At 37.8% G+C, this 72,089-nt stretch overlaps 1 protein-coding gene across 1 annotated transcript; it reads right to left on the bottom strand.

Annotated features, from left to right (window-relative positions):
* Positions 1-33,746: 33,746 nt before the first annotated feature.
* Positions 33,747-70,109, bottom strand: impg2b (interphotoreceptor matrix proteoglycan 2b). The gene is made up of 21 exons (XM_067415051.1): positions 70,028-70,109; positions 69,703-69,945; positions 67,194-67,360; positions 67,032-67,063; positions 66,744-66,776; positions 66,220-66,275; positions 62,481-65,734; positions 62,203-62,364; positions 62,036-62,094; positions 61,888-61,908; positions 58,546-58,799; positions 58,101-58,159; positions 56,223-56,496; positions 54,044-56,145; positions 53,239-53,458; positions 50,775-50,985; positions 50,505-50,693; positions 44,880-45,081; positions 40,245-40,324; positions 34,658-34,717; positions 33,747-34,573 (listed from the first exon to the last, which is right to left on the bottom strand). The coding sequence occupies exons 1-20, from the start codon at positions 70,107-70,109 to the stop codon at positions 34,681-34,683; spliced, it is 7,737 nt and encodes a 2,578-aa protein (XP_067271152.1). The 3' UTR covers positions 33,747-34,573; positions 34,658-34,680.
* Positions 70,110-72,089: the final 1,980 nt, after the last annotated feature.

Genomic DNA, 72,089 nt, shown 5'->3' with positions numbered 1-72,089 from the left:
TCTCGTTTGTTGATTGATGTGCATTGTGCACATGTCTGAAACTTGACTTGCAAAAGTTAAGGTCGCGAATGCTGAGTTTGCACAGCTGAGGATACAATGAAATCTTTGAAAGAAGGCTTGCTTTTGGGGCCAGCAATCAAAACCTGGCTGAATATGTGATTGATCCGTAGTCACTTTGCACAAGTGTGGACAGATGTGTTTGCAGTGCGCATCCCATGCGTTGATTAACCCTGACAGACACGCTTCAGCATTCGTCATGTATGTGGAGATGGATGTGTGACGGATCGAGCTCGGCGGGAGTCTCTGGAAAGTTTGGGAGAGCCTGTTCAGAATGGTGACAGCATGGGGTGCTGAAAGATGATTTTTAATGCACAGGTGGATGATGCATCTTTCTCGCATCCCACCCATCCTGCTTTCTTCGGGTTCTGCTGAGACTACAACCCAACTGTTAAGCTGATTTAACCATCTCACAAGTGGAGTGGAGCTTTTTCCACAACTATCTTTAAAATGTTTTGCACAAAAGAAAAGTGTATAAAAGAAAATAAACCTGTAGTTGGAAAAATCATTCCATATTTTCTTATCACTAGACCACACTGTTTATACATTGCATTATATTCTATTCATTATTAATATGTAAATTACACTGTAAAAAAAATATTTTAGTTAAGACAACATGTGCTTTTACACTGCTTTAACTCATCAAAATAAGTTACGAAATATTAAACCTTTTTAAAATAATTTATACAAGATGCAAATCATTTTCTAAAGTCAGTTTAACATAATTCAAGTTGAAATAACTTAAACATCCAAGTTGATGGTACTTAAAAATTTCAGGCTGTAGCTTTTTTTTTTACAGTGTATTTTGTTTTCAATTCATTACATTGTAAATAAAATGGCATGATCATCGAGTCATTACTACATGTTTTTACATTACTTACTCATCAAAATAAATCAAGCCATTTTAAACTTATCTTTTTAAGTTATATGAGAATCAGTTACATTTTTTAAGTTGAAATGACTTACACAGTCAAGTTGATTGTACATAAATGTAGGCATATTTTTGCGTAATTGAAGCTGAAGTGAGTTGGCATAAGATTATTTTGTAATACACTGTAAACCCGAATAAATTGGCAAATCTTGAGGTAATCAGTTACATGGCAGATTGGCAGATTTTATGCAATTTATACTCTGAACTTTAAATATTTAAAGGGGGGGTGAAACACTCAGTTTCAGTCAATCTCATGTCAATCTTGAGTACCTATAGAGTAGTATTGCATCCTTCATATCTCCGAAAAGTCTTTAGATTTATCATATTTATAAAAGAAATATAGGCTGTACCGAGTCTTTCCGGAAAAAACCGAGCGCCTGGAGGCGTATCGTGTGGGCGGAGCTAAAGAATGACAAGCGCGCAAAGCGGTGACGTCCTCAAGCGTGGAGAAACCCATCTATCTCAGCTAATACAGATAATGATCCACAATCAAATCTGAGGGAGAAATAAATTGAACAGGAGAAACAGCAACAGCAGGACGTCCGTCTCTGTGGTATGTAAGTTACTGTATTTAGTGGCCTCTCCACATTTCTGTGTGTTTACTCGCAGTGTATGAGGACATGATTCGGTTTATGGACTATTGTATGCGACTAGACCTTAGAAGTAGCAAGCATACTGTAACGTTATACACAGAACAACAATGGAGTAACCGTTAGCGCATTTGAATGACGAAGCACGCGATCGTGTCGTTTACTGATGTTTACTCATGCGACGGTAGCCAATAGCACAGACATTTGAAGCAGTTTAAGTTAACTCACCGTCGAAGCTTTATCGCTGGGACCGCTCCGTCAGAAACACACTTCTTTGGTATGATTTGGTAAAGTCCTGTGACAGCAGTGGCGTGTAAATCCATTTTGAGACGCAACTGAAACGATGTTGTCAAGCTTCCCGTCATTTCTGCGTTCAAATCGGTTCAAATGCAGCTGCCTTCCCGGAATGCTGTGCTGAAGAGTTGAAGTCGCTCGACGTCACCCATAGGAATAAAGTGGAGCGCGGCGCCGTTCACGGACGACTGGATCTGCAGCTGAGAGACTGTTTACAGCGTGCTCTAGTCACGCGCGCGCGCGCACCCTACCGGGAGAAGAGCCCGTACGGCCCATACAAGGACCTTCCGCTCTTATTAACGTCAAATAGACCCATACTCGAAAAAAACTCGCCGAAACTTGTGAGAAACCGGAAGGAGTATTTTTGACACAGAAATACTCCATCAAACGTCCAACATTAGTTTTTGAAACTTTGTCTATGTTTAGGATGGGAATCCAAGTCTTTAACAGTGTAAAAAGCTCAGTATGCATGAAACAGCATTTCACCCCCCCCCCCCCCCCTTTAAGTAAGCTAATTAATACATTTAACATAAAGTTATCATGTTATCTGAACTTAAATATTGTTAGTAGTGGAAACTTGGCAAGCTTTTACAAGCTAATTCAGTAAATGCTAACTTGCTAATTGACAACACAATGCTTTGATAGCATTAACATAGCACAACACTTGCTGAATGAACACAGCGATACAGAACATTTAACATATATCTGTTCTCAAACGAAGCTAAGCACAGCAACATATTAAACACTACTAAATCCCACTTAACAATAATCTTGCACAAAGAACATTATGTAACACTTGATTTTAGCATTTACTCTCCCTTAAGAGTTAGATGGCAAAGGATACAGGGAAATAGAAATCCCAGCCCAGTTTTAGATACATTTAAGTTAGTCTAAATTAAAAGAAACAAGTTCACAAAACTCAAAACAATGTAACAATTAAGATGACTTCAAAATTGTCAGTTTTCTGAACACAAAATAAAAGGAAAGTTCCAAATACTCATAAAAGTTAATTTGACTGAACCAATGTGTTTTGTTTACGTTTACTCAAACCATTTAATAATTTTGAGCTTTAGGGTTCATGGTGTAGGCATTAAACCATTCCTGCCACTGGGGGGCTCTGCATTTATACAGTTGAATGACATTTATGGTACTTGCAGCCAAACTGAGTAATCAGTTGGACTGCACTAATTTTCACATGCTGGGCACTTGCACTTAAGCACAACAAAAGCCCAGAAACCACATTTGCCCATAAGATGATGACTGGGTTCCTGATTGTTTGTTTATCTGTGTTAGAGCAGTTACTGAGAGACGGGTCTCCACTCGGGCCTGTTTTAGGGAGCAGTCATTTCATGCAGGTGTTTTTATTGTATGGAAGCAATTAACTCCAAGTACAGTTGCTTAGTATTTGACACGCAAGGAACAAAGAGGTATGCAGATGGATGGATGGATGGATGGATGGATGGATGGATGGATGGATGGATGGATGGATGGATGGATGGATGGATGGATGGATGGATGGATGGATGGATGGATGGAGGAATGAATAAATTCACAAATGCAAATAGTGTAGCTCTTGCAATCAAACAGGCGCTGTGTGGTTCATTTATGTGATTTGGTTTCATTCTAATTGCAGAATGAAATTATATCATCGGCACTCTAAAAACGAATGTGTTGGCTCTACAAAAAACTTAACGCAACAGTTTGCATCCATTTGGTTGAGTTATGACAACTGAATTTACGTTCAACCAACAAGCTACATTTATTTAGAGGAATTAATTTGTAGCATGAACACAGTTTTGAAAATTTTGGGAAAAAAGAAAAGTGTATTACCAAGTCACTCCAACTACCAGAGTTGTAGCCGTGGAACCAGTTAATGTGATCTATTTAATTGGAATCAACAACTATCATAGCACATGCTAACATAACTTATTTAACATGTATATTTAATGAACACATAAGATATCATTGTCACAAGCATTAACGCAGTTGTTGCTTATAGAGTCCGTGTATCTACTCTTCAGCACAATGGTAACCAAAACTTGAACGTTACAGAAACTCTTTTTAATGTCAAACATAACAGCATTAAACACTAACAGGTCTTTTCCTTCACTAAAACATAAATAAATGAACACTTCATTTCAACATTTATTAAGCATGGTGGAACTCGAAATCCATTGCCTAATTTCCGAAGTTTAAGACAATTTAATTAAGTTACTACAACCTAATTAAACAAAAGACGATATGTGACCCTGGACCACAAAACCAGTCATAAGTCGCACGGGTATATATGTGGCAATAGCAAACAATACATTGTATGGGCCAAAATGATAGATTTTTCTCTTTTATGACAAAAATGGTATGTTCCATGAAGATATTTTGTAAATGTCCTACCGTAAATGTATTATTATTAGAAATATGAATTGCTAAAGACTTATTTTGGACAACTTTGAAGGCGGTTTTCTCAATGTTTAGTTTTTTTTTTTTGCACCCTCAGATTCCAGATTTTTCAAATAGTTGTATCTCGGCTAAATATTGAACTAACAAACCATACATCAATGGAAAGCTTATCTATTGAGATTTATTCAGATTTAATAAAAAAAAAAAAAAAGGGTTTTGTGGTCCTAGGTCAAATATTAAGTTGATGTAATGATCAAGACAATTACGTCATCAGAACAGAAAATATTGTTTGCAACTTAAAAGGTTTAATATTTTTTTTTTTTTTTTTTACTTGCAACCATGCATTTATTTAAAGCTACACTGTGTGATATTTTCCCCCGTCTAGCGATGAAAGGGTATATGACCATCCAGTGATTAATAGTTTCTGTTCCTCTCAATACTGATTTCGTTTTAACTCCTACGGTGGCCAATTTAGTCCAAGATTAACACGGCAGTCCCCCTCTTCACATTCGACACGGTGCCATCGAGTGTTAAAACGCGAAAGGCGAAGCTTGAATTTATGGGTATGTCCCTCTTTGGCTAATGTACTTTCAAGATGGAGGGGCAACATGGAGACCGGCATTCGAACCCCTCACCCGTATGTATTTTCAATGGCATATTATAAACTTACGAGAATACTTTATTACTTGAAAGAATGAGCACATATATTTTTGAAAGAACTAAGTGTTTTTAGCTAAGAATAAACTAAAAAAGTTACACAGTGTAGCTTTAATTTGTGGTAATAGTTTCCCAGAAGTGTGGGGCCAGTTACTCAAAAAAAGGGATCTGATCGGATTTCGGCTATCGGATTAGATCATATCTTAAAAAAAGGGTTATTCTTTACTGAAATCAGATGAGATCACAAAATCCAATCTTGGTTTTGAAGTGGATCCAATTATTGTGTTGTTCAAAACTTTTTAGGATTAGGATACCTTTGAACTAATCCAGATTTGGTTATCTAAAAAAGAATGTATCTGGATCAGGGTGAAACAACCCAAAAAATTTGCTTTGAAAAACCAGCAGAAAAGGAAGATGGATTACCTAATCCTGGATAGTAAAACACAGGATTTCCAAAATAAACCTTTTGGACAACTGGCCACAGATATCTATACATTTATGACGAAATTGCTAGTTCCAGTTTAGGCTACATCTATTATAATTATATTAGAAGCATTAAAGGTTAGAAGGTAGTTGGACGAAAGGACAGACAGACAGAAAATGACCATATGGAGGGAAGTCCATAGAGACGTCTAGCCAAAAAGGGAAGAAAAAGAAAGAAACATGGAAACACATGAAAAAATGTACATATTTTCAGTGTGTGATATTAAGCAGTTACAGTGCCGGACCAGAGACTGATACAAAGAGCCAGACAGCAGCACGTGGCTGGAGTATTTCTCCCGTTCCCCTCTCACGTGCCCGTGAAGAATCAATGCTATGAGCCAGTTTATTGGCCAACGGATCCAGCGAGCAAATGACATGCAGACTTCCCTCCTCAGGCCTTGGACTGGCCCAAGTATCCCAAGTGTGTGCTAGATATAAAGCTCTTTGATTTGGGGAGGAACCGAATGTGTCTATGTCCATCATTCAGTGCTGACATGTTTGCCGTCTCATGCAAATTGTGTTTGTGCGCACGCTGCCAACGCGAGTGCGCAGTCGTCATGCAGACATAAGATTGTTTAACCTGCAGCTGACATGTTGCGCTCCATCTGTCAAAGAACCGTGGAGTGCTGTGAGTGATCATGTGTTGAGGAACTGTACAAAAACATCTCTCTGTCTCTCAATCCTGCTGAAAGAGGCTGTTTTGACGCCAGTCACCTTCGCGTCAGCCCCTGACCAACACCACATCACAATTAATTTACCAAGAAGCGAGCAAATGATGGAATATATTCGTCAGCAAGGAAAAACTTACACAATCGCTGAGGCGAAAAAACCCCCCGGTGGGATTTCTTATGTTACCGCCACACAATACAGTACCGGGGTGAGCAGTGAAGGGGTTTGAATGCGTCGCTCAAAGAGAAGGATGTTTTGAAGACCCGTCGGGACGTTTCCTGTCAGTGTAGATTGTTCCGAAAGGCCTGCAGAACCTCCTCTGAGAAGTTTAAAAAAACAGCACATCAAGATCAAATGGCTGTATAATTGTAACATTGTTGAATGAAGATAAGTGACAGAGATTTACCCGTTTCTTTATTGTCGGAAAATAGGTTTAGTCACAGTAGAATGTTGATATAAATACAGCAGAGCCCAGCTTAATGAGAAAATAATGTGCGCGCCGCAGCTACAGTAAGCTAGAGCAGATCCTCCGAGAGGCCTTGGAGTTGTTTAACGGACAAATCGCACAAAGTCGCACCAGCGATCAGTCTGCGGTAACGGAGGAGGCTGGGATCCAAGCGGGAACTCTTTTTTTCCACCCTGGTACTCATTAGATCCCAGAACGATTTGTGTCGAGACAGTTTGGAAGGAATCCAGTGTGATGGATGCACGCATGTTGATAAATGCAAATGTTCAACTGTTATACTAGCTGAAATAAAGCAGGTGGGACTTTGCCTTCACAATGTATTGTTTTACTCAAAATGCATTCAAATTTGATGACTGAATGCACTTTTTATATGATAAGCTTTTTTCGTCCTGGCCTATGTACTCACATACAAAATAAGTACAATTTGTTTGGGGATTTATTGTGTTCATATTGTTTTGCTGTACACTTTTGCTGATATTGAGGTGGGATACGGTTAGAGTTAGGGACAGGTGTGATGGTGTGTGTAAGTTTAAGGATAGGGTTAGGTGTAAGGGAAGGGTCAACAGTGTAATTATAAATATGACTGCAGAAATTAATTACAGATGTAATTACATGCAGGTATTTTTAAAATTGTAAAGACATGTATGTACACAATACGTGCATTGTATCAAATTAATAATTTAAAGGTGGGGTAAGTGTTATTTCAAAACCATTTAGAGAAACGACTAGGAGTGGAATAACAAACTTGTAGCCAATCAGCAGGTAAGGGGCGTGTCTATGGTGAGAAGAGAGGCTCAGTGCACGTCATTATTCAAAACACACGAGTCACACAGGATGGACATTAGCCAAGAAAGAACTAATATATGCTGCTTTTGCTTGAACATGTGTCATGTTCGATTGTTTGTCCATTTGCGATCGTATTGTCGCTCACTTCAGCGATGATAAAGACCCGTTCATTTCCACACCGTATGGAGCATCTAAATCTCCTCAGTGTTTCAAGGTTTCAAGCGTCAGCTCACAAAATTTGTCCGACAGGTAAGATACTATACTCCTAATTTATGTTTGTTTCCTCTTTTTATCTATATAACCCATCCGGTCCTAATTATAATATGTCGTAAGCTGGATTATTGAGCTTGTATACTAACGTTATCGAGTTGTTCATGAGAACGGTTTGTGTTTTGTGATCGCTATAACTCTAATCTTGTCATAATTGTAATATGTCATCAGCTTGACTGTCGTGCTCGTGTACTATCGAGTTGTTCATGAAAACGGTTTGTGTGTTTGTGATGAAAGGGGTGACTTTTTCATTGAATATTCGACCTGGATAAGTTACACACAGATTCTGCCGTAGTCGTTGCCTGGGTTACGTATGTGTGAGGCGGAGCTATCAAAATAGGGCAGATACCCTTTTTGGGCGTGGGGGCGTGTTGGTTTTGATGATTTGAAATATCAACAACGGTTACCAGATAGCACTTACCCCACCTTTAAAGCTACACTGTGTGATAGTTTCCCCCATCTAGCGATGAAAGGATATATGATCATCCAGTGATTAATAGTTTCTGTTCCTCTCAATTCTGATTTCGTTTTAACTCCTACGGTGGCCGATTTAGTCCAAGATTAACATGGCAATCCCCCTCTTCACATTCAAGATGGTGCCATCGAGTGTTAAAACGTGAAAGGCGAAGCTTGAATTTATGGGTATGTCCCTCTTTGGCTAATGTACTTTCAAGATGGAGGGGCAACATGGCGACCGGCATTCGAACCCCTCACCCGTATGTATTTTCAATGGCATATTATAAACTTACGAGAATACTTTATTACTTGAAATAAGTAAATATACGTTAATGAGCACATATATTATTGAAAGAACTGTTTTTAGCTAAGAATAAACTAAAAAAGTTACACAGTGTAGCTTTAAATGTACAGAGTAGTTAAGGCCACCTAATATAAAGTGGGTCCGCTTTATTTAAAATTATTAAAAATATATTTTTATGTTAAAAACATAAAAATGTAAGGCTGTGATACAGCAAAAAAAAACAAAAACAAAAAAAAACATTATCAAATAGTTTGGCATATATTTTATTAAAAATGTAATTTCTTTAAAGAATTTAAGAATTTGTCTGCTAAATCAAGTTCATGTGATGGAACCAGCATGCAGAAAATAAAACAGTAATATCATATCATAGCTCTCACTGTGTATCAAGGTCAATATGTCTCTTAAATACAAATCAGATAATTTGATAATTTTATGATATGGCAAGGTAAGGTTGTAAAATGTCATGTTGTGCAACTCCCCAAAACATAATGAAAGACTCTATGTAGGTTCTATATCTACTTTTTAACCTCAAAAGCACGACTTCTGCGTTGGTCTTGCTCACAACGGAAGTACCGACCCAGTGCTGAAAAACTCCATCTCATGTTCTTCTCCAACTTTAAAATGGTAAAGGGTGTTTTATTTAGCCGTTGCACGTTTAACACTCGGTACTTCCACCTACAAGTGACAAGTTCCAACATGATGACGTCAAACATCGTGAAGAAGAACAACATGGAAATCACGGTTAAAACATTTGAGGTAAAAAACGAAATAAATGTTTTTTTTTTTTTTTTTTTGTTAAATGACCAATGTTTTCGCTAGATAAGACCCTATTCCTTGGCTGGGGTCATGCAGAGCCTCTGAAGCACCTTCGAATCTTCATTGACCAGGACCTTCAATCCATTGGTTGCAAATGCAGTCCATAATGTGGATAAAAATCCTGAAATGTTTTCCTCAAAAAACTTAATTTATTTTCAACTGAAGAAAGAAAGATATGAACATCTTGGATGAGTAAAATATCAGGAAATTTTCATTTTGAAGTGAACTAATTCTTTACGTTTTTTTTTGTGGTAAGTTTAATTGCGTCAAAAACAGCGGCCACCACCTCGAAATTTGAAATAAATTCAATATTTTTGCAAAGTTATATGGATGGACAGACCTGCCTTGAGCTACTTTAGCTGTGCGTTTCCTGGAAAATAATTGAACATTCATCAGCCAATCAGAATCAAGCATGAAGCAGGCTATAAAGAACCTTACAGTGTTCCATCAGGCACTTCCTATATAGAATAATTTAGGGGTTCCCATCATGGTATCATTTTGTGGATTTAGTAAAACACAATTTGCATTAGATTTCATAAATTAAACTTTATCACTATAAAGATTCAAGCAGCCTTGAATTCCTGTTGAACCTTTTTTTCTAAGAGTGTATGTAAATTATAATTTACAATATTTGTACAAAATGGCTATATTTTGTGTCTATATCATGTCTGTAGCCACGTGCAGAATGAGTTATGAGTTTTAATATTTTTAATACTTAGGGTCTCTTGTTCAAATCCCCAACCCTAAGTATGAGCAATAGCAAAATAATACATTTTTTGAAGTTATTAATAAAAACTATAAAGCATTACCAGTAATTGCTTTTCCAGGTCTGGATGCTTTAAGAATCTAAATGCCATGATGTCTGACTTTGGAACGGCTGAAACCCATCGTCTCATTTAATTTGTCAGGTCTCTTTTCTTACTGTGAGAAATATTTTGCATTTAAGCATCTCCCTCAGGAGGACTGGAGCTGAGGTGTAAAGCTGCCAAATTCAGAAACATAATGATACTGTGGAATGGCTCCAATTGCAACCATCAGCTCGCAAGTGTAGAAGAGCTTTGCTTGGGAAAACACACACAATCACACACCTCTGGACTGAATCTGGTCATCACACTGCCAAAGCAGGTGAATGTGTTTGAAACCGATTAAATGTGAAGTCTGGAATTTCCCTCCGCAGGGGCAGAGGGAAATTATGGGATGGGGAAGCCAGTAAGTTGATGGACCAAAACAACAAGAGAAACAGGGGAAGGAGAGATTAATTCATTCAGTGGCTCTTAATGTGTGAAAGATCATTCACTTCCTCACATTTAAATGTCACGTTGATCTTTTACTTGGCGGCTCTCATTGCACTGCGTTGTTTTCTTGTTTTTTGTTTTGTTTTTATGCATGAATGTTTCGCCAATCATTATTACATATTCGGGTTTTAAGCAACCCGGATCTATATCTAACACAGATGGCTCTCTATTTGTCATCACAATATATAGCGCTCATGATATTAGAGTAGCAATTACAGAAGAATCAAATAAAGCGTATTTTGTTCCCTTTTAGAGCTTGGAAGGGTTCAGTTTGAGCAGATGTTTTATCCCATCATCACTGTCCTCGTCAGAACTCATTTCCCAGTACATTCAGCATCTGCCTCATATTCGCCATCTCAAACATTTTCTTAAAACGAATCATTTTCAACATCTTTAAAATCAATATTTTGATCTCTGAGAGCTTCTTTACCAGATCCACCAAGTGACAGTGACTCTAATATTGGATAGCGTTCAGTTGCTCTGCAGTAAATCACTGAGCTATTTCAATTTTTTCTGATTATTCTTCCCGTTCTTGTGTTTTCTGCCTGCGGTAACTATGAGGGAAATGTCACTGCATCATTGTGTATCAGACATTGAAACCTTGTGGAATAAAGGTGAACTGCACTTATTCAGTCATCATTGATTCAATTATTGCTACGCAGAAAAAATATAATTACAATGTTACACGCCTCGGGTCGTCGGCAACCCTATACAATTTGTTTACAAAAAAATGAATGTGAAAACAGGCATTCTTTTATAATTGTATTATTTGTATCTTGTTATATTGTTTTTTAATGAATTGATTGAGGAATACTAAGAAGGTTGATGTCTAACTTTAAAAAATGAAAGAGGAGGAAGGCAGTGAATGATTTTCCCGGGTCATTAAAGACCCAAGGAATGCGTTAATATAGTGGTAGAGGTTAACAGCTTATGACCCAGGACCAGTAGTGAAGGAATGAAGACAAAGAGTCAGGATTGCAATTTATTAAAATAAAAATTTACTTAGAATACTTTGCAGTTTCAAAGGCAGAAGCCAGCTTCAAGTCTCACAAGGAGTTCATAAGTCGCGCTCCCGCTCTCGCCGTCTCGTTGCCTCGCCCTATCGTACATACAATTGTCCCAACAGTTATACCGTTTTTAAGGTCTTATCCACGTCATTACTGCAATGTGGATGGTTCTGATTGGCTCAGAGACAATGCACAGTCATGGTAAATTTCCACTTGAGTCAGTTAATCTGATGCACGTTTCCATAGATGTGTCTCTAGTTGACGCTTTCACCCCGGGATTAGGCCCGTAGTGACCTTCCAGAGCTTACCCAGGACAACAAGTCCACCCATCTCTTAGAGTGCCCATTGTACACCATTCTCAACACTGATCTGTAACATAGAATATTGCGCACATACACAGATACACAGTCTCTCCAAGGTTGGAGCTGATTAAGCTCCAGTTCTAACCAAAACATACTGATAACGTGCTTTCTTTCAGTGAGAGGGACACACAATAGTACAGGCAATATTCATATTGAGTCTTTAGTGTTTCAGTAAAAGTAAATATAAAAGGAATAAAATATAATAAATTAAATGAAAGACACAAGAAACATAAAACAAAATAACTGGAAAGAATCATTATAATAATATAGGAAAATAACTATTAATTCAGGTTTTGATTATGAAGTTAATTAGAATATATGTACTATATACAGGTATATTGAAGCTGTAGTGGATTTCAGAATCGCCCTTTCAATAGCATAAAATATAATATTACTTAAGACTATTAAAATATAGGGTTCAAATATAGGGTACTGTGTTTTCCTTGTATTTTGAATTATGCATTGGATTATTTGGGGTTTTAGGGTTAAAGGAAATGTTATTAATATGAATTATTAAAATTTATTCTAAAATAATAATTGTATTTATTATTATCATTAAAAAAACATATATGGTTTTATTTTAAACATTCTATAATTATATTTTATATAATATCCAGGCCTATTTTTTTTTCTTTTTTTTTTTCTTTAGTTATGCAGTTTTTCAAAACAAAGTATAGGTCTGCAGGAAATCATATAATTTAGGCCTTTAGTTTTTGTTTTTTATATTTGCTTTTAATATTCAAAAAAACTCCCTTACCTAACATTTGAAGTCTTTACCACGCTTATTTTTCAGATGTTTTGTTCTAGTTTCGTGACAAAAGAAAAAAAGGTAATAAAAAAAAAGAGACCGATTTTCAGGAAAACAGTGTGTCAAGACTCTTGGTGAAATGCGAGACCTGCATACTCCGCTACAGAGAATGAACAGACAACACAGTCCAATAGCGACACAATGTCAACAAAAGGAAGCATAATAAATCATAGTCAGATCCGAGACGTGGGCTGAAGTGTCGCTTGTCTCACTTTTTTTCCCCCTAACATGTCTTTCACGACAGGCGCTTTGATTCGAACCCTCTGCTGCTTTATCTCAGTGTGAGGTTTACCCTGTGGCATTAACGTAAGTCTCAGTTTCGCATTTCAGTCGTCAACGTCCCGGGCTCCACAGCCCTCCATAACCACAGTTCAAAGCACAACATCAGCCTGAGCTCGGCGATATCTCGATAAGAGGACATCTAATAGAAACCACATTGAACCGGAGAGATTACACGGTATGGCGGCTTAAAGACCAGTGATGTTTGAGGCAGCTGGCAAAGTCGCGTTACGACCCTCTACCCAGATAAGGAAACAGAACAGCCTCTAAAACTGCCTCCCAGAGCAAATGTTTATTTCCATAGTGATTACATTTCCATACACAGATGGAAAGTTTGTTTCAACACATTTAACCAACCCTCAGCTGGGTTGTATCAAATGTGTGAAAAACCTGATCCCGTCAGTCAAAGCGAGAGCAGAGCCGCAATTCCGGCGTTCCAGCACGATTTCCTGATTGATTCTGGAAGGAGTCGGATTAATTTTTGTTTTGGTCTAAGTGGTGGACAGCATTTAATGTTCTGCTGGTGCGGAAAAAGCCTGGATAATGTCACCAGATCCTGACTTTTCTTTCTCTCAGACTTCCATATTTGGTCATCCGCTCTAATCCTTTCATGTGAGCGCTTTCTATTAATGAGCAGCCAATATTAATGCTTAGAGTCATTCTAAACATTCAGAGGTGCTTTAACAACAGAGTACTGATGGTGGAGCCTACTGATGGTGGCTGCAAAGGCAAGAGAGCGGTTTGGAAAGTGCACTAAAACTCTTCTCCATTTCCAGGGATGTCAGTGCTAAGTTTGTACTGCGCTTTAAAGCTTGGGTTAAGTTTCAAGGTGAATACTATGGTTGGAAATCGAGAGCAATTTTATTCAGGACAGATTCCATTTTTTTTTTAAATACTGGAAATGAATCATGTTCATGACGTTTGGTTCTGTTAATGGTTCTACAGATGTGGATCAAATAGAAATAAAATAGGACTTGTTTATATCTGGAATTAAGATGGGTTTTGGGCGGGTAAATGTATGGGCTTTTTAAGACAAAATAAGCTCATATGATTTACATATAAACGTGAAAGGAGATGACAGGTAAACATATGGAGACCATCAGCTTTCCTTTCGCCCTGTTGGCCACAAGAGCACGACGAACACTGTGGGTGTGTGTTAGAAATCAGGAATGGTGAGAGAACATTGTGCTTGGTACGTTTTCGTCATAAAACTAGACTTGGGTCTTTAGCCGACAAAGTTTAAATCCCGTCTGGCTAGCGCACTTCCCATAATGTTCACACGTTAGGTCAGTAGGGGGTGAGAAGGCGGCCTTTTGTGGCTGTTCCAACTCATTTGACACATTTTACACTCTGAAAGCAATACGCTCTAATGCGTTTTCAACTACCTCTGGAAATGGTCAAAAGTGGACAAGCTCAACATGCTTTCGACTTTGTTTACACCTGTATTTAGCGCCGTCTACTTGTGATCTGCTCAACCAAAATGCATCTTAATAACTGGTGTAAACAGGACCTTTGGTTCAGAACTAAAAAAGTCTTACACTGTTATCCAGTTGCCCAATTTATAGTACCACATGCAAAATAAATGACAATTTATTTGTACGCACTATGCAGCAAAAACATACAGCACGACCAGTCAACTCACACTCAAAGAATCATACATTTATTTTTAATGAATCAGTCAAAAACACTCAAAAAACTTTAATAAAGCTATCAATTTCAGTTGGTCTAATGATTTATTTGCCTACTCACTGTGTCATTGAGAATTCTTGACTCCGAGCAGCAAGACATTTGAGTCAGATTCGAAATACAGTGTATGTTATGTTAATATAAGGCTTAAATCAGTGTAAATACTGTGTGAAATGTTCCTTTAAGAGGAACTTAGTAGATTAACTTTAAAAGGTGACCTTCATATCTGACTAAATCATTAAAGGAAGTGTATGTAAGATTGTGGCCAAAACTGGTACTGCAATCACTTTCAAATGACTGTAGAGCGGTGTATCCCCTCTCCCCCTCCCCCTGACCCGAGGTTGCCGGATATGCTACAGGATCAGCAGGAACGTTTGTAGCTGCAGCTGTGGTAACTAGAGCAGATCTGACAACCTAGATGCCGAAACACTACTGACTTCGTGATTGGTTGATAGGTGGAGGGCGGAGCTTCAGGCCAAAACACAACATGTCAACAATAACATCAGTTTAGGGCTGAGACAACAACTTTTAAATGACAATATCCTGGCCGGACTACTGTTGTCAGTGATATAAGTATATGAAATGAGCATGATTTCTTAATGTCTAGTGAAATATCAGGGCCATTTTATGATTGAAAACGTTTCTTGCATACAGTTTCTTTAACTATATTTTATTATCCAATCAGTAGATAGGTCAACTTTTTATTATTAAAAGCAACCTATTTATTACTTCTCTTCTTATGAAACCAAATGACCGTGATTTATTGTTGCATCGCTGCATCAATAGAAAGAGAGTTATAGTAATGTGTTGCTATACTTCTGTCTCTAGAGACAATGCGATCCTGCCAGGTTATGCCGAGGAGTCATCTGAGGTTGCGCATTCAGTCTTCGCGCTTGGTGTGTGTATAAGGTCCAAGCCTCTCTCCCATACAGAATGGTGCTTAGCACGCATGCACGCACGCACGCACGCACGCACATAGTTATAATAATATGAATGTTCCAAGTGCCCAACCAAGGAAACACTGATCACCATAATGGTGAGTTTTTTATTATTGTTGTTTTTTTGCTTGACAAAATGGCACTGAAACCAATCAATTCATCTTAAATTGGGTTTATAAGACCTTTTGCGACTAAATGTCAACTACCAGTCATTAAAGTATTGGTTGACTGTTTGCTTAATATCTCCTAAAACCTTTCTGATGCTCCCTAACAAACATTCGACTGACTAGATGTTTTACTTTACAAGTAGCGGTACATGTCATCTTATTCTACTATTAACACTGAGTTAGTTGAGCATAGTTGCAAATTAATGAGAGCTATTTGACATATATAGTTAGCCGACTTTCAGAGCATTCATATAAAAGCAAAAATATGTTATCAAGAACAGTGTTTGTAGTATAAGGAGCAATTACGAGGTGGAATACTTTCTCTAAATCGTTTTAGAATCGTTAAATAGAAATGTGGAGAATTGGAAGCGAATTTAAACCAAAAAATTAAAAAAAAAATACCCATTTGGAACTCAAGCATTTTGCTTCCTTCATAAGTTATTATCAATTAGCAGAATGAATTAGAGACACTTTTATCATCAAAACCTCACTGAAACTGGTTTGGATCGGCTTCGTTTTGTCTTTCCACTCCACTGGTTCTCTATTTGGCCTGTGACAGATTTTGGCTCTGGTCGGTCTCCATTGCAACATCCAAAACATCCTATTTTGATTTTTCCCTTTGAAGGACGCACGTGGGCCACACCTAAATGAACTCTGCTTCCTGTGGAAAGAAGCACTTGAGAGGTCTCCACTTTTCCCCCTTCTCTCACACTCTCGTTTTCCTACACTTCATTGCTGAAGGATCCCACCTCTGTCCACGTGAGGAGACTGTTTACGAACTGTTGTGACAGCCACAACTTTCTTGAAGGACAACATAGAACTGTCCATTGGAAAAAGCAAATGTAAACGATGAGACCAAAGCAACAGGAAGAACAACACACTCGATCAAGTTTTGGACATCAAGGGTTTCTTGAACCCAACCGATGCTCCTTAGAGTTCAAATATTCCCAAACTGTTTCCTCAAATGCACTGAACTGCTTTTTAATAGTTCATATTTGAAGAAAATTCCTTATGATCCCACTGACTGATGTGCACTATGAGTATCTGTGCAGATAACATTTCCACTGGACGGGTGCCTGAGGAAAAGACGGTGCGGCGTGGCAATGGGGGCCTGCAAAAGCAATGTTCGCTCGACATGCTGTGTGCGTTTGTTCTATGTTCCTTGGCTTCCAGTATCCCTGATTGGAGGGCAGCCGAAAGTTCAGCATCCGTCCAAACATTTTAAGCAGATCTAAAGCATGCCATCACTCTGGCAGCTTTATGAAAGCTATTTATCTGTGTATGCCGCAATATGTACGAAGACATGCTGCTTTAAGCGCCATAACTGAAATAACAGCTTCGTTCAGAGGAAATAGGATGACGATAATGTAAATGACAGCTGTTATGCAGACATATACTCAATGTTTTGTTAAATTATGTAATGTGTTGCTGTTATGAGGTCATGGTTTCAGCATTACATAAGATGACAGTATCAGGGGCAATGAGAAATAACAGTCCACGAGAATTTGTTTATTTATTATTTATTTTTTACAGAAGTTTGCTATTAATAAAGTGCTAACTTTGTCTTGTTGGCAGAGGCTATATACTGTACACTAACTCCGCCCACTGATGTCTGATTGGGCCAGACAAAATAACACAAGATGCTGGATTGTCAACAGTAGCAATTGAGTAATTTTTTTGACAGAAAATGTCGATGCAAATCAACCCGAGCCCAATTCCGCCTTTTGCCAAACTCACTCCCTTTTCCCATCACATAACAAATCAGACAAATAAGACATTTATTTTCAATAAAGATAAAGAAAATATGAGAAAATTGGAAATAACATGAATGTGAGTTTAATAATAAAGTGTTCAGTTAGGGCTAGGGGCTGGTGTAGGGAGGGCTTTATTGTCCCAATAAAGTGGCATCCATTTAATAATTTTACTCTATATTTAATTTGCACTTTTTGTAATTTATGCATTTTGCTGTATATTTCTGTGTAAATATCCCTTCCATCACAAAACAGTCACCAAATATGGAACCTTGAGACTCTTTCCGACGATATGGGTTTTATCAAGATTAGAAAAGAATTTGATTATAAAGTAGTAAAAATAATTTTATCATATGAAACATGACTCCGCCCACTAGAGGAGGAGCCTGCTAGAAGAACTTTGAGTAACATTTCCATGGTAACACAAGGTCCGATTTCAAAACAGTTTTCACAGGATGAATTTTGAGTTCGTAATCTTTCCAAATTATACCTAATGTATGATGATTACTAAAATATATGTTACGGAAAAAAAGCCATCAGTAAAAGAGCGCCAAGCGTCCCACCTTTTATTTAGCCACGTTAGTACCGAGGCTAAATAGCATATCGCTAAGAAAATGCTCTTTACAGTGTAAATAAAATCTGTTATTTGTACTTAGTTTAAATAAAATCTGTCACTAAGTCTGTTTGTTTGTTTATTAAATTTCTAATGTCATGTTAGCATCAAGGCTAAATATCATATTGCTAAGAAAATGCTGCTCTTTTCACTTAGTGTAAATAGAATTTAAAAAAAGTAATTTTTACCACAGGTGGGACGCTTGGCGCTCTTTTTTATGGAGTTTTTTTTTGTAAACGTTGCGTTACCATGGAAATGGTCCTGGAAAAGATTTACTTAGTTTAAATAAATCAAACTAAATCTGTTTGTTTGTGTATACATTTTTTTACACCATGTTAGCATTGAGGCTATTTACATGGCAGCATCTGTTGCTAAGAAAATATGCTATTTACACTTAATACAAATAGCCGCTGACTATAATTAATGACTGTAAAAATGTCATGTGGTGTAACCATCAAGTAAAGCATAATCACATTATTTTCCTTACACATTAAATACATGTACACATCTTGTCACAATTCACCAGTGTGAGTGCCCGTGATCACCACCAGAGGGCACTCCACCCCGGACTGTCTCTCCATCACAAACTACATTACCCATAATCCTTTCCCGGACTCATTAGCACTTACTGTTTACACCTGTGTCTCATCACCTCATTACCTCTGCCTATATAACTGTATTTCTGAGCGTTTCTCTGGTTTCATGTATCTTGGTCTTTGATTTCTTGCCTTCTCAGTGGATTACCCTTTTGCCTGTTCCTTCTGTTTTGTTTGCCTTTTCAGACTGATTTCCTGTTATGACCTTTTGCCTGTTCTATTGACTACGACTTTGGATTACCCTTCAATAAATACTGCGTTTGGACCTTCAACCAACCTTCTGTCTCAGAGCAGTTTGTAACACATCTTTTCTAATATTCAAATTATAATTATTATTATTATTATTAATAAACCTACTGTATTTATTAGGCCTGCACGATATTGGAAAAAAATTACATTGCGATATTTTTTTCCCCAACGATATATATTGCGATATTGAGAGCCATCAATCCAGGCTTAAGTCAATAATTACCATTCCGCGATATTAATAATTTCACTAATAAGCAAGCTTCATTACAAGTGACAAAAAGAAATGTTGGAAAATATCATAGACCGTAAAAAAATATGTGTTTAACATGAAACTAAACCTCCAGTAGGTGGCAGCAGGTGACCGTCTTAACAAGTGAGTCACTGAGTCGTTCATTCAAACGATTCATTCGAACGCTGAATCGTTCACACTTGTTGCTATGAGTGAGACGTGTTACGGGTCTGCTATGAACGATTTTCACTGCTGAAATAGAACAACAACACTAAATATTGCATCTAAAATGTAAGTGACTAAGTGAATGTTAATTAGTTGTTTATGGAGCTGTCATAGTGTCATTTTCAGTCGTGATGGTATTCCGGAAAACGCTAGTGTTGGGATTTCTCCTCGAGAGGCTGCACGAGCGTCAACAGCGCGACCATATTATCATCAGTTCATTATATATTATTATCCACAATCGATCGCCACTTACACTAAATAAATGCACAAACATTCTTGCATTTTGGTGATTCGCTAGTTATTTTTTGTTTTAATCAGGCTCTTGTCCGTCAGTCAAGTAAAATTATCTTTCACTTGTCCCTTCAAAACACCCACATGTCCCGGACAAGCGTTAATGCCGTGCCTTGTATTCATCGTAAAGAGCTTTGTGGTGCCGTTTTAAGTGATCAGACAAATTGGTGGTGTTTTCTTGTTTTGTGGCCACAAGACACTCCATGCAAAGTACCTCTTTTTGTTCAACATCCTCCTTTATGTAGCCAAAAAGATGATTTCTGGTACGAACCTTTTTTTCCCCCTATTCGGATCCTCTTCGTCGCGCATTTTATCAGTGAATGTTTGGCCGTGAGCGGTAAGCAGCGGCACAGCGAACCAATCACTGGGCAACACTCTCGTGTTTACTGTGTGCTTCCTTAATACACCATGGGCTACTACCATAGACCGTAAAAAAATACTACTACCCTTCACATCACATGTTCCGGCAATGTGACTATCGCATACGCGCACATCGCGATGTCGATGTTAAAACAGAATATCGTTCAGCCCTAGTATTTATTTCATATGACATTTTACAAGCTGTCCTTTTTTTCTGCATGTCGGTTGTACCACATGACTTTGATTTGGCAGACAAATGTAGTATTGTTATGGCAAAGCAGTATTGTTAAATTATTTATTATCAAACTACTTAATCTACCGTTTAATACGGCATTTCAGAATGTTTGCATACAATTGACTCCAAGATACTTCGGGTGGCAGAACGCGAGCGGCTTCTATTGACAAACTGAAGAGATCAGCCGGCTACTGTAAACAGATACATAGTTAAGAACATTGTTGTTGATTAAAGTTGAAACTATGATGAAAACGTGTTGTGTTTGGGGTTGCGCCGTCAGATATACAGCAAAAGCTGTAAGATTGTATCGATTTCCTTCAGAAAAAAGTATATATCCAGCCAAACCTGTGGGTGAGGAGGCTAAAGCGAGTGGACGTCGTCAAAAGTGCCGCTACAGAGAAGTATTCTCAAAACGGTCCATCTACAAAATCATAGCAGAGCATAATTATCTTCAGCTGGGGAAATTCGAGACTAATATTAGTAAACTTTAGATCTCTTTTAAAGATTGAACTCGTTGCCAGTCACTGCCTGAAGTAAAAGTAGAAGAGACTGAACTTCTAGTGTCATGTAGGCTACTGATCGAATGTCAATGGAAGAAATAGGAAAAGCAAAACATAAGCCCCGTTTCCACCGCAGGAACTTTACCCAGGAACCAGGAACTTTGGGTGGTACTTCGTGTGTTTAGACCGCAGGAACCAGGGTCTAAATGAAGTTCCGGGTAAATATTTCCCCCTCCAAACGGCCCTGCTCGCGAGGTAGTACTTTTTCAAAGTTCAGGAACTTTCGAGGGCGGGACTTGGGCGCTGAACATGCTGATTGGTTTAGATCAAGCAGCATTTGATTTCAACGGGCATTTTTAAAAGTCTTGCGAGGTTCAGTCTCGTTCAGTAAATATAAGTCTTGCGCTCTGTCTGATGGCGCGCGCCACGTTCGTCTCAGCCATCTCACGTGCAATGTCCGTAATAGCTGATAATAATATACATTGTCATTTTAAATCTAGCTTTACAAGCTTTCTGAATATGCTGCATGCTGCTGAATCTGCATATTAGTGCTCTTTTCTGTCGTTGTTAATTACCTCGTAAACCTATACATAACCAGCAAAAGCAGCACAGCTTGAATCTCTTCCATACTCGTTATTAATTTTTTTTCACCATGTAAACGACCTGACCCATTACTTTTAAGTGTGTGTCCTTACATGACGAGACAGCGCGCGCCGCGCTCATGTTGACAAGAGAGGAAAGTTAATTTTTCGGAGGGGTAAACTTTTTATTTCGTAAGTTATGAAGATAATGTTGGAATAATGACACAGCATATATTGCCCCAGGCAGTTTTTACTTTAACAGAACATTTTTTTTTTCTGAGATGATTATTACACTTTACAACAAATAGCTATAAATAATACTGTATTAGTCCTGGTGGCCGTTAAGAGTTGCTATGGCTACAGTTAACACACTCCAGCTGCTGGAGAAAACAGCGTTGACATTTTTGATGCGGCAGACAAACTGCATGTGACAAAATGATTGCGATTGAAAGTCATCACATGTAAACACGGTTTAGATAACGTCTCATGTAAATAGTCCATCTTTCAATCGGTTCACACAAAAATGATTACTGCAGTAAGACATGTCCTTCACTGACTTGGAGGAGCAGTCGCGCGCAGTCCTATCACCGGACTAATTTGCCTAATCTTCTCGGAACTTTAGTTCGCGGTCGAAACGCAGACAGTTGCAGGTCTGGAGGGAAGAAAAGTTCCTGTAAAAAAGTTCCTGGTACAAATTGTTCCGGGTAATTTTGGTGGAAACGGGGCTATAGTTGTAGGCTGATGGATGATTGATGCGTGTACCACATTGGCTTCATCATCACCGCGAGTTTAGTTTGAGTGAATGCCTAACGTTAGCGGAGTAGCGCTAGTCTACAGCATGCTATCCTTTTGACCGTCAGAAGCTCACGTCTGTGCAATCTGATCCGACTCCGACCGAGCATCAGAAAACGATCATAGCCTTTTGAGTTAGATAACAGGGAAATAGACTATCTACGATAGCCTAACATATTGTAAGTCAAACAGCTACAGTCACTAAAATAACTACTCAATGGCAGGCTGAGGCTCATTTAAAAATGATGGTATTAGACTAGAGCTACATCTACTGGAGCAAGGTTAGGCATTTCATGTATTGCTATCTCCTAAATTAGTTAATCAGTCCCTCAATAATCTTGCTAACTATGTCTGAATCGCAAGCAATTTACTAGCGTTGCCATAAGAGCGATTCGGCTTTTGCCTCGGAAGAACGTTTATTACTGTTGTGACGTCATGGTGAATTGTCGTATCTTTTCAATAATTTGATTGATTTAATGAGGCCCCCAAATGACATCACAATGAATTTTAATCCAAAAGTCATGCAAATTAATGAGACTCCCCCCACATGAAATCACAATTCATTTTAATTCTAAAATTCATACAAAATTATATTAGTGGTGTACTCAAATAATTATATGTATTGCATTTTGAATGTATTTTTTGATTGGTTCAGACAAAAAAAAGAGCATCAACACATCAATATTATTTAACAACAATATTAATATCAATAAATTATTAATCAATAAAAGCATCAAATATGACCATAATTTTCCTCATGCAACATTTCTGGCGTATGAAACAAGAGGCTCTTATTCTAGGAGGTGTGTTTGTCAGTTGCTCTGCGAGAGCGGCATCTAATGTAATGTAAGATTATCCCGCAACTCAATGCAAAACTCATGGTGGGGTAAGGAATGGGGCACTTTTCATCCAGCGATCAATGTTGTTCATTTCTGGTCCCTCTGTGGGGGATATCTGTGGCTTCCCAGCATGCTTTAGCTGTGATCTCACTTCATACAATGCATTGCTGGGGTTTGATGCTCTGTTACATCTGACCAACCTGGTCCACATTTAGAGCCCAAATGCAAGATAATACTTCATACACATTTGTCCAAGAGACAAAACACCACGGTAAGTCCAAAAAGAAACCCAAATATTGTGAGGAACTTAAATACATCATTGCGTAACGGCCTTTGATCCGCTGTGCATTGCTGTTGGGGCCTGGCCAGTCCGGGGCTGCCATAATGGGTCCTGCAGACTCCGCTATAAACTGCAAGCCGGAGCGCGCCAAACTTCTGGAGCTCTAGCTGACCGTAAAACCCACCGAACTGGCAGCACATTGGCCTGTCAGAAAAGCATAAATGACGAGGAAAGAGAGAGGGAAATGATGGTAAGGTAAAGATGTGAAAAGCAACAAAGAGTTTCAACTGATTTTTAACATATGACGCCAAACAAAATCAAACATGATTCAGGTCAAAGTCCACAGCCATACGTTTTCTCTGAAGACTGACGTATGCAGATCTCATTACTTCAGAAAGCATGGATGCCTGGTCTATTCTACCCGATACCCCCATAAATCAAGTGTGAACTCATCCCTGGAGAGACGTTTCAACCTGGCACTAATCTGCTAGCTTCTCTTACACAAATCGTGACTTTATTCTTCCAAAAAAGAACATTCTGTCATCATTTACTTACCCTCATGTTGTTCCAAACCTATATTACTTTTTTTCTTCTGAGGAGCACCCCCCTTTTCACAGGCTTATAAATACATTTATATAAATATATACATGGCATAACATTATGACCGGTGAAGTGAATAACTCTGATTATCTCTTTATCATGGCACCTGTTAGTGGGTGGGATATATTAGGCAGCAAGTGAACAGCAAGCTAAATTGTGATGGCTAGACGACTGGGTCAGAGCATCTCCAAAACTGCAGCTCTTGTGGGGTGTTCCCGGTCTGCAGGGGTCAGTATCTATCAAAAGTGCTCCAAGGAAGGAACGGCGACAGGGTCATGGGCGGCCAAGGCTCATTGATGCACGTGGGGAGCGAAGGCTGGCCCGTGTGCTCCGATCAAACAGACGAGCTACTGTAGCTCAGATTGCTCAAGAAGTTAAGGCTGGTTCTGATAGAAAGGTGTCAGAATACACAGTGCATCACAGTTTGTTTTGCGATGGGGCTGCATAGCCGAAGACCAGTCAGGTTGCCCAAAAGCACAAACAGATCACAATAAGTTAATATTATAACTTTTACACTTTATTATAGATTTTAGACACATGTTGTCTGTTTTTGCTCCTGAATAAATCTGCATTTTTGATTAAACTGGTTTGAAGTGTTTTTATTTTTTATTCATTATTGTTTATTTCCTGTCGGCATGCAAGCTCAATACCTATCAATAATATCAATAAAGCTCAAATACCTCAATAGCTTTTAAAAAAAATGGCGTGTTAGATATTAATTTGTATTAACTTAAAGGGTTAGTTCACCCAAAAATGAAAATTCTGTCAATAATTACGTACCCTAATGTCGTTCGACACCTGTAAAACCTCCATTCACCTTCGGAACACAGTTTAAGATATTTCATATTTATACCGAGAGCTTTCTGTTCCTCCATTGAATGTATGCACACTATACTGTCCCTTTCCAGAAAGGGAATAAAAACATCATCAATGTAGTCCATAGGTGGCATCAGTTAGTTAGTTAGAATTTTTTGAAGCATCGAAAATACATTTAGGTCCAAAAATAATAAAAACTACGACTTTATCCAGCGTTGTCTTCTCTTCCGCATTTGTTTTCAATCCGCAAACAAAGATTTGAACAGTTATGAATCAGTGATTCAGAATTCAGAATTCAGATCGCCAATGTCACGTGATTTGCGTGGGTTTGGCAGTTTCACACGCGATCCGAATCATGAATCATTCCGCTGATTCATAACTGCTCTAATCTTTGTTCGCGGATTGAAAACAAACACGGAAGAGAAGACAATGCTGAATAAAGTCGTAGATTTTGTTACTTTTGGACAAAAATGTATTTTTCGATGCTTCAAAAGATTGTAGTTCAAAGGACACTGGAGACAGCGGTGTAGAATGAAGGTAAGATATAAGAAAAATACAGCGTTTAAAAAAAAAGAAGAAGAATTAAGACATGTTATACTGCGCCCCATAAACACAACTAAGCCTAGAAAAAAAACATGCAACCACCCCTTTAAGTTTTCTTGTTGCAAGTATCATACAGTATGTTATATTTCACAAGTTCACACTTACATCAAATTAAATAGAGTAAAGATTATGCGTATTTGGCGTGCTGTCCGGGCTCGGAATTTGGCCCGAACCAGAGTATCCCAGAGTATCTACTCACCCTAATGTCGTTCCACAATATCGTAAGGCCGGGGACACACTGCAAGCGTGCTGTGAGCGTCTCGGCTGCGTGGCGTGTCCGTTTTAATTTCGGCTCCGATGTTAACCGGTTAGAGCTTGCATACTCTCTGCGTGACACACGCGGCTCGAGCCGCGCGTAAAATGCGTGCATGCTTCAAATAGAAAAGACGCCTATTTTTCACGCGACACGCAAGCATGTTGGAAGCGTTTCCAGGCAAAATAGAATAGGAAAAGGTGTTTATATGCCATTTTGACACGAATTTATATTAATAAATGACATTTTCATGTTTGAAAGTCTGTAGGTTAACATAAATGCAGATATAGGCCTAACTGTAATAATAAAAAAACACATAATTATCAATTTTGAAATATTAAACTTGTCAATACAGAACGAAATATTCTGTAGCCTATTTTGCCGTCAATACCATAGGTCTGTATGGTCAATAGGCTTCTGCCGACGTTGTCTTTGCTGTATCAATAGGCAATATATTTATATTTAACATGAAGTATAGGGCTTCCCTGTACATCAATAGCAGCAGCAGCGCCGCATCAAACACGCTTCTGGTGTGCAAAGACAGAGAAAACGCCACGCAGCCGCCCCACGGCTGACACGCACCAGAAACGCTATGCTCACACCACGCTTGCAGTGTGTTTCCGGCCTAAGACCTCCGTTCATCATCGGAACACAGTTTAAGATATTTTATATTTTAGTCCCAGAGTATATGCAGTCTATGCCCACTTTACTGTCCATGTCCAGAAAGCTAATAAAAACATAATCAAAGTAGTCCATATGTGACATCAGTTGGTTGATTAGAATCCCTTGAAGTATCGAAAACACATTTTAGTCCAAAATATCAAAAACTACGATTTTATTCAGCATTGTCTTGTCTTCCGTGTTCATCCAAAAAGATTCAAACGGTGTGAATCGATCAATGATTAGGGTCGCCAATGTCACGTGATTTCAGCAGTTCAGATCGCGTCAAACTGCCAAACTGCTGAAATCACGTGACATTGGCGACCCGAATCATTGATCAATTCACACCGTTTGAATCTTTTGAATCATATGCTCTGGGACTAAAATATAAAATATCTTAAACTGTGTTCCGATGATGAACGGAGGACTTACGGGTGAGAAACGACATCAGGGTGAGTCATTAATGACATAAATCTCATTTTTGGGTGAACTAACCCTTTAAATACTATTCCTCTATATACCCTCCCCCCACTCCCCCTTCAGCACCAGCCCAACAAAACATCTTCCCACGCCCCTCTTCTATCTAGAAAAACCTAACACACTTAATTCAAAACAAACCTTTCTTTACATCTCGGCACCAGAAAGGAATCACACATCTTCGATACATTATGTACGATGGTAACATCATAACATTCACCAAGCTCCAAGAAAAGTCTAAAATGTCCTAACAACAATCTCTAGAAACACCTTTTGTTTCATCAATTCCAGACATCAACAAATTTCAAAACATCACACCAAACTCATTACACTGACTTCAGGCTCATTGGAAAAACATGCCTGTGGCAACATTCCTGCAAACAATTTTACGATGCTTTTTGCGTGTTTCACAAGTTAAACTTACAACTAATCAGATGGAGTAAAAAAGTATGCGTATTTGGCATGCTGTCCAGGGGAGGGTTCCGAGCTCGGAATGTGGCCTGATCCCAGAGTACTCCCCCCTACCTTTGGCTAGGACAGGTACTAGACAGGGTGGTGGAGTGATACTGATTGGATGGATCTTTTGAACGTGCTCCTCCCAAACTTTGTTAATAAAACATCATTTTGCATTACTTTCAAAACTAAATGTCCAGTGAGTGGTGATAAAAGCATGTTCGTTTTGTGTCAGAAACAGATGAAAGTGAATTGGGTAGCATTTTATTACATTGGTTATTGTGCATCACAGCGATTTCAGAAATATAATAACCAGTAAGTGGCGCTATAAGTTTAACACAATACTTCACTCAAAAATTTAAAATCTGTCATTAATTGCTCACCCTCATGTCGTTCCCAACCAGTTAGACCTTCGTTCCTCTTCGGAACACAAATGAAGATATTTTTGATAAAATCCGAGAGCTCTCATGACCCTCCGTATACAACTATATAAACTCAAACACTTTTAAGACCCAGAAAAGTCATAGAAACGTCGCAATAGTCCACGTGACTCCAGTAACATTTTATGAAGCAAAAAAGAAAAGAAAAACGTCTTTACTCAAGAATTTCTTCACGTTTGTGTCGGTCTCCTATGCTGTTGATATAGTAAATACAGGACAGCAGTTCCACGTTACATCATATCTGCCACTATAGTCGTAATTTGTGTGAACAGGAATTGCTACTATTGTTCATATCAGCTGGAAACTGCAGTGAAATGTATGTAGAGGAACAGTTTTCCAATGAGCCCATGTTGTCAGTACGGTCTAGCTTTGAATATTAAGGTTTTTTTGTTGGTGTTTTTTTTTTTTTTTTTTTGGCAAATGGCCATACAGAAACCTCATTTTAAACAAGTGCAATTAACATTAACTGAATGCACCCATTAACCTGGACTTTCCAATGCTAAATAAGAGAGGAAATACAGATTAAGAGAGCATGTTTAATTACTACCTCCCTTCTCTTGACTTTGAAGCGGACGTTTGATGTTCATTACATCTGTGCATTTGATTTCCTACTTCTTTCTATTCAGCTTGGTCTTCCGCTTAACTGCTTACAACTTATTTTCTTTAAAAAGCAATAAATCAAGAGCAGCTTGGCAAGCTGCAGTTCAAATGAGCTTCCTCAACACTAATAGCTGTCCTTGATTAACTTTGATTGAGTAGCCTAACATTTACTCATCCTGAGAAACACCATTTTTCAAGCTAGTTTGACTATCTTTAGAAGGAAACCTGGCAATAACAATGAAAAACCTATTGCGCAGCTGCAGGGAGATCAAAATCTCATGAGCTGAGAAAACATCAGCTGTGTAAATACATACAAGACATCTCTGTGGAACGGAGGCATTACTGAAACTTGGCTTTAGAGGAAATGTTCTTCTTTTGGAGACCACCACCCCCGGATCAAGTTGTTTTCATTGGCGTTGGCAATTTATAACATTATGTTTTGTGGTTTCCCATATTGTTATATATGGCTGTATGGTTTTGTCAGTTTATTTTGTAATACATGAACAGGCCTCTCTTAGAGGATACTACTGTCACTGAAATAATAATTTGGATTCTGTAACTTTTCTTATGAGGCTCTTACATGTTAAGAAGAATGTTGAATAGTAAGAAAGCTATTAGCCATTCTTCTCCGTATTTGAAAATATTCCTGGATTTAGAGGCTTTGGGCAACACATCAAATCATGTCAACAAGCAGATGTCAGATGTATTACTCTATGTATCCTGTTGTTCTGTAGCAAAAGACATGCAGGTTTGATGACATGAGAGAAATATTCCTGTGGCTTTGTTAACAGCTTTTTTAACAATCTCCCTGACATTTACAGAACAACATTTATCCTGGTGTGTTTCCAACTCTGACCTTTCTGCTTTCTCAAAAACACATTTCATAAATATCCAGTTGTAAATGAAGATTGTTTATCTTGGTTTACTGGCAGTTGATGCATGGCAAAGTCTGCATAGTCTTTCATTACAGCCATGGTATTCTTGTCCAGTAAATACACCAAAGTCCAAATGTCTGGTACCTGTAAAGTGTGATAAGTCTTGCATTGATTGTTTTCAACTTGGCAGGTTTTACGTCTGAGATCACCGTGAGCATATGGTCTCCAGACTTACTTCATTTATCTTACACAATTCAAGATTGGAATAAATCTTGACTTGATTCCAAAGATCACATAAGAGATGAACACCTCTCATGAACCCAAACATGGGGCGTTCAAGATGTTTTCCAATCAGCCACATCCATCATTGTGAAACCGACAGTGGCTACCGTTCTGGTGTGACAGCCGGTTGAAACAGGATTGAGAATTTGTTAAAGTAAAAAGACAAAATCCACTGGCTGGAGCAGGTGCTGCATTTGGCTGGTTCATATTGACCTTACGGTGGTTGGAAACTATCTACGACTGGCAGGTTGTGCTGTTTGGAACAGCAATAATGAAACAAGTGTCCCTCTACATCGTCACCCTGGAGCGATGATTGAAAAAACCCTGGATTTGTGTCAAAATTCTGTCAGAGATTTTTAACAGCATCTTCATTTCGTGCCATAATTGAATTATCTCTTCTGTCTACATTTAAGCAGTTGGAGTGGTTTCCCTACCAGGATTCAACACTGTTACATAACCGTTGTTGCTTCTATGATACAACAGGGTTATTTTTGGTAACGTGATTAACACCATCTGTGCAGGAGATCCTACTGTTTATGTCCATAAAGGGTGTGAACCGAGGCCATAAAGGGTACATCCGAACCTTTGGCAAAGAGATTTGATGAATAAAAATGAGCTGAAACATGTTTTGCCAGAACATATAAAATTGAGGGGCATTTAGATTTCAAAAAACACAAGACAGGCCATCCTACAACTACATCAAAACCCATTTGCATTGCCTGCTTACTTCATAAATATGAGTAACAAAAACTCTTAAGTTGCAACAACAACACAATAATAATACAAACAATACATGCCAAATAGCAATAAAAATATGAAGTTTTCCAAAAAAGTTAGGACACTACACAATTGTGCAAAAAACAAAACAAACAGAATGCAATGATGTGGAAGTTTCCAATTTCAACATTTTATTCAGAATACAACATAGATGACATATCAAATGTTTAAACTTAGAAAATGTATCATTCTAAGGGAAAAATTGATTTTAATTTTCATGGCATCAACACATCTCAAAAAAGTTGGGACAAGGCCATGTTTACCCCTGTGTGGCATCACCTCTTCTTTTTATAAAGTCTGCAAACGTCTGGGGACTGAGGAGACAAGTTGCTCAAGTTTGACAACAGGAAATGTTGTCCCATTCTTGTCTAATACAGGCTTCTGGTTGCTCAACTGTCTTAGGTCTTCTTTGTCGCACCTTCATCTTTATGTTGCGCCAAATGTTTTCTATAGGTGAAAGATATGGACTGAAGGCTTTCCATTTCAGTACCCAGATCCTGGAAGTATTCCTGAATCCATGTTGTTATTTCCATTACTGTAGCATTCCTGCATGTGATGCAGTGCTGTCTAAGGGCCCGAAGATCACCGGCATCCAGTATGGTTTTACGGCCTTGACCCTTACGCACAGAGATTGTTTCAGATTTTCTGAATCTTTGGATGATATTATGCATCATAGATAATGATAACTTTAACTCTTTAAAATTATTCTCTGAGAAACTCCTTTCTGATATTGCTCCACTATTTTTTGCTGCAGCATAGGTTCAAACTCTGCAATGGGATATCCATGAACTATCAACATTGTGCCCTGGTTTAAAGCACAACAAGTTTAGGTTGTTTTGCAGAAACAATGAATTATCAAGGGCAAGGAAAAAATGACCAATGAGATATGCAAGCATCAGAAAAAACTGCAACAATGAGTAAATAAAGACATTTTTAGATTATTTTTTTTTTTAAATGGCAGAAATATCACATACTATCACTGATGAACTTGCTTATCCATTTTGACCAATTGAACAGCTTGGTCTATTCAAAAGCTTTTGATATATTTTTGCTGGCATGGTCTGAAGATGATCTGGGACTCGGAATTCAGACCAATGGTCTAGAAGGAGTTAGAAAAAGTAGGTTTTCAAAGAAATTAAAAATCAAGACCAGTTTCATTAATATAGGCTAAATCAGTCAAACTTTTTTTAAGTTTAATTATACAATTTGATCAGAAGTTGGAGCTGTTCCAAATCTGTTTTTAGTTCATTCAAGGCATGAGCCTGATGATACATATAAAGTTTAGTAATGATACACTAAGGAATTCGTAAAATATAGCATTTTACAATAAAATACTGTACTGCAGTTATTACTAATTTCCTATAGTAGGTTTTCGTTCAATTATAGGACCCTGGAGTCCTTGGGGCGGGGGCACTGGAGCCTGACTGGTTGGGAGGCCTCCAGGGTGGAGCCGTGGACAACCATGGGAGGGTCAGGGGCCGAGGGCGGCCATGGGAGGGTCAGGAGCCTAAGGAACACCAGGAGCCCTTGGTGCAGATCTGGAGTCCTGGGCGGAGCTGGAGCCCAACCACAGACCTATAGCTCGGCGGACACAGAGGTAAGTCCCCAAAACTCTCTAGTGCGGGCTCTGGTGCGGGCGCGGCCATCACGGCCAGAGATGAGGGCTTTTTGGCGGTTGGGTAGGCTGGACCACACCGGATGGCCCACTGGAGGGGCATGTGGAGGAACCCAGCTGTTGACGAACTAGCCAGGCTGTGGGTGTTGTTGATGGGACTGGATGAGGAAGACACAGTCTCTTCGATTTCGAACTCAGAACAATTTAGGAGCAAAATCAGATTGATTGTTTCAACCAAATCGAATTGTGTCCTCATCCAGACCCATCAAAAACACAGCGTTAAACGGAGCATCTGGCCAGTTCACCTGATAGGCTAGCTCAGAAAATTCCTCCACATACTTCTCCAGTGGCCATCCGCCCTGCACCATCAAGTAGCACAATCCCACCACTTTTTTATGTGTCCTCAGAATGTGCATACATAAGAGTGTCAAATTCTGTGAAAATATCTCATTTTGTTTAGGTTATAGACAGATATATCTAAATATCTATATATATGTATTTAAAAGAAGATTAAACATGTCTGATTTTGCTTTTTTTGCCTCATTTGGCCTCGCTATGATATAGATTTTTTTAAACGTTGGTTTCAATTGCAATAACGATTTCAAAAATATTTGTAAATGTTTTTTGGACAAACTATAAGGCAAGGATTCAGGAATTTAACAAGGTGACTGCTGTGAACACAAGTCAACCACATCCAAAGTTATATTTGTGTACTTATTTATTTTAACCACTAGGTTAAACTGACCCAAAACTTCTCAGGCTACTTGAGGGCATGGCGTCAATTACCCATGCAAAGTTTCATAATGCTATGTTAATCCGTAAAAAGCATTATACTACAAAATTCAAAATGGTAGACGTTATAATAACGATAAAATAACAATATGGGAAAATTGGTTATCATTCGACTTGGTACTTTTTGGCAAACCATTCAGAAGTTACAACCAAAAATAGCCATGTATCATATCTCCGGACCAGTCAGTGGCGCTGTGCCGAAACACTGCATGCAGCTTAGAAGTCATGCTTGTGATGATATGTACCAAGTTTGATCTAAATACTAAAGCGTTGCGGATATATAGCATTGTGTCCAATTTGGTTTGCTCTTTGTCAAATTTGTTCATGAGCTATTCAAGAATGATTGGGTTTATCAAGAAGCTTTTGATAACTTTTTGCCAATATGGTCTGAAGATGATCTGAATAGACTTGGATCAACCGTCTAGGAGGGATTTGAAATTAGGTTTTTCAAAAAATTTGAAATGGTTGGAATATTCTCATGACTGAAAATGGCATAGGAAGCAAACGAATCAGCTCTAGCGAAGGATTATATCTAGCCATGGTTGGTCAAGACTGCTTCAAACGAAGACTTTGGATTTACAATAACTGTTAACATCATAGGTTTAAACCCTGCAGGGGGTTATCCATGAACTATTGACATTGTAGAAACCACTGCCGACAGTTCAAATGTTGGTGCCTATGTCTTTAGATAATGGTTGTAGTCTACTTGTCAACCACTACTACAGTATCTTTCAAAAATGCAATTTACAAACCTGCAGACAGTCCATGGTTGTGTCGCCTGAGGTTAAGACTCTTTCAAAAGAAGACGTTGGACTTATCGATTGGATAAAAGTATCAGCTAAATGACAAATTGGTTAATAGCTACTCCAAGTGCATTTAAGGCAACTTGTCACCGAATAAGCTTTTGGCAGACGCCTAGCAAAAGGTAGGCATCTTGCCAAAAACACAAATGTTATCTCAAAGACCTGAACATAATGTAGAGGTTAATCTGACAAAGAATCAAAGCATCTAAAAGAGAAAAATAAAAAGCCTAGACAACAAACTGCTTAAACAAAGCCAATTAAAACTTGGAACTTTTACTTCTAGTAAAATGAGCTGCAATCCAATCTGTAATTTAACACACTGTTGATGTTGCTAGTTCAAGTGATTTCTGGTGCGTACAGAAAGAAAGTTGTTTACAAAAATTTGAAAAAAATACATTGTAAATCAAACAATAAATCAAATCATTGTGCACTATTCTTTATTCGAAAAATAGAACTTGTGCTGTGACCACCATGAAAATCATTGTGGAAATCAATACAATTAAAAATATACATATATAGAACAATCTGTTGTGATAATGGACGTTAACATTTAGAATAAATACATTTAATACACTTGTGTGTGTGGCAAGTGTTTTACAAAAGTAGAAAAAGTAACCACTGCAGGAGAGTCACTAAACACAAAACACATTACTAGATTGAAGTAGTTGAAATCAATTCTGCATAACGCAAATCTTTAGTAAGCTTTGTCTTCGGAACAAAATAGTCACAAGGGCCAAAAACGTGAAATGTTTAAGTTGCAAACATAAATATGGAACTACTCTTTTTTTTGTATGCATTAGTACAGCTATTGCAAAACGTTCTCTCTTCAGTCAGTCCGTGTTTCAAGACACAAGAAATTATGTCTCACATTGCAAATAAAAACGAAGAGTAAGAATCAAAAGTAAAGGCACTGACGAATGAAAAACCATAAGAAAGAAATACAGGCTTTCCATTACAAAAGAGAGGAACCGACATGATGCCCGGACGTATGTTATCTGGTGTGGTCACATGACACGGATACTGTATAAATATGGCCTTGACATTGCAATAATAAATCAGCCCATTGGTAAAAACAGTAAACATAATCACAAATACATTGCTTTTCTACATTAGATCACAATCTGTCCATCCATCATTATGATGGCTGCACACTTCAAATCTTCAAATCAATTCTTTAGTCCATTTACTTCCTTCACAAACTATCTTTCTGCAGACTCCACCATGGCAGAAGAAGACCTCTTCTTGCATTCAAGAAAAAAGGCAAGTGTCTGTTGAGAAAAAAACGATGTCTTTAGGTGCTGTGTCAAGAAAACAAAAATTTAAAGAAAATTATTGATTTTCAAATACAGTACCTTGGGTTTAGCAGTTTGCAGCTCTAATTAGAAGAGCTCTCTCGTCTAGCATCAAGTGTCCTATAATGAAGACATACAACATAAAAAAGTACACAAATGAACAACATGCAATTCAACTTATTCATTACAGTGACAGTTTTTCCTGCCTGAGTTTTAATGTGACACTGAATCAATCAGTACGTCAACTATTATTGTCTTGAATGACGGCTTGAAATGAACTCAGAACTGAAGCTTTACTGCCAGGGTTCAGTCTAAGAACCAAAGAATGTTCGTGGTTTGCTTTCAGACATGTATTACGTGATCTGTTTTACATTTATATATGCGTATACTCGGGGCAGGACTCGAGGGCTTGTGTTTATGTTTGGGCACTACCTACGCTACAAATGACCTCAACATCATCATGGGGCATAGACTACGCTTAAAAATAAAATATGATTTGTGGTTCCTAGAACAATTACTATGCCTAGCCTAGTTAGAGTATAGTTGTAATATTAAATAAATTATAAATTAATTATAATACATGATGTGCTCTCTCAGTTTAGAGAAGATCAAAATCATGATACGTCATGCCAACATGGCTGACATTTGGAAACTATTTTAAGCAAAAAAGTTAAAAACCCATAAATACATTGAGTTGTAATGAGATAATTGCTTATAATACAATTTTTATAAAAAATTTTGATCACAAGGGAGCGCTGCCCTGAAACATTTTCAGTATCTTCAGGGCATGCTGAAGACACATACTCAGTTTCGTAACGATATGCCTATGCGAAACCATTGCAGTTACAGCTTTGGATCTTTTTGTAATTTTGTTTTTAAAATGACGGCCATGTTGTTTTTTAGGTACACCAATGTCATACAAGACCATGACGGCAACTAGTCAAAGACACTGCATGTCCGAGTCAATCGGACCAACGGTGCTGTAGTTTGAGCCAATGTCATGTTTTGTTCAATTATAGCACCCCCAAGAGGCACAGTCCCTTGTTTGTGTGTAAATATCTTATTTAGTTTAGGTGTTATAGACAGTTGTATTTATGAGCATATATACAAAACTTACCCACACCTGAATTTGATTGCATTTTTTGTCACTTACTATCAATATTTTGACATTTGGCCAGTGATATTTAGACAATCCGCTATGATTCCGATTTTCCTACGGTCGTTCAATCTCAATCGAACTAGAAGTTTTGAAGATATTCGCCAAAGTTGTTTAAAGGCTAAATCAAAACATTGAACAAAACATAAGACGAAAGCTAAAATCTTTCATATCATTAGATTCAGTAAGGATTCAGGAATCAAAGGAAAAAAAATATGTCAACCATTTACAAAGTTATAATTTGAATATTTGAATTCACCACTAGATGGCGCTGACTCAAAATTTCTTAGGCTTCTTCAGGGCATCGTGCTGATAACCAACTTTTATAACAATGCGCTAATTCAACTTCATAAAATACAGCATTTTACTACAAAATACAAAATGGCTGATGCCCAAAATGGCCGATATGGGAAAATTGGATAAAGGGTTTCGACATGCTGCCCCAAATCTAGCCGAGACTACTTTTCTGATTTTTGGGCAAAGCTTTCAGAAGTTGCAAGCAAAAATGTAATAAAAAATTCGTAGGAAACGCAGCATGTAGCCTTAGGTCATGCTTGTTACGACTTGTACCAAGTTTGGTCTGAATATGATAAAACATTGCGGCCATACAGCCTTACAATTTCGCAAATGCAGTCTGAGGCTATTAGCCCTGTTTATAAACCTGACAGTGGAAATGTAGAAAATAATTTCTGACAAATAATTTTCTTTCAAAACTGTACACATCAAACAAATGTAAAGGGTTACAGACGGGATGTCCCCTACTGGGCGGGCCAGTCAAGCCCAATGGTAAGTCCAGCCATGTGTACACTTGTGTTAATTTATCAAACACTGTTCCAATACCTAGTAAGCTGCCATGCCGTTTACTACCTAAATAGGCAACATTCGAAAAGAGAACCATTCCAAATAGGCAGTTCCACTAAATGGAACCTTCTAAGGGCCAATTTTGAAAGTTCCGCAAGTAAAGCACATACAAAATTTACAATCAAGTGTTAACATGATGCTAGCATCATTTAGAATAGCCTCCTAGTTGGAAAGTCACCTACAGAGACCTAAAATGCCTCCCTTCTACATAGGACGCTTGCTAGGTTTCGGTACATAGACTGAGTGTGTGTGGCCTGGCTCCAAACTACAGTGAGCGATCTGCCCTGTGCTTGCAGCTGGTATGACAGTTAACCATTACTCAACCCCAGCGTTCATTTTTCAGTCTGGTACACTCCACCTGTCTGGAACTCTATACGGCACCTGGCACAGGTAGAACACCCACGAACGGGCCTGCTGTCTGGATTTGTCTTGCCATGCCATTGTCGATCAGAACATTGAGCTCTTTTGAAGACGTATTAACTACCAGTGCACAAAGAGTTTAATTCATATCCAGAAATGGACTGTCTCGAAAAAAGACATACTTCAAGATACAAAAGAAACAAATCTCTGCTCTTCAAAGGCATGAAAGTAATTTTTCAGTGTAGTATTAAATATTGCTTTTGGATCTGAGCAAGGGCACCAGGCTCGAATCTTTAAAACTTCCCTTACAGAAAAAACACATGAATTTCACATGTGATCACGTGTCCACATGTGGAAAACGTGTCCACATGTGCTCATGTGTGATCACATGTGGAAAACATGTCACAACAAAATTGGCACATGTGAAGCACATGTGGAAAATGTTTCCACATGTTGTAATGGCTTTTAAACATGTGGATCACGTTATCACATGTGATTGACATGGGTTTCACAAGGGAATTTATGCGTTTCACATGTGATCTCACATGATTTACATGGGAATTTAAATGTGTTTACATGGGTTTCACATGTGATAACATGTGCTTCACATGTAAAAACATGTTTCACATGTGCAAATGTTCCAAAAGCACACATTTCCCATGTGCAAAACATGTGATTCACATATTTCGCATGTGCTTTTAACATGTTAAATTTCACATGTGCAAAATCACATGTGTATGTGGTCACATGTATTTTTGCACATGTGAAGTTCATGTGGTTTTTCTGTAAGGGTTTATAATATAGTTTAAAATATTAAAGACGTCTTTAGAATATTTAAAACCCTTATAATATATTTGAATATTATGTGATTGGGTCAATAATCATTGTTGTGACTTTTCAGCACGATGTGTCATATTGTGAAATTGTATTTATAACAATTTAGAATTCTCTTCAGGGATTTTGTTCTTCTTGTTGTTGACATTTTGATATTTTCTTTTAATTACAGTTTTATGGTTTAGTTCCAAAACGCATTCAAAAACAAAAAGTCCTTGATCGGCTGGTTCAAGTGTGTTTAGATGGATAGACAGACAGAGGACAGGTAGACAGACAGACAGATGGATAGACAGAGAGATAGACGGATGGAAATATAGATAAATGAATAGACTGAGAGATAGACTGATAGACTGAGAGATAGATATATGGATATACAGATATACAGATAGATAGATAGATATACAGATAGATAGATAGATAGATAGATAGATAGATAGATAGATAGATAGATAGATAGATAGATAGATAGATAGATAGATAGATAGATAGATAGATAGATAGATAGATAGATAGATAGATAGATAGATGGATGGATGGATGGATGGATGGATGGATGGATGGATGGATGGATGGATGGATGGACGGATGGACGGACGGATGGATGGATGGATTGTTTCTTTATAACACATAACTTAGGGGGGGTGAAATGCTGTTTCATGCATACTGAGCTGTTTACACTGTTAAAGACTTGGATTCCCATCCTAAACATAGGCAAAGTTTCAAAAACTAATGTTGGACGTTTGATGGAGTATTTCTGTGTTAAAAATACTCCTTCCGGTTTCTCACAAGTTTCGGCGTGTTTTTTTCGAGTATGGTTCTACTTGACTTTAAATAGATTAACGCGTAACTAGAGGGAGAGAGGAAATGCACGCCGTAAACACTCTCAGGTGCAGATCCAGTCGTCCGTGAACACTCCATAAACCATAAACATCAGTAAACGATACGATCGCGTGCTTCGTCATTCAAATGCGCTAACGGTTACTCCATTGTTGTTCTGTATAACGTTACACTATTCTGACTCTGACGTGCAAAACCGTTTTGCTTGCTACCTCTAAGGTCTAGTCACATACAATAGTCCATAAACCGAATCATGTCCTCATAAACTGCGCGTAAAGACACACAAAGGCCCCTAAATACAGTACATACCACAGAGACGGACATCCTGATGTTGCCGTTTCTCCTGTTCAATTTATTTCAGCCTCAGATTTGATTGTGGATCATTATCTGTATTAGCTGAGATAGCGGGTTTCTCCACGCTTGAGGACATCACCGCTTTGTGCACATTCGGCATTTTTTAGCTCCGCCCACACGATACGCCTCCAGGCGCTCGGTTTTTTCCGGAAAGACTCGGTACAGCCCATATTTCTTTTATAAATATGATAAAACTAAAGACTTTTCGGAGATATGAAGGATGCAATACTACTCTATAGGTACTCAAGATTGACATGAGATTGACTGAAACTGAGTGTTTCACCCCCCCCCCCCCCTTTAACTATTTTTAACCAACTTTTCTGTTCTATTAAAAAAAAAATCTTTCATCAAAATGCAGAGAACAGCAGCTCAATCGGCACCGTCCAGCCTAAGTGTGCCGTGCTTTCATTTCATCACACTTGTGTTTGCCTTCCAATAGAGCTCATAACTGAATAAAAGCTGAGGTATTAATGCAGAGGCTGTTTTGGCAAGCTGACGCAATTTACCCATTTCTTAAACAAACAGCATTAATATTAATATCTATATATAATATAATCTCTTTTGCTGTTTTTGCTCGTGTGCCAGTGGCTCCCCTCCAGCACTGGGTTGCCGACCCCTGTTCTATAGAATTTATTGATTTACGTTTATGTGCTGCTGAGGTCATGCTTTACTGAAGGACAAGGGAAGTTGGCGTTCCAGTAAGTGATGCATTTAGTGGTTTTGCGGGCTGTTATTTGGCTCGGGCCTCTTACTGGTGGCCACAGTGCACGTTAAAGAAAAGTTCTGGGTTCAAAACAAGTTAAGGCAGCATATGTGATATGCAGTCGATTACCACGCAAAGTAATTCTGACTTGGTCGCTTAGTTTTTAAAACAAACTAAAATTGTGTTTATAGCAATGCACTTACAGTGGAAGTCTATGGGGCGAGACGTTCCAGAGAGTATGAGGAAGAAACGTGCAGCTCGTATTATTGTTAAAGCAGAATTCTGCCATATAGGAATATGTTATTAAAAAGGTAAATTGTTTATTCCTGTGAACGTCTTTAATTTGCAGTTAATTGCGACTGCAAATGGCATTTTTGCTCATTTTTACAAACTGAAGGACGAGCGTAAATATTTTCTGTGGTCATCAGCAATGTTTCACATATGCTTTCAGTTGAGCTTAAGCTATATGGAAACCAGATCATTCCGATGGTGCATGTGTACTGGGTCTATTATCATGGGTTTGTGTTTGTACAAACACTTACCCTTGGTGCTGTCGGACAAAATCTGCAAACTGGCGGTCCTTGGCATACAGCTCGATAATTCGAATACGGTCCTGGATTTCCTGTCATGAGAGCGGGAAGGTGAAAGAGAGGGAGAAGAAGATAGACAGTTATATAACAAAAGGAGCTGACCTCTCTGCCCCAGTCTTCCTTTCACTTTAAGATGTCTAGACCACTTTAAACCAAGAGCAAAGGTGAGACACATAATCTCATGAAGGGTTTCCTTAATTACAGGCACTTTTACATCCCAACAATTAATTTACAGTCAAACTAATATGTTTAAACTAGTGCTGTCAAAGCGATTAATCGCATCTAACTTAAAAGTTTTGTTTAAATTATATGTGAGTACATATGATTGTATATATATATGTGTGTACATATATGTATATATTATATATACAATATGTCTGTGTTTGTGTATGTGTGTATATATTTTGTATATAAAACAAAACAAAAAACATTTATGTTCGGTGCGATTAATCGCAATTAATCAATTTGACAGCAGTAGTTTAAACTTATTAGTTTGACTATAAATTAATTGCTGGGACATAAAAGTGCCTTTAATTAAAGAAATCCTTCATGAGATTACGTGTCTTACATTTACATTTAATCATTTAGCAGATGCTTTTATCAAAAGCGACTTACAAAAAAAGGGGAGAGCAATAGAAGCAACGAAACAAACAAGGCCAACAACCTGTAAGAGCTGTAAGAAGTCTCAATTAATTAGCACAGTACACAGATTTTTATTTTTATTTTTTTATAGCCATCTACAATAGCCATCTACAATAACCACCTACAACAAAAACTCACGTACGCAAAATACCGAACACTCGATTTTGATAGCCATGATAACAAACCATTAGGACTAAGGCTGTTGCCCCAACTTTTGTCGTTAATGCAGATTCAGTGGCCCAATGGGTTGGTTTTGTATGGCATTCTTGCTAAACGCGCAGCAATAGCCATCTACAACAAAAACTCACGTACGCAAAATACAGAACACTGGATTTTGATAGCCATGATAACAACCCATTAGGACTAAGGCTGTTGCCCCAACTGTTGTCGTTAATGCAGATTTACATTTGCTCTTGGTTTACAGTTTAAACAAAAATCTTTATGTTAGATGCGATTAAGCAATACACTTTTTTTCATAAATATATTGTTACATTATACAAATACCTTCATAAAAATTCATAAAACCTCATAAAATAGTTACATCCTTATCAATTCAATTCATAATCAATTCAAAGTTTTGCACTATTATTAGTTTAATGCTTAACAGCCAGATTCAATATAACACATCATGTGAGCTGTACTTTCATCCCACAAAACCTTGTTCCAGACTTTCAATCTTAAAACTCCATCATAAAACTAGTTACATTTTACTTTTTTTTTTTTTACGAATTCCATTTTTTTCCGTCAATTTTACAAATTCTCATAAAATAGTTACGCTTTCTTATCAATTCAATTAATAATCAATTCGATTTATTACGCTATTATTCGCTTATTTCTGACCAAACTTTGGCAGCATTGCTGTGTTTCGCATTACTTTTTGTTGACTTTTTATGTCGGAAAGATGTATTTTTATTTATCCGTAATTTTTCCAAAATTTCAATCTTAAAATGAAAAACTCCATTATAAAACTACCAAATTCATACAAATCGGCCGTTTGTAAAATAGATGTTTTCTTATCAATTAAATTGGTAATTAATTAAATTTAATTAACTATTATTAGCTTAGTTTTGACAAAACTTTTGCAGCATTGCTGTTTCGCATGACTTTTTGTTGACTTTTAATTTCAGAAAGATGTATTTTTAATTATTCGTCAACTTAACAATCAACAACCGTATTCAATATAACATAATTTGAGCTGTACTTACATTCCATCTCTTCATTTTTGTAACTTTCAATCTTAAAATGTGAAACTCCATCATAAAACTAGTTGCAGTTTACAAACAATTTGTACGAATTCATACAAAATCGCCAACTTGAAAAATAGTTAAGTTTCTTATCATTTCAATTCATAATCAATTAAATTTGTTGTACATTTATGAGCATAGTTTTGACAACATTTTTGCAGCATTGCTGTGTGGTTCGCATTATGTTTTGTTGATTATTTTATGTCGGAAATGTGTATTTTTAATTATTTGTCAACTTAATGATCGTCAACCAGATTCAGCTATAGCCCATAATGTGAGCTGTCCATCCCACAAAACCTTTAATCTTATAATACAAAACTCCCTCTTAAAACTATACTCATTTTACATATTTTTACTAATTCGTTAAAAATCGCAGTTTATAAAATAGCTATGTTTCAATTCATAATCAATTCATTTTATTTAACTATTATTAGCTTTGACAAATTATTAGTTTTGACAAAACTTTTGCAGCATTGCTGTGTTTTGCATGACTTTTTGTTGACTTTTAATTTCGGAAAGATTTCTTTTTTATTTTAGGCAGGTTTTTTTGCACTGGGCTATTGGTGCCAACGGAAAAATGTAATTTTAATTATTCGTCACCTTAACAATCAACAACTAGATTCATAACACATCATGTGAGCTGCACTTCCATTCCACAAAACCTTCTTAAATACAAACAATCTTAAAATACAAAACTCCATCATAAAGTTATATTTTACAATATTTTTGTATACAAATACATAACTATGACTACTAACACTCCACTAAATGTTTTATGGTTAAACTGAATTGCAGGTATTAGTGAATACAAGACATTCTTTCTCTAAAACTGTTTAGTGCTTTCAGTTCTGACTGTTACATAAGAAGTATGATTTATCTACCTATCAAGTATTGTTTTCCAAAGAGGACATGCTTGTCCATTCTCCATTGTTCAATTTTGCCAGGATTTTCTTCGATGTGAATATATCATTTAAACAAACTATGACAGTTTCATTGCTACAGGGAACAGTGCTTTAGTTGAAGGACATGGAGTGTTTTTAGGAATATTTTTGAGGAATATTCTATGCAAACATGTGGCATGGTGAACACTATTAAAACTTGAAGTAATTCTGCAGTACACTTGCATAAACACACACATATGAACAGCTGTGTACACAATGCATCTGTGCACATGAGCGCATTATTTTACTTTTATGGCAACTATTTTATTGTAATTACATTTTCTCTTGATGGTTAGGTTTAGGGGTGGACCGTTCATGCTTACTTAAAATTTTTTTTAAAAAATTGCGTGGTGGCAATTTAATTTGAATTCGTCATTTGTACAAATTCATACAAAAATGTCCAACCCCAATCTCAGGGCAATTTGTGCGTGTTTTATTCAGGTGTACAAATTTGTACGACCTCACTCTTATGAATTTGTAAAAAAATTTTTTTACTAAAACACAAGTATTTGACGAGTTGCCCAATTCGTATGATTACCCCTAACCCCGCCCTTTACCTTTCACTGCGGTCTAGATAAATCGTACAAATTCATAAGAGTGAGGTTGTACGAATTTGTACGAATTAACCACCTCGTATAAAAATGTTCGTTCGCAAGATAATGTTGAATTGTCACCTCATTTTATTCACCTCAAATTTCTTATCAATTAAATTTATTGTAATTTTATAAGCGTCGTTTTTCACATTTCTTTTTGTTGACTTTTTATGTCGTAAAGATGTATTTTTAATTATTCGTCAACTTAACGATCTAACTACCAGATAAATATATACGGAGTGTCTATTCACACCAAGTGCATATAGCAAACCTTGTTGGCAAGTGCTATTCGCACTATCTCCGTCTAACTATGCCTGCCTGTGCCAAACAATTTTGGGGAAAAAAATCCGTAATTCAACTTCTTCAGTGGCGTAAACAATAAAGCCTATGGCTAATGGATCGCTTTTTTGTTGAGATCAACACTGGTTCAAATCTGCTTTTTGCAGAGCTCGCTCTTCTCTCTTTTCTCATCACAAATCACATTGGAAAGGCATATATTTTCAATAAATATTAAGAAAAATTTCTACATTTATTGGGTAGGGTTAGGGATAAGTAAAGGGAGGGCTTGTATTGTGCCTTTAAGGCGGCATTCTATTTATTAATTTAAATAAAAATAATAATTTACACTCTGTTGTTATTGCATCCTGTTAATGTACAACAATACTGAGGTGCAAATAGTACGCATCTGTCAACATAAAGTATAAATTACAGGTAGGTTATGGTTAGGTGTTAGGGTTCGGGTTAGTAGAATAAGTTGAATTGTAGTTGCCAAGTTACTTAGAGTCAGTGGAATGTCTGTTGGGGGACCAACAAAATAAAGTTTTAGTAAATATTAATCAGACAGTTTACAAATACTCTAATGACAGATAGTTGACATATATTTGCAAAGTTACTTATAGTTAGTAGAATGTCTAAAGTGGACTGTCAAAATAAAGTGTTACCCTATTAACACTTTGTGTAAATAGCAACAAGATTCTGTTTACACTTGCAAATAGCCACTGCCTAAAATATAACATCATGTGAGCTGTGCTTCCATCCCATCTCTTAATTTTTTACAAGGTGGCAATTTTGTTTAAATTCTGTACAAATCCTGTATGAATCTTGTCAAATGAAATACGGCATCTTCTAAGGTCTATTAACGTGCAAACAAATGAATTATTACAGTACCTCTTTCGTAAGTTCACTGTTCTCATAAATGTGTCGTATTTCCTCGCTGCTGAAGTCCGTGGAGATCTCAGCGCTGCCGGTGCTGTGTCCAGCGGTAATTGGGTAACGGCGGTAGTACTGACTGTAGCCCGCAGTTGCTTCGCTTTCAAACATGGGGTTGTACTTAGTAGCTCTTTCCAGAGATGGCGCATTCTCTGCATATCTGTGGAAATGTCAGAATATAAAGTCAGATTATAAGCTACAACAACGCATAAGAAAAAACAACAACCTTGGTGCTAATTTGGGAAACAATGTTTTGAATCTGATCCAAAAAATGTTTCTCTTCCTGTATAATGTCATCTCTCTACTACATACACTATATTTGCCAAAAGTTTTGGGACTCCTGCCTTTACATGCACAATTGCACATGAACATTAATGACATCCCATTCTCAATGCGTAGGGTTTAATATGGTGTTGGCCCACCCTTTACAGCTATAGCATCTTTAAATCTTCTGGGAAGGCTTTCCCCAAGGTTTACGATCTAGTTCTTTGAACTAGAAGCGTATTTGTGAGGTCAGGCACTGATATTGGACGAGAAGGCCTGGCTCGCAGTCTCCGCTCTAATTCATCCCAAAGGTTTTCTATCAGGTTGAGGTCAGGACTCTGTGCAGGCCAGACAAGTTCCTCAACTCCCAAACCTTGACTCGTTCATCGGATTGCCAGACAGAGAAGCGTGATTCATCACTCTAGAGAACATGTCTCCACCGCTTTAGAGTCCAGTGGTGGCATTTTTACACCACTGCATCCAATGCTTTTAATTGCACTTGATGATATAAAACTTGGATGCAGCTGCTCAGCCATGGAAACCCATTCTATGAAGCTCTCTACACACTGTTCTTGAGCTAATCTGAAGGACACACAAAGTTTGGAGGTCTGCAGATATTGACTCTGCAGAAAGTTAGAGACTTCTGTGCACTGTGCCTCAGCATGTGCTGACCCCGCTGTGTGATTTTACGAGGCCTACCACTTCATGGCTGAGTTGCTGTTGTTTTCGAATGGCTTCCATTTTGTTATAATACCATTAATAGTTAACCGTAGAATAGCCTATTTAGTAGTGAGGAAATATCACGAATGGACTTTTTCCACAGGTGGCAGACTATCAGGCTTGAATTCACTGAGCTCTTGAGAGTGACCCATTCTTTCACAAATGTTTGTAAAAGCATCTGCATGCCTATGTGCTTGATTTTATACACTTGTGGCAATGGGAGTTAGCCTGGATGCCAGCCGAATTTAGCCCAGGCCACAACAGTTGAACTCGGACAGTTTGGTCTGGACTTGATCCATAGAGGAGTAATTATGCCCAAACAGAAACTGTTCTGACCAATGAAATTGTCAGGGCAGGCTTTAAACAATAGTGGACAGATAATAAACAGTAACGTAATCATCCACGTCATCTAAGGCACTTGGGTTGAATTTGTTCTAATCATAAACGTAGAGCTTGTTCGTATATGCATTCACCTTCACTATTTCTCTCAGAAATGATGAATATGTTGGTACGTACTCCATGTATCCTTAAATTCATTTTTTTTACAACACAGGCAAAGATCGTTTACACTCATTTTTTTCTTCTAACGTTACTTATTCCAGCGTGCGTGCAGACAGGATTGCCAAGTTTTTACAAGAAAACCCACCACCTACTAGCCCAAAACAAGCCCAATAGCTTTTGGGGAGGGTGTTCTCCAGAAAAAAAAAAATGAGTATGACCACGTCAGGCTACATGGAAGTGATTGGAACACCTGAATTCAATTATTTGGAGGGGTGTCTCAATACTTTTGCCAATATAGTCTATGTCAATAAAATGTATTAATAATTATATATATATATATATATATGGAGCCGAGGATGCCCTTGTTGTGGGCTTGTAAAAATAGGAGATCTTCCCACCTATTTATATCTGCCCAAAGGTCATAGTGGAGCCACGGAAAAAGTGAGTGGATTATCTCAGCCCAAGTGAGAGCGGCTCAATGTTCTACTGTCCAGGCATTCCTTCCTCTATAACCTGTTGATCAGGATCACTGATAGATCCCCTGCAGAGACGTTACGTCAACTCATGTCTGCCAAGATTTCCCTGTTTACTCTGGTGTTGGTGAAGCAAATCTACAGTGTTTATGTTTACAGACAAAGTGATTAATTAATTGTTTTAATAAATAAATGTGTAATATTAATAATCATAATTTTCATAATAACTATTATAAATTACACACAAAAAATCTTAAGTAATGTAAGGTAACTACATGGGTTATGTTAAGGTATGGGTAGGTTCAGGGTTAGCACCTAGTTAACACCCAGTAAGTTTCCTTACTACAATAAGTACATAGTATGTTAATTCTCAACAGGACTTTAAAATAAAGTGCTCCTGAGACAGTACAAAGTATTTTGGCTGAGAGAGCTCAACGTGCTGCAACACTTGAAAGAATATAAAAAAGAAAACACATGAAAATATAAAAAACACATGTAAATTAAGAAACCATCTTCATCAGTTTGACGACACGTGCTGCAAATACTCAGGTGTTCCAACAGAACCAAATACAAAAACTACTGGAAATACTCACAATGCAACCAAATACAGAAACCACTGCAAATACTCACAATGCAACCAAATACAGAAAAACACTGCAAATACTCACAACACAACCAAATACAGAAACCACTGCAAATACGCACAACACAATTAAATGCAGAAACCACTGCAAATACTCACAACATAACCAAATACAGAAACACACTGCAAATACTCACAACACAACCAAATACAGAATCACCACAAATACAATGCAACCAAATACAGAATCACTGCAAATACTCACAACGCAACCAAATACAGAAACACTGCAAATACTCACAATGCAACCAAATACAGAAACACTGCAAATACTTACAATGCAACCAAATACAGAGACGGTGCAAATACTCACAACAGAACCAAATACAGACACCACTGCAAATACTCGCATCACAACCAATACAGAAACACTGCAAATACTCACAATGTAATCAAATACAGAAACGCTACAAATATTAGTAATGCAACCAAATACAGAAACACTGCAAATACTCACAACACAACCAAATACAGAAACACTGCAAATACTCACAACTCAACAAAATAAAGAAACACTGCAAATACTCACAACACAACCAAATACAGAAACACTGCAAACACTGCAAACACAACCAAATACAGATATACTGCAAATACTCACAACACAACCAAATACAGAAACACTGCAAACACTCACAGCACAACCAAATACAGATATACTGCAAATACTAACAACACAACCAAATACAGAAACACTGCAAATACTCACAACTCAACAAAATAAAGAAACACTGCAAATATTCAAATTGCAACCGAATACAGAAACGTTGCAAATACTCACAATGCAACCAAATACAGAAACACTGCAAATACTCACAACACAACAAAACACAGAAACACTGCAAATACTCACAACACAACCAAATACAGAAACACTGCAAATAATCACAACACAACCAAATACTGAAATTCATTGCAAATACTCACATTGCAACCAAATACAGAAATGGTGTAAATACTCACTGAAATGTGCAGTATTTAGCTACAATTTGTTATTGTTTTTGTGTATACAGTGTTTCTGTATTTGGTTGTTTTGTGAGTATTTGTAGCACGTGTTGTCAAACTGATGAAGATGATTTCTTAATTTGCTGGGGTTTTTTTCTGTTTGCATCTGTTTTCTTCAGTTGCTGCAATATTTAATTAATTATTAAATAAATAAATAAATAAAAACAAGAACAACAATAATAATATGCACAATATGCATTTTCATTACTAAAAGCCAATTTACAATGACTACAAAGAGTATTTGGACACCTCTACTTAAAAGGGTTACTTCAGCGATTAACATATGGCTTTGTATCAGTAGAAACCCTGGAGTATATTCAAATGATTGTGCTTTCCCCCCTCATATCCCCCTGAGACAAGAGATTTATGCATTTTTTTTCTGGAAAAATTCCTCCTATGACGCAAAATGATGATATTTGCATCATAGGAGGAATGTTTGGCCAAAGGCTAAAGACTACAGCCAGCAAAGGGAGCCATTTCCGCATGTTTTGAACCCGCGCATGGGGGATGGGAGATTACACTCAGCTGGCAGGGAGAGCTCAGGTCGCATCTACAGGCACTCATTTAAACGGAGCTATGGTGAGCAATGTAAGTCTTTTAACTTCTCAAATTAATTTCTATGAAAGTTAAGCTTGCAAAGGCATGAACTGAAACGCGCCAGACTGAACTCGCGTTGTGAATGTATGCCGCGAGTGTAGTCGCGATTACCTCAGCTCTCATCTTGAGAGCTTATTCTGCTCATTCAGCTCATTTATCTCACTCCTGCAGTAAGTGCTCAGTGCTGTGATACTTGCGCAGTGACTTACTCATTATATTGAACAGACACGTTCAGTTTTTAATTGTAGTGTCTTCTCCAACTCAGTCACAGTAATCAAGTAAGTGGCTTTGGGAATGGCCTCACAGGGCAGCGAAGCATTCTGGGAATTGTAGTCTTTCATCCCCATGAGACAAAAATACATTTTCTGTCTTTTTTCAGTCTAGAAGGCACCAAATTAAAAAATAATTTCACATTTCTACTACATTGATGAGCCAGTTTAAATACAGATTCATCTTCCCAGCGCTGAAGTACCCCTTTAAAAGTATATGAATGTCATATTAACTTTTAAAATGTTCAACTATTAGAACCAACTAGAATTGTCTGCAACTTTAAATTGACTGTTCCCATGGCCATTTTTTTGTGCACGCTTTAAGCCAGGTCTAGTTCTTCATCATCATCATCATCACAATATTTACATAGTTTACATAATATGTTTCATATCTAATTCAGTCATGGCTATCTAATACTGTGTGGATTTAGTATCCAAATACTTCTTGGGGATGCTGTATGTTACCTAGAGCCGGTAGATATAAAAAGTTGGCATATCACCATATCAGCATTATGATGTATGGGATATAAAATGTTCAAGGTGAAGCTTATGACAGAAACAACTTGTTCAAAAAAGATAATTGATCCAACCTGCACATCACTTTCCTAAGAACATTTGTTTCGTAACAACAAAAAGAGAACATATGCTGCGTACCGGCCTATTTGTACAACAAGGTCATAAAAACTAAATATGCATGTTTGTGCCATCAAACATTTCCACACCCTCCAGAGTACAGATTATTTGGTTTCTTTTCAAACAGGTGAGGTAACTAAATGTCATATTTTAAAACTATTAAACATGTTGGAAAACACATTTTTTCTTTTCTTTTGGGGCCTCAAAAGAAATACATTTCAGAGTGCTTATATTTACAACATTCATTCATAGCACCGACAAACTGATTGGCAATTCATGCTTCAAATGTGCCTTACAACACCACAAAAGTCATTCATATTAATTGAACTGTTATTAATAATCCATTTAGCAGATTTGTAGTCCACTAAGGAGTTAAGCTTGTTCCGAAATTAATAGAAAAGCAATACGAAAAATATGATCTTATGATTTATTTGGAGCATTAAGAGAGTGTTTGTTATGCTGTAAGTACAGTTTGTACCGTAAAGGGTCTTCTGAATCATCCGTGTCATACTGGTCTCGCAGAGTCCTGGCGAGGAAAAAGATCACTCCCGACGCCACAAGGAGGAACCCTGCAACCGAGGCGATGGCGATGCCAACCACAAGTGGTTCTGACACAAACTCCTCACAGTGTTCACCTCGATACCACCAGTTTTCACCGACTCGACACCTAAAACAAATGACATGAGGGTTAGTGAATTTCATGTTTGGCTGTAATGTTCCTTTAAGAATTGTTTTTCACAGCACACACCTGCATATGGCTCCCTTGCCAGGTATGATGTCACATTTCCCATCATTCTGACAGAAGTCTTCCTGTATGTCACAGATACTCTGACATGGCAGCCCGTCCACGCTAAAATAGCCAGCATTACAAACGCACTCTGCTTCGCCTGACCAGCGGTTGACTAAACACTGGGAGAATTCATTACACGCTTGGAATTTACAAGGATCAGCGTTATCACCTACCGGAAAGAAAAAAAAAAGACAAATTGTACATACATATACTCTCACATTAATCATGATGAATTATAAATTATGTAAGTATGATTAACACAGACAGTGTTCGCAGGCTTAAACTAAAACTATTTAAAACATTTTAAGTGTTTGACAATAAAAATAAAATATAATAAAATAAAATATAATGTAAATACGTTTAAGTTGAACCACAAACATATTTAACTAGAAGTGAATAAAAACTGAAATAAAAATAAATGAAACATAAATACTACACAGTAAAAAAAAAAAAAAAAAAGTTACCTGGTTGCCTTCAAATTTTGAGTTCATTGAAATTAAAAACGCGAGTTAATACAATTAACATTTCTAAGAATCAATAACCTTTATTCAAAAAGATTTTGTAAGCATATTGGGTAATTGTGTGTTTTATTTGTGATGACGCTGTGAAACATGCCAAATTGTGCTATTTTCATGATTTATCACATTTTTTATTTGGTTTAGATTGAATAATATTTTGAGTTTCTATTTATTAAATTTCCATCATTGTATCAACTCAATTTTTTTATTTCAATAAACTCAAAATTTTAAGGCAACCAGTTTACTTACTTTTTTAGGTTAAACTAAAAATTCTTTTACAGTGTATTATTTAATTGAAGTATAATAAAATATGTTTTGTATAAAAAAAAAGTGAGTTTTAAACAGTTCTTACAAAATGTACTGTTGGTTAAATATGGTTTTGAATGTCATGTGGTGTAACCAAATAAAAAGCAATAAAATATTGTCCTATTATATGCATATTTTATTATTATTTTATTATGAATGATTCATTTATAAATAAATATAATTAGGTTTTTAGAGTCGCACCACAACATTTTGCACCTAGAAACTTAAAAAAAGATTAAGTTTAACTTAAAAAGTAAAAGTTTAAACATATGTTATTGTTATTTTGTTTCAAATGTTATTTAATAAAAGATTTTGCCAAATCAGAAATTATGCTCATCATAGGTGATGTGTATTCAAGTTACTGGGTGTATGAACTGATTCATGTATTTTTAAATAAATGCAAAAAAATAAATATTTTTATTGGATCTAGAATCAATGTGGAATGCAATGACGTTAGAAGTATAGATGTCAGTTGGGAAATGTGATCACTGTAATGTAGTGCATTTGCAATGCATTACAAATGTGTTGTCAAAATAAAGCTAATTTTCTGATTCGAAGGCTTCAGCGTTTGGCATTTAAAGATGCTGTGTGTAGACAAAGGAGCTCAGACAGAATTTACATGCCTACACACAGGGACACACCAATATGACTCACTTGTCTGATGCGTTAAGCGCTGCACGTCTCACTAGAACAAATCACCTCTAATCTGTCTGCAGTATGGAATCAATCCATCTATCACTCATCCTAATAAGGCCTAATGTTCTCCAAAGCCAGACTGGAATAACCCCTAACCCTGTGACCTCTATTACAGAAGAAAGCTATCAATTTGAGATTTTCTTTAAAATGTTAAGTGCTTATAAATAAAATGTATTATCATTATTATTATTATTATTATTACCTGCTCAATATCAAGGTGTATCTGTAAAATGCACAGCTATCAAAACTTACTGTCAAATTTCTAGAATTGATATTTGGTTGCTAGTTTGTTACAGGTCTTTCCATATTGACAAAAGCAAAAGAGCACACACCTAAATCTGCCCAATAGTTTTGTCCCTATGCAAGTCTATGAGATTGTTTGACCATTGCCCATTAACTGTTCATTAAGAATGATCCAGTAGCCTTTTAGTACTGGTATCAATTGAAGTGTTGAATGATTGTTGGCTCCTGTAACATAAGTCACAAAGTCTCTGCACACTAAAACAGCTATCCTAAACAACAAAATTAAACTATTGTTACTCATAGTCTTAGGCTCAGACGAATTAAACATAAGTGAATATTGTTACTCATAGTTGTAGGATCAGACAACTTAAACATAAGTGACTATTAATACTCATAGTCCTAGGTTCAGACAAATTAAACATGTGTTGCACAAACTGTAATCCATGTAGTCCGTCATGATTGGTGCTAGCAATTTTAAGTTTGAAAAAACGACTTCAAATTGGCAGAAAATGCTTAATATGGCAGGGTATTTATCCTTTAAAGAATCAAATAATGTTAAGTGAATATTGTTGGCCACAAGCAATGACAAAATTGCACTATCACACCTATTTGTTTGTTTTCTGTGTCTTGTTTGTATAAATGTATGTTTTTTGAAGTACCTGATTCAACATCCAAGGAATACTTGTCTATTGCAAGATTCATGGTTTGGTATGCGGTATTACAGAAGTCCTCTAAGATCAGATACACTGCTGTTGTCACACCATGGGGAACTGGCTTCCCAAACTTCATCCTGCTGTTTACCACAATGCTGCCATTCCTGAAGTTCAAGATCTCTAAATTCTGGAAATTGCTGAGGTTGGATTGTAGATATGGCACAAGCTAGAAAAGACATACATTGAAGAGAAGAGTTAAAAGTGTGTTCCAGAGAACAGCAATACAGAGTCTCACATACTGTACCTAGTTACATTAATGGAAGTCAAGAAGGTTACTGAAGGTTCTAATTCCATCAATTATCTCATTAGACACTGTTCATAAAGACAACTGTTAATGGAGTTAACGGATAATATGCAAAGCCCCTAACAAACTCTCCTAATGTTCTACAACAACAAACATCAACACATCGAAAACTTTAGAATGCACTTTTTGTCATCATTGATGATTTCCATGAAACACAAAAGATTTTCCACCATTCACATCAATTGTATGAGAAGTGCAAATAAAGTGAATGGATACATCTGTCCCAAACATTCTGTTTATCATCCTCCTGGGTTCCTTAAGGTTGCTACAGCCTAGTAACATGTTTCAAGACAGTTGTCATTAATTAATCATAGCCTCCTCGCTGATGCTTTGCTTTCCATAAAGTAGAGCAAAATAATGACCTAGTAACTTTTAATTCCTAACTACTTGGCTAAATCTAAATACCAAATATAGGGTAACAGAATGAATGCAACAAATATATCTTACCAGCTCCTGAAATCGCTGCTCAAGAGCCTTGTATTCAGTAGAGCTCTTGTTGAACAGATCTTCTGAAAACATCATGTTGGTGACCCTGAGGCTGAAAAACACTATTAATGCCCTTCCAGGACTGGCTGGCAAGGCAATACTTGCCAAGTCAGTTCCATGAGCGAACCCACTACCACTATCTTCATCATGGCTTTGACCATCAAATGGGAAGATGTCAAATGAAACTTCAAATTCTGTTATATTGGGGTTCACTGGAGGAGGAACTTTCATTGTAGTACTATCAGAGTTTACTAGTTCGGTAGGTAGGATGAGGTCTTTGATGTCAGATCTTGAGCCTACTGTGTGTTCTTGTACTGAGTTGTCAGAAGTTTCTCCAGGATTAACTATCTTGTCAGTAGGTCTGAACGTTGGTTTAAAAAATGATGGTACAGTGGTGGAACTAACAGTCTCCAAATGTTCTAAAACATCTTGTATGACAGACATTGTGGATGAATGAAATATTGTAGTTGAATCCCCATCATCATTCTCTGATAAAACAGGTTCCTCTGAAACAGTTTCAACATACATGTGCACTGCATCAGTTTGAGTCATCTCTTGAAGAACTGAATGAGTGGGTGATTGGGGAGGTTCTGTGGTTGATTCTGGTACAGGTTCATCCTCATCTATTGATGAATGTGATATCCGAGTGAATGGAGATTCCTTTTCAGGAGACAGGGAAGCTGAATGATCTAAACTTGGTCCATCAGGGGCTACTGTTGTCGGGACTGTTGTTGCGACCAATTTTCCATCCCCAACTATATCCTCTCCCAAGAGTACAGTTGCAAAATGCGTGTGCACTGCATCAGTTTGAGTCATCTCTTGAAGAACCGAATGAGTGGGTAAATGGGTAGGTAGAGGTTCTGTGGTTGATTCTGGTACAGGTTCATTCTCATCTATAGATGAATGTGGTATCCGAGTGAACGGAGAGTCCTTTTCAGGAGACAGGGAAGCTACATGATCTAAACTTGGTCCATCAGTGGCTATTGTTGTTGGGACTGTTGTTGCAACCAAGATCTCATCCCCAACTATATCCTCTTCTGAGAGTTCAGTCACAGGGCTTTTCGTAGGCACAAACTTGATGCTTTCCATCTCCTCATCTAGAATCTTGACTTCATCTGATCCTTCCACCTCTGTCCATAGGAGTGCAGGTAATTCTGTGATACCTTTGGTTACAAGATGATCAGCAGCTTCTGAATAAGTGGTAGAACCTTCCTCTGAAAATGTTTCAATGTCTATGATTACAGGTAACTGCGTAGTTGAAGATATTTTATTTGGCTTTGTTGTGGAGGCCAGCATTACAACTGATGCACCCACAGTTTCCTTGCTCTGTTTGTTGTCTGTTGATGTAGTATACTTATCTGTAGTTACTGCTGTGCTTGGTGGGATCACAGTGGGCGTAACAAGTCGTTCTGTATAGTCTTTATGAGTAGATGAACTGACGGTATCAGGACTTTGTGATGCCTCCACATCTTGAGCTTCTGCTGAAGTGAAGACATGTAGCAAGGGTCGATTGGTCACATGTGTGTCCATAGTGGAAGATTCATCTGGAAAATAGTCATCATAACTTTCAGGGGCTACTTGGGTCTGCATAGAAAGCTCAACTGTCAAAGTCTCCATAGTCAAAAAAACTGGTGCTTCGTCAGTTGTTGTGAAGTGAGGATGTGTGCGAATGTCTTGTGTCACAAGAACCCTGTCCAAGAATGGATCTTCAGGTGGGAGATCTTGGTGATGACGTTCAAGCTGTTCCTCTATAGATTCCTGATCTTCCTGTGGTTGGTGTATCTCATCCTCATCGTCCGTCAAGACTTCTTGTGGTGTTCCTGACACCCAAGGCCAGATGTCAGGGCCTAGGTGATCCCCAGAGAAACCAGAGCCTGAGCCCAGGTCTATAAAATCACTCTGAGTAGTCACCTCAAGATCAGGAGGTTCCACCGGAGAAACTGGTGTTTCTTCTACCTTGGGAGGTGTTTCTGTAGGTAAGGCAACTCCAGTTGTCGTGCCTATGATAGGACTGACTGTAGTTGCAGTTTGTAAGAATCCCTCTTCTTCAAGAATACCATCGTCTGAAACAAGAACACAACATTTTAGAACCCTGTTACTACCTTTAATGGGGAAATAATTCTCAAGAGATAAGACTTACTCTCTGCACCAGGAGCAGGTGCACTGCTTGAGGTCTCAGATTTAGAGGCAAGCTCAATGTCCAAATTCTTCAAAGACACTTCAGCTGGAGACAGAGTGGTACTTTCTTCAAGGATGATTACATCATTTGCATTTGTGTCCTGATTTTTTTCATCCATCCAGGGATCAACAGTGTCAACAGGGTCAACGAAGTCATCATTTGAAATAAAGATGTCATTGTTGGATAAATCCTGTCCAGGAACATCTGGTGGTTTCTCAGAGGCAAGAACATTATCCTAGGATTTAATGATTAGTTAGTTTGTTAGTTAGTTACTATTGACTGGTGAATTAGAGATAAGCCAAAAAGATAAGCCAAAAGCCCTTTTAACTTTCCTTGCTGAGGCCTACATCTACTGAATGTCCTTATGGTGTCTGTTATTAAAATGATGTCTCAGCATTTGACCATCAAAAGATTGGGTAGGATGAAAAGAGTACACTTAAGGTATAAGTGGAACAAATTCTCCTTAAACTTATCACTGAATTACACTAGAAAACATGTTTTTTTTTTTCAGATAAATGTCCATGGAAAAATTAAATATACATTAAAAAAAAAACAATATCACACATGCACATGATATTCACACCATCCAGAGGATCTGTTCCTAGATGGGTCATTGGATGATGCATATTTGACCAGAAAACAGGTTTAGCTGTTTCATACACCAAACATTAACATTCATGCAGATTTGCAATATGACATGTTGTATACATAATGACTGGTTGTATATACATTCATGAGTTATTCACACCATTTTATTTTCATGCAAGTAATGAGTGAGGTGCTACTGGAACTAGACCACTGTCAGTTGCACACATTGGCCTCATTCATGAAACATGAGCAGAACAATTTCTGTGTAAATCATTCGTAAAACCATTCTTACGTAAACTGTCACATTCAATTCAGTGCGGCAATTTACATAATGGTTTCATTATCAATTTACGCAGAAATTAGTTCTTCTTATATTTCTTGAATTAGGTCCATTAATCATTTAATACAGAACAAATGGCTTGACTATCTACAAAATGTCCATTAGAACTAGTTTTGAGCACTCTATGAGTTAAGTTTCTAATTTGCCTTTGCAGCTGACCCCACAAATTAATCTTGAACAAGATAGATCAGATAAGGCATCAACTTGCATTGGCGTTAAGTAACTAACATGCGTCTTTGGAGGCAAGAATACTATTACCTGAGAGAGAGAACACATGTTCCCAGATCCAGACATGGACATAGCATATCAGCCAAAACAAGACAGTAAATCTACTTAATAAGGGTATTGAAAAAAGTGTCAGTTTTGTCAAATGTAAGAGGAAAACCCGAGAGTAAATTCTAAGATTATTGCCATGTTTGGTATCCAATGTGTCTTTCTAATTAAACTACAGACTGCTCGGCCTCTGCAATAAATATATGTCACACTGAGATTAAAAACAGATTCTTTTCAATATTTCATAGAGCCTGAGCTAAACAATTTTCATAAAATAGCATGCTTACTTGTGTCTAGAGAATACTTGAGCTGGAAAATTGACTTGAATAGTTTTACAGACCTGCCGTATTATCCCATAGCTGTGCTATAATCTGTTTTAATGACATGCTATGAAAACGAATTTATGTGCAAGGTAATCATTCTTATCATGTAACAACAAAAACCTACATGTGATTGCCATTAGTGTGACTCATTTTTCATTTAACAGCTTTGGAAGGATTCACATTCACACTTGAAAGTGATTGCATTGAAATGAGGTGAAAAAAGAACCCTAAACTGCTGCTCTGAATAGGGATTCTGGACCGGACAGTCATGGTTACCAGTTTACTGGGTGGTCCTGCCAATGACCATTGACTCACCATCATGTCATTGGAGTCAAGCGGTCTGCTGGTTGGTTTGGAAGGCAGCAATGTCTCCACTGTGAAGCCAAAACAGAGACAAATCATATCAAATTATACTAAAAACTGCTAAAGCAGCTCATACCCATATTGGCTTCTCCTCAAGAGTTCTGAGTGCTGCTAGATTAGTCTGCCAAAACCAGAGATAAGAACCATGAAGGCCCCATGCTTCTGTTAAAACCGCATACAGGCAAGAAGTGTAAGTAGATATCCAACCATTGTCAACATACTACATTTCGGGATCATTTAGCTACAGTTTGCAATTTACCACTGTGACAGAACACAAACTTGAACCTGAATGTTTATAAGAAACATCAGTAAGAAGCATTCAACTCAACACCCTGATGTCTTGGGTTCCCTTATAATGGATCCACAATGTGTCTCTATTTCTTAGAGAGCGACTTACCATTTTCCAGTTGCAAAGAATCAGGGTCCACATCCAGAGTGGTGTTTCTGATGAAATTTTCCTTGTGGAGGGCTTCAGTGATGTAGTTTCGGAAGTCTGTGATTGTGTAGACCACAGTGGGCAGCTCATCGGGATCTGTGAAGGAGTTCTCGACCATGTTGGAATGCAAGTTTATGTAATCCATGGTCTCATTACTTATTCCCGCACTATCGCCCTCGAGAACCACAGCGTAGTGCACCACCACTGCCAGGCCTCTGGGGAATGAAAAGAAAACAGTGACTCTTGCGGTCGAAAAACAACATATGCTACGTCAAAGGCTTTACTGGCTGTAAACTGGCCTCAAGGCTTGAGCTGTTATGCATGAAATGACAGCAACATTTAGAAATAAATTAACGGCTTAATCTAAAGTGGAGCAAGTTGGAGTGTGTCATGGTGGAGCTTGCTATCTGTTCAATGATGTTTTGTCAGTTTGACATATTTAACTGTTATATTTGACTAGTTCTACATTGATTGTATTACTTTGTTTAACACATCCCTATCCCTAGTAGTAAATATGGAAGTAAAGTAAAAATAAAATAGCTTACAGTAAACAGCCTAGGATGCCTTGGTGGTTTTAGCTGGTTTAAAATGATTTAGTAGTTCTTCCAGCACTGCCAAGCTGGATGTAAGCCAATCTGACTAGTCTCCCAGCCTGGTTTAGCTGGTTTAGCTTATCAATCTTTTTGTCTTTCTGTCTGAAAAGTTCCCAAAATGCCTTTAAAACCACCAAAACAGACCAGCTTAACCATCATGGAAAGACTAAGAGACAGGCTAAACACTTTAGGCTGGTTTAAGTTTTGTAGCAGGAAAAAAATTTGAGTCTATTATTAAGCGTGCAACCAAATATGCTACAGAATATTCAGCAGCCAGCTGTTGGTTAGTAGGGGAAATAATAAAAAAAGATTTAGTAGTGAGGAGAGCTGACCTAGATGTGTTTTTTTTTTTTTTTTTTTTGCTGCATATTTTTGTACCTGATGAGTTTATGACCAGATTACGTTTCTCTCCCATGACAGACAACATCTTTATATGGATTCAATTCCCTGACCAAATGCTAATTAGCTTTATGTGGCTTTAAAGGGATCCCCTGGTGTTGAGACTTGTATGGCTTAATATAACATAAATGATGTCTCTTACTGAAGTATGTGGTAGAAAACCCATGAAAGATCTACGTTATTTAAAAAATCGATTTTATATTTGGACCATGGGCGGCGCCATTTTGTTTGCGTTCTAGGTTGATGACGTAGAATGGTTGAACTCCTCAATCAGCTGGCGTTACCCGTAGCTATTTTTACCACAACGCAACTCGAAAATTGTTTCAGAGTTAAACAAAACCAATGAATTACTTTGTAATTGTACTTAAAACACACTCAAACATACATGTGCAAACAAACTCACCTACACAAGTCACAAACAGATCGGCGGGCGCGCACACACACCTGACAAACTGCTGTCTCAATCGAGATGTTGGGCTGCTCAGTCTCCACGACAGGGGCTGAATCTGAAATCGACCCCCTATACCCTGAAATAGGGCATTATTTGAAGGGACGGCCATTTGTAGTGTTGTCCGACACCAGTGGACATGTTCGAGTGCAGTCATTCAGTCTCACGTTGCACCGCAATAACGAGTGTGCAGCCGATTTACAAACAGCTGTCCGACTTCACGCACTCAAACATACATGTGCACACAAACTCTCTCTCTCTCACAGACTCACACACACCCCAACAGATCGGCGCGAACACACACACACACACACACACACACACACACACACACGCACTGCGTGCGCGCATACATAACCCTCAATCACTATGTTGATATCATAGACTGTTGATATGCAGTAGATTAACTGTAATGCCTAATGTAACCAGCAGAGGGAAATATCTAGGTAGGACGATGGGATAGGGTAACGTGAGGAAGAGGCAAGATGTTTTGGTGATGATGCATGGGATTGGTTTGTGCATAAAAGTTTGAGCACAAGCTCAGTGAATTAACCTCAATCTTTAAACTTTCATTTTTAAGACACAAGTAACATTTCCTGCTTTTGTTCACTAATACAACTTGAAGGAGTGAATGAAGACGAGTGCGTGAATTCGGACAGTTGTTTGTAAATCGGCTGTACACTCGTTATTATTGCGGTGCAACGTGAGACTGAATGACTGCACTCGAACATGTCCACTGGTGTCGGACAACACTACAAATGGCCGTCCCTTCAAATAATGCCCTATTTCAGGGTATAGGGGGTCGATTTCGGATTCAGCCCCTGTCGTGGAGACTGAGCAGCCCAATATCTCGATTGAGACAGCGCAGTCTGTCAGGTGTGTGTGCGCGCCCGCCGATCTGTTTGTGACTTGTGTAGGTGAGTTTGTTTGCACATGTATGTTTGAGTGTGTTTTAAGTACAATTACAAAGCAATTCATTGGTTTTGTTTAACTCTGAAACAATTTTCGAGTTGCGTTGTGGTAAAAATAGCTACGGGTAACGCCAGCTGATTGAGGAGTTCAACCACTCTACGTCATCAACCTAGAACGCAAACAAAATGGCGCCGCCCATGGTCCAAATATAAAATCGATTTTTTAAATAACGTAGATCTTTCATGGGTTTTCTACCACATACTTCAGTAAGAGACATAATTTATGTTATATTAAGCCATAGAAGTCTCAACACCATGGGATCCCTTTAAGTGAGAACAACTCAGGTGGTTTAAGGGGCCTCATGGAGCTCACAATATGCAGTTATCAATCTCACTGATAAACCAACAGGGAAATCTTGCCATGATGATTCTTGAGAGCAGAGAACATTTAGCATTTAATCCCATTATGCTTGGCAGCTGGGCATGCATTTAGCACAGCAACCTATACTTATCCCACTTAATGTGGCAATTGGCCAGACAAAATACCCCACTGACACACACACACAAACATAAGACATATCACACACATATGAGTATGACCATCCTTTCAATCGATTGGGTTTGCAAGGCTAATGAAGCTGCAAGCACATGACCTTACGAAGAGAACAGTGCAAAAGTGATTTCAGAGTAATGCTTTATAAAACACTACATATGGTGGGTGGAAAATTCAGGCACATGAATTTCTCATTAGATGTTTTGGAGGAGATATGGGTCACGCAGCTGTGTGATATGGCAGGGTGGAGGGATGGATTTATCAGGTCCGGGTGAAACATTGCACAGAGTAGTGATAGCCCAAATAATATTAATATCTGTTCTCTTCATTTGTGAATAACTGTGACTTATAAAATCAATGCATATCGATCCAGAGCTCAATAAAAGTTAGGATACGTACCCTTCAATGTCCTTTTGTGGCCTGGAATATTTTATATATAAAATAATAATAATAAAAAAACATTAATAGAAAGAAATCACCATATATATATATATTTTTTAAATTATCTATGCACAAGAATCATGTAAATGACAATTTAAAAACAAACCTGAATTCAAGGACAAATATTTTCTTGAAACCTGGGAGCCTTTCAAAAACCTCCTCAATCTTCAACAAAAGAAAGTATAAGCTATAAACGAGATTATAGACTTTCATAATTTAAATGCTTCATTCCCACATTCTGTTGTCACTTGTTACTCTATAAATGCAACTCACCTTTTCAATGAACAGCTCTGATAGATGTTGATAGTAGTAACTAGATGGATCTCTCAGAGCATCATCATAGCTTTCACCTCTTAGCTTGATACTCAGCTCCACAATATGTTCTCCAAAAGGACGTATGGGTCGGACCAACATGTCATCAATTTCATTTCCAATCTATATATATATAATTAAGAAAAGTTTAAGAGGAACTCACAATTACTCAGTTAAACAAGTAACATAAAAAGTCTGAAGTAAAAAAAATGTTAAAACTATAAACTGAATGTGCTCACCATGTTGTTTTCATCTAAAATATCATTGGAAATGTCCTGTGGCAAGATTTGTAATGTGGTGGAGAAAGTCTTTTGAATAGTAGTTGTCAAGTCATTCAGTACAACCGTGATATCCTCCACTTTTGAGATAGGAGTTGGGGTGTCTTCCTCTGCAGGTTTCAGCTGGACAACACGTACGCCAGGTGTTTCAGGTACTTTCTTAGGCACCTCTGAAAGTTCAGATGTCAACAAAGGTGTCCGAGATGTGACTTCAGGTGTCTCTGGCATAACTTCACTTGTCTTCAGTATAACTTCAGGTGCTTTAGATATGACATAAGCTTCTGTAAGGACCTTCACTGTTTCTGTTACAACTTTAGGTGTCTCACGTGAGGAGAATCCTCTGGTATCATGTACATCATCTGTGACTTCATGTATGGTTTCCACAACAACTTTTTGTGTGTCATCTTTAATTCTTGAAAGATCTGTAACTTGTTTATCCTCATATATGGCAGTTGTCAGTATATCTTTTTCAAACTCAGTAACAGTAAGGTCTGGGTCTGGCATTGTGTCTTCAAAAAGTGTTTCCCCAACACCATCTTCCTTTCTAGATGTTTCTTCTAGCTTATATTCCATGCCTTCGGTTACAAATGCTACGATGTCATTTTCCAGGGTAACAATGTCAAAAGAGTTATCAAGTGTAGCCTCAGGTGTGATTCCAGTTGTGGCCACACTTGTGAACTTAGTAGAAGTTTCTGTGAACTCTTTAACCGAAAACCTTTCAGTGCTTTCCTCAGATGATTCCTCAAAGAAAGCAGCTTCAGTTACATCCCCTAATTCACCAGTAGCATCACTTTTTCCTCCCTCAAAATCTCCAAGTGAGTTTTCAAGAACTGTTACTTTCTCTGTGCCATTGTCTTCAAAATCAACCTCAAAAACTTCTGTTGCATCTGTCATCATCTCGCTAGATTTAGTAATGGCAGTTGTGTCCTCATCCACAAGTGTGTCTCTCTCAGTAAATACATCGGAACCTTCTGTAGTTTCCTCTGTCACTTTGGGTATCTCTTCAGCTGTCACCTTTGTAACTTCTGGGGTCTCAGTTATAATGTCCACTTCCTCACCTAAATTATCCCCTGTGCCCACTGTAGGCTCATGCGTTTCCTTTGACACTTCATGAGTACTCTCTGTCTCAGTATCCGGTAGTTCTTTAACTGTTGTCATCTCTGGTGTAGGTATGCCCTCTTTAGCATACAGTGTCTCTTCCTCATCTTTGTCAAGTAATGTTACAAATCCAGTGTCATTCCCTGTAGCTACAACAGAAGTTTTCTCAAGGAAGACTTCCCCAGTAAAATTTCTAGCAACCTCAGTTGACTTAAATGCAGGTGCAGTGGGTGACAGCATTTCTGGCAAAGTGGTCACATATGTGATTTTGACAACACCCTTATCTGTCTCAGAGTTTGGCAACCCTTCTGTGGGGGAAACCTCTAGCAGTTCTGTAGGAGTTGTCTGCATTGGATCCTCTGGTACTACATTCTGAACAGGGGATATTTCACTAGGAGAACCTACCGGAGCTCTGTCAGTGGACATCATTGTAGCTTCTGAGATAACATCAACATCTACATGCTGAATGGTAACAAGTGATGATTTACCAGGACTTTCAGTAACATCTCGTCCAACTTCAATTTCAGTTTCTGAAATATAATTTTCAATGTATTCTCTAGTGACTATTGAAGGAGTATTAGTACTTACTCCTGGTAATTCCTCAAGGGTTGCAGGGAGATCAGTCTCATACTTTGCATAGGTGAAACCTCCCGGAATTCTACCAGTGGGCATCAATGTAGCCTCTGACACATCTTCTACATAATTTATTGTAGCATCTACTATTTTAACAGGATCTTCAGTAACACCTTGCCCAATGTCCAATTTAGTTACTGAAATAAACTCTTCCGTAGATACACTGGTAACTCCTATAGGAATATTGGTAGTTATACCTAGAGAGTCCTCAAAAGTTGTGGAACCATCATAATCAAATTTTACCGAAGTAGAATCTTCAGGATATCTATCAGTGGTCATAAGTGTAGACTTTGAGACAACATCCACCTCTTTATGTTGAATGGTTACAACTGTTGTCTTAACCGTATCATGAGTAGCATCCAATCCTATCTCTGGTTTGGTTTCTGAATGAGGCTCTTCAGTGAATTCACTGGTGATTATTGTAGGAGTACTAGTGCTTATCCCTGGTGAATCCTCAAAGTTTGTGGGAATATCTTTCTCATATTTTTTTGAAGGAGTATCTTCTGGAGTTCTAGTGGTCAGTAATGTAGACTCTGAGACAACGTCCACATGTGGAATGGTAACACCTGCTGTCTTAACTAGACCATTGGTAACATCCTGTTTTACAGTGGTCTCGGTTGTGAGTTCAGTAGATGAACTAGTGCTTGCCCCCAGTGCGTCCTCAAAGGATGTGGGGATAACATATTCATATTTTTCAGAAGTAAATTCTTCTGGAGTTATATCAGTGGCCATCAATGTAGACTCTGAGACATCAGCCACCTCTTCATGTTGAATGGTAACAACTGCTGTCTTAACCGGACCATGAGTAGCATCCAGTTTCACCTCCGGTTCGGATTCTGATTGCCCTTCAGTGAATTCACTGGTGATTATTGTAGGAGTACTAATGCTTATCCCTGGCGGGTTCTCAAAGTTTGTGGGAATATCATTCTCATATTTTTTTGAAGTAGAATCTTCTGGAGTTCTATCAGTGGTCAATACTGTAGACTCTGATACAACATCAACTTCATGTTGAATGGTTACACCTGCTGTCTTCAGCACTTCAGTAGAGCCACTTGTGTAGGTGACTAGCGTAGGAATAGTAGTGCTTGTTCTTAACGAGTCCTCAAAAGTTATTGGAATCATATAATCATACTTTCTTGAAGTAGCTTCCTCTGGAGTTCTATCAGTGATCAATAATTTAGACTCAGAGACAACGTTCACCTCTTCATGTTGAATGGTAACATCTAATGTTTTGACAGGACCCTTGGTAGCATCCAGTTCAGTTTCTGAAACAGGTTTCAAAGTGTCCTCACTTGTGAGCTCTATAGGTAAACTAGTGCTTATCCTTGGTGAGTCCTCAAAGGCCGTGATAAGATCAGGCTTTGGGGTGATGCCAAGCGTCATTTGAAGCTCTGCAGCTTTGGTGGTGGAAAACATTTGGTCTGCAATGGTCTGTGGTGTGACGTCCTGTGAATCTGTTACTTCTTCAGGAATCAGAAAACTGACTGGGTGAGCAAAGAGAAAGAGAAGGAGGAAGTGACAGAGTAAATATAGATCATATAGGTTTTCATTTTGTAAATTGCATCCATTAATTACATGCTGTTAATTGTCTTCAGGATAGCAGGACCAAACTGTACTTTATTGTTAAGGCACAAATAATTTGTAATACTAGACTAAATAGCAGAACTTTATCCGAGGATCCTGACACTTCACTACAAGCCACTGAGTACCTAAAAAGGATTAAAGTCTAATCTGAGAGAAGTGTATATCCTTATCCAGAGAGCAGAAAGACTCTGTTGATATATCATGTGGACAACAACAATGCACATGAATCAGAGCATAACTTAAATCAACAGGCTGCAAAATCAGTCAATAGAAAAAAAAGACTTTAGCTACTTATTTTAAAGTATTTATAAACAAAGGGAATGGTAACACAAATCCATTGTTTGAGATGCATTTTGTTTTAAACAATGTTGTAAACTAGACTGACCTTGTTTGGTTGTGGCTACATTTGCTTGTATTGGCGCAGTAGTCGTTGTCTGATGTCTGTGAAAGAGAAGATAATTATACAATGCTTTTAAAAGGTCAGTAACAAAATCTAAACTTCTTATTGGCAAATGAGTTTAGTTTTCCGCTTCAGGAAATGAACTGAACCATAAGGAGTGCTATGTCTCTAAAGCTAGCAGAAAGTGATCTAGCTTTAGCAGAAACTAAAAGCAAAGTATGATTGAATTGTTTGCAGTCTGAAACCAGGAGTCTGTATCCAACTTTAACTATTAATGGGTGGTTTGTTCTGCAAAGCACCAATGTGTGCTCAGAATTAGCTGCCTTAGTTAACTAGCTAAAGAATTGGTGTTTCATATCATTCAATTCGTTTTAGGGTTAGGTTACATATTTTACAGTCTGAGCTCCACACTGGGCATTTGCAGATTAATATATATTTAGGGTGCAGGACCGTACTAGTGTATGTAGCACTATGTTGTTTTGTGCCCATTAGTAGCCTGGGAGTCCTACCTGCATTCAGGCTGCCATGAGCTGGTGGGTGCACTATCATAAGACAAATATATTAATTGTGTGATTACACTGTTACTTTACAAACAGTGGGATATGATGTGGATTCTTGTTTTTTCCCCGTCTATATTAGCACACAATTATGGCAAATATGGAGATAAGACAAATGTGCTGTGTTGACAAAGTTTGTTGTCAATTTGTGTGTGTGTGATGGAATTCATCTGTGTAAAGCTTGAAATTTAAAGTATTATATTATTCAATTCATGTACCAAAATGGTAAGCAGTTCTCACCTTGTTGATGTCATTGAAGCCACCCCTACCCTCTGCAAAACACCATAAAAGTCAGTTTGCTTCTTCTTTTTTGTTTTATTTTGGTATCTTTTAACTGATAAGTTAAAAGTGTTGATTTGATCATTATTTGTCTGGTATAATTACATTGACAATGATACTTACATTTGAAATCAGAGCAAGGTGCTCAGCTGACTGGCTAAAGCTCTGGCCGATGTCAAACACGCTAACACTACTGTTTTGGCATTTCCTCATCCAGGTCTGGTACTCCTCTTTCTCGGGTAAGCGATCCCAGAAGATTTTGAAAGCCTCCCAAACTGTTTCCTGGCACACTAAAGGTACAGAAGAAAATGCATACATACACAAACCCATAAGCATGCAAACCTATACAATGCGAACAAACACAAATACTCAAACTTAAATGCAGGGGGAAGAACAGCCAAAACATTGAGGATAAAGTACCTATTTTTAACACTTTCTGAATATTTTAACAATATATTTTGACAAAGTATCAATTAAATAGTGTAAAAAACAGCCCATTTCTGTTTATTAGTGCATTGCGGCATTAGCTTTAGCAACAAGCTAACCTAAAACCAGAATCAGTCACAAATTGAATCTCTGGAGCACTTTGCTATTCTAACAATGCACTTTGTAGATTTGCTGTCTATGTAGTGCACTCCAGAACACTCACTTATGTGGTTCAATTTCAGTTTCTGCCAGTGTAGACAGGCACTAGATTTTGGAAAGAGGAACTATAAACAGTGGAGAAGAAATAATCTGCCAAAACACCAGCAATGAACTCGGCTGTAGTGGAAATTGACATCACTTATAATGGATACCCCTTTCATTTAGAAGTCAGAAATGCAGAAATAACAGAATCGTCTCTTTATTTCTAAATTAAATAAAGAAAAAGCAATAACTAACATAATGGAAACACATCTTATCCTTATCCACACGTCAATTGTTCCAGACAAACTTTCTTTTATTTCTCAGTTTGTGAACCAAAATTATTATTTCGGTATGTGCCGCATACTTTCTCAATGTACCCAAGCAAGTGGAAAATTAAATGTGCAGATGGGGGATGTTAACCCTTGCAAGACATTTCGCGGCTCCAGTCGAAATGTTCCACCTACATCTGCCCGCCATACCGGCAACGTATGACGACTACCAGAACTCGAGTGCGTAGGAGGGCAGAGGTCAGCAGTTTTCCTGGCAGAGCGAAGGATCTGATCACTGTCTACAGTGATTCAGTAGCAATGGGGACTTCAGGAGAGGGAGAACTGGGGAAATCTGGCCTTTCCTACTGGAACGACACATTTTGACTTTAACAGTGCTAGACAGACACCTCAGATACTTTGCCAGCCCACAGCTGGCAGCCACACCTTCTTTATCAGCTTTAAAAGGAAAGTTCACCCCAAAATCAAAACTTATGTCATTATTTAGTTACTCAACAGCATATGAACCCATGTCATGTAAACCCATGACATCTGTTTTTCCATGGAACTCTGATGAAGATATTGAGCTGAATGTCTAGGACTTTAGATTTCCATAAAAATTTCAAAAAGTACCATAACAGTAGATAAAAAAACGTTCACGCTACATCCAGTATTAAGCACAATATATTTATTTAGCATAAACAGTGGAGACACACAACATACTATACTATACTGTACTTACATTTTTAAAAAATACCTGCATGTAATTACATAATTTCTGTAATTACATTCATAATTACACTGTTGACCCTTCCCTTACACCTTAACCCTAGCCTTAACCTTTCCCACACCACCACACCTGTCCCTAACTTCACCCGTATCCACCTCAATATCAGCAAAATTGTTTTGCTATACAATATGAATAACAATACATTGTACTTATTTTAGTAGTCAAGGCTACCTAATATAAAGTGCACAGTTTAATCAATGATTCTCTCAAATTGTTATGATGATTATATAATTTGTAATATATATATATATATATATATATATATATATATATATATATATATATATATATATATATATATATATATATATATATATAAAATTATAAAAATACAAAATAGACATTCACAAGTCTTCTCAGACTTTTGGTCCCCACTGTACATGTAATAAAGCATCAAAGTGCCCCATAATAGTTTGCCGTGGCTAAGCATAATCAACTTTCCATTGACACACTGCAGGAATAACCTTTATGCAAAATGGCAACACTTGTTTCTCGAGATGTCGTAATTAGATTCACTAGGGTCATCTGGGTCCAATTAATCCAAACAGCGAGAGACATTATTCTCAGCGGTGGTCTCCAGTAGGGTTTAATACTTTGATTGCGTCTAACTTCACATGCTAATATGTGATCTTTAGAAAGAGCATGATGTGGAAAAGTGTGTTGAGTGCGGCTGAATATTTGTGCACGATTATAAGTAAGGCGGAGACAAAGAGAGCGTGTGTTTCTGTCGTTTCGGAACCGTGGTTCAAATATGCGGTTACTAGGACGTTAATAAAATTGGTCAGGTTGGCTTAGTTTATTATTATTGATGAAAAGTAGAGCCGTATGAGCTCATTTTTCTCGCATAAGGATCTCAAAGAGCATCCATTCACACTATAGGAGTCTTCTATACCTTTACAATTACCATTCTTGGCCACTATCCCAGAAAACTGAAATCTCTGGATCTTACCTCGCAGGTGAAAGTAGTTGAGATGATTCTGTACTGCCTGTTGCACCGTCTCATGTGAGCAAAGTTTAACTCCATTGGGGAACAGAAGGTCTCTTTTCCGTCTGGAGAGAGCCGTTTTCCCCTCACCAGACAAGTAACTCGGTGTTTTACCTTTACCTGCTACCAATGAGCGATTCAAAACGTCATTGGCGTCCAAAAATCTTGTATATCCATTTGATAAATAATCCTCATGAGTTCCAGCACCTGATGAGGAACGAAGAGTACATGGTCACAAGGTTGCACAAAACAAAACTCCTCAAAATCCATATATAGAACAGATACATACCTGTATCTGTGGAACAATGTCCGGTCAACAGCACTACTACTACCAGAGCCCACCAAATGTATTTAAAAGGTAGATCAGGCATAATGATTCCTTCAGCACACTTTAGAGAAAAAGTTGTCAGTTTTTTTAGTTTACGAACAGTTGTAATTTGGGCATCCCTCCTAACAGCCCCAAAAACGTCTATATAGAGTTGAATTAATTAGTCTGCATTGCCAGTACATCCTTTCCTTCTCTCAGAGGGATGCGATCACGTAGCTTTGAGCTGACGTCTCCCCATGCGGCTTAGCAGATGGCTCTTTGGAAGATTTTTCTTGCCCACTAATCCTATTTGTTAATTCTTCTGAGGAAGCTTGCCGAGAAACCAGTGATACTCCTGTATTGCCCACCTGTAGGATCCGTCTGGATGCGGACACATCCAAATTACAGCATAGATCGAGTCCTGCAATATGCGGTCTGATCCGCTGATGAGTTGGGACTTGTGCTCAATTGGAACTGTTGTCTGCAATGGGATTACAGTCTGAAGAGGGTTGCAATGATATCAGTGTACAAGCTTAATTGAGCAATCTACCACGATGCTACAAGGAAAGATCTCTTGTTAAGTGTTTGACTAGATGTGACATCTCCTAAGGTTATCCCTTTGTCTACAAGTTCGCCACGTGCTGTGACCAAACAGCTTGCAGGGACTTCATCTTGATTGGGTTTTGGGTGTTATCCATCATGGCAGGGATAGCATGCACAGATGGCGCAAGCATGGGCCAAATAATGCCAGGTTTGGTAAGGTATCAATGGTTTGGTGGAGGATATTTAAACCACAGCTGTTCATTCAACATAAATGGAGTTAAATTTACTACAAATTACACTTTGTAAAATAAACGTTTAATGTTGGCTTGACAAAGAATTGTCTGAAAGCTTAAGTTTAGTTTAAAGTCTAAAGGTTATGTAGGCCTTGTGCAATATGAATACTTGGATAGACAGAATGATCAATAGACAGACAGACTATCGGCAGACAGATTGATAGACAGAATAACAGACTATCGACAGAGATAGACAGGCAGACTGACAGATAATCGACAGACTAACTATTGACTGACAGACTATCTACATACAGAGAGACAGACAGACAAACAATCGACAGACAGACAGACAATCGACAGACTATCAACAGACAGACATACATACAATCAACAGACAGGCGGACAATCGACAGACTATCAACAGACAGATGGACAATCAACAGACTATCAACAGACAGACAAACAATCGACAGACAATCAACAGACAGACAAACAATCGACAGAGACGGACAATCTACAGACTATCAACAGACAGACAAACAATCGACAGACAGACGGACAATCGACAGACTATCAACAGACAGACAAACAATCGACAGACAATCAACAGACAGACAAACAATCGACAGACAGACGGACAATCGACAGACTATCAACAGACAGACAAACAATCGACAGACAATCAACAGACAGACAAACAATCGACAGACAATCAACAGACAGACAAACAATCGACAGAGACGGACAATCGACAGACTATCAACAGACAGACAAACAATCGACAGACAGACGGACAATCGACAGACTATCAACAGACAGACAAACAATCGACAGACAGATGGAAAATCAACAGAATATCAACAGACAGACGGACAATCGACAGACTATCAACAGACAGACAAACAAACAAACGACAGACAATCAACAGACAGAAAACAATCAACAGAGAGACGGACAATCGACAGACTATCAACAGACAGACAAACAATCGACAGACTATCAACAGACAGACAAACAATCGACAGACTATCAACAGACAGACAAACAATCGACAGACAGACGGAAAATCAACAGACTATCAACAGACAGACAAACAATCGACAGACTAACAATCGACAGACAGAAAGATCGAGACTATCAACATATAGACAAACAATCGACAGACAGACAGACAATCGACAGACTATCAACAGACAGACAAACAATCGACAGACAGACAGATCGAGACTATCGACATACAGACAGAAAATCAACATACAGATGGACAA

Source organism: Pseudorasbora parva, chromosome 14 (assembly GCF_024679245.1).
Source record: "Pseudorasbora parva isolate DD20220531a chromosome 14, ASM2467924v1, whole genome shotgun sequence".
NCBI lineage: Eukaryota > Metazoa > Chordata > Actinopteri > Cypriniformes > Gobionidae > Pseudorasbora > Pseudorasbora parva.
Note: the sequence above shows the minus strand (reverse complement) of the source record. Positions and strands in the feature narration are given on the sequence as shown.

Bases quoted from the DNA above. Each gene is read 5' to 3' on its own strand.
- impg2b (XM_067415051.1), bottom strand. From the start codon at position 70,109: ATGCCTGATCTACCTTTTAAATACATTTGGTGGGCTCTGGTAGTAGTA. The intron at 56,146-56,222 runs GTAAGTCTTATC...TTCTTGTTTCAG, and splicing joins ACCTGCTCCTGGTGCAGAGA to ACGATGGTATTCTTGAAGAA. The intron at 40,325-44,879 runs GTACTGTAATAA...CTCTCATGACAG, and splicing joins ACAGTGAACTTACGAAAGAG to GAAATCCAGGACCGTATTCG.